The following is a 72,089-nucleotide window of genomic DNA, read 5'->3' on the forward strand; positions in this document are numbered from 1 at the left end:
ACCACAACGTTGTTTGTTTACTTATCAGTTAATAATTAATTAGTACAAGTAGTATTCCCAGTTGAAAAAAATAAAATCTTATTTAAATGAACAAATATCCTCTTTTCAAACATCTGAATTTTCAAATGCTTGGTTTTTATAAACCGATGTATCCTCTTCATCGAGACTGCACTGGAAGTGTTCTCAGTAAATACGGCTTCTGACTGGAAATTTTGTAGCAGATTATTTTAGTTGCCTCCCTGTTTTCACTGCACAAGAGTGAAGTTAAAACTCAAGACAAGGAATGTGAACCGTGACTGCTAGTCTGCAAGCCACGTTTTCAAAGATTCCAGTCAACCTTTCCTGTTACATTTCTGAGCAAGGCCTTTGACACTGTCCTGCACCACATCCTGGTCTCCAAGCTGGTGACACATGGGTTTGATGGGTGGACCACCATATGGATAAAGAACTGGCTTGATGGCTGCACCTAAAGAGTGGCTGTCAATGGGACCATGTCCAAGTGGAGGCCAGAGACAAGCAGAGTCCCTCAGGGAGCAGTCCTGGGACCAGTCTTGTTCAACATCTTTGTTGATGCCATTGACAGAGCATTGAGTGCATCCTCAGCAAGTTTGCTGATGGCACCAAGCTGTGTGGTGCAGCAGACAGGGTGGAGGGCAGGGATGCTATCCAGAGGGACCTGGACAGGCTGGAGAGGTGGGCACAAGCCAAGCTCATGAGGTTCAACAAGACCAAGTGCAAGGTCCTGCATGTGGGCGGAGGCAATGCCAAGCACAAATAGGGGCTGAGCAGTGAGTGGCTGGAGAGCAGCCCTGAGGGGAGGGACTTGGGGATGGCACTGGACAAGAAGCTGAACATGAGCCAGCAGCCCAGAAGGCTAACCAGATCCTGAGTGATAGGTTGGATTGGATGATCTTGGAGGTCTCTTCCAGTCTGGTTGATTCTATGATTCTATGATAGTTACATTTCTAAAAAAAATGTATTTCATACAAAGTGTACAGAACTTCTCATTCTGCTGCTGCCACCTTCTGATTTTGACAAAAAAAAAACAAAACAAAAAAAAAAAAAAACAACAAACCAAGCCAAACAATCAAAACTAACCACCAAACAAAAACAAACAAACAAACAAACCCCACCTCTTTGACTTTCCTGATATTGCAAAGAGCCACGCACAGAGGTGACAGGAGGTGGTGTACTGAGCAAATCACCTGGACAGATTACATTCATTGACCCTTAAATGACTTAAACCAGAAACATTTTAAGTACATAGTGCTCCAGAGTTAAGGAGTCCTCGTGCACTTTCTATTAATCTGTAATGCCAACTTTATCCCTTTATCAGCTTCCTATCTGAGCCTTTCATTTTGCATGCTAAAAAATAGAGTACAAAATGCTCTCTGTCTCCCAGATCAATTGAAGTATTTCATTTCATGCATTCCAATTCTGCACCACACAGCAGGTTTTACTCTTCTGCACTACTATTTGGTATTTGTATCCCCTAAACTATGATGGGGCTGCTTAGGACAATGTTACTTGGACTGTGGTAAAAACACATCATAGGCAAACTTGATAATAAATATGAATATGGCCCCCAGATTACCAACAGCTACTGTTTCCTCTATCTCATTAACAGTCTTAACAGCCTTCTTCTCATGGTTTTCACCTTGTATATAGATTTGCCTCACCACTCAAAGAGGTGAGGGCTAGGCACTCACAATCCTGTTTTTGGGGTTGAACAATCTGAATTAGGTGAGAGCAAAGGGATGAAGAACAAACACAATTATTTCACGTGGCTATTCTGACTTTTCCCAGCCTATACTCATCTGTGCCAAAATGACATCTGCATGCTGACACGTATTTATTTAGATTCCTTCCTGATAAAGGAAAATACATTGCAACCTGTTCCCCTGTCTAGATAACTGTAATGTTCCTTTAAAAATGCAAATATCTGAGCAGCTCATCTATTAATAAACCAGAGGCTTGACATTACAGGGAAAACAAGGGACTTTGGTCTAGTCTAAATGAGCCTGTCATTTCAGTTACTCAATCTACTTTTGTCAGCAGGCAAATAAATGCAAGCTGATTCCTTTTTCCATGTGTGACTATATATGGAGCTGGATTAAGTGTTATTTTGCACTTTGCTCTCTATCTTCCTATTAAAAGCATAAAGTATTCTGAAACATATTGCCTGGTGTGATATGGTTCTTGTAGCCACAGAGCAGCTGGGCTAAATTATCAAAGGAGGATGCACAATTAAGCAGGATCTTACTAATACAGTCATCTGTAATTAAGCCTGTGTCTCCATAGACACATCTGGTCCCTGCCTCTTCACCGTGATCTGGGATTCAAGATTTACTGTTGTTTGGCAATAACAGTTGTGTCGGGGCAGGTGGTGCTTTGTTTGTGTGCACACCAGGCATTCACAAAGATTGGCAGGATCAAGGTCTTAATGTTATTTAACTGAATTTTAGAGAAGGACTTAATTTACCCTCTTAAGAGGTTTCAAAATTTCCATGAGTCACATATTTACCTGCATCTCTTTGCATGTTTTCCAAGAAAAAGAAAAAGCATGGTTATCTGAAAAAAAAATAGAGTCACAGATTATGATAGGTCGGACTGGATGATCTTGGAGGTCTCTTCCAATGTGGTTGATTCTATGATTACATCATCTTTAAAGCATAACTTTCTGTAGAACTGTTTGGGCCTTCTGAAATTGTATGCATTATGTCACTGTTCCTGGAGTGAAAAAAGCCTGGCTGAGGCACTTAGTGCCATGGTCTAGTTGACTGGATAGGGCTGGGTGCTAGGTTGGACTGGATGATATTTGGAGGTCTCTTCCAACCTGGTTGATTCTATGATCCTATGTAAGTAATGAGGTAAAACAGGCTAAAAGGACTTTCCATTTCTGTCCTGTAATTTATTGTTAGAAATAAAATATAAGATGCTATTCAGTATAATACATATATAAAATACATTCCACAGGCTTTATTAAGAAATCTTTCAGAACTGGGGATAAAATATATTAAAGATTGGAGCTTTTTATTTTTCTTTCTCTTTTAGAATAATTTGAGTCAGAGGTAGTTAGGGCTGAAAGATAACTTGAAGGTCTATTTTTTATTAATTTTCCTGAACTATGAGAGTTAGTTAGGATGTATTAACAAGCTACTTCTTTTCAACAAAAAGGAAAGAGACTTCTAAATGATTATGCCTGCCCAATATCAGCAATTTGGAACCAAAGAGACTTCAAAATTATTATGCCTGCCCAACATCAGGAAATGGGAATTAATGAGACTTCAACATGATTATGCCTGTGCACCATCAGGAATTGGGAATTTTGAAAATTGAGTCTTTGAACTGGATCATAGAATCAGTCAGTGTTGGGAGGGACCAGAAGGATTATCCAGTTCCAAACTCCCACCATGGGTAGGGACACCCCTCCCTTGACCAAGTTGGCCAGAGCCTCATCTAGCCTGGACTTAAACACCTCCAGGGATGGGACCTCAACCACTTCCCTGGGCAACCCATTCCAGGCCCTCATCACTCTCATGCTGAACAACTTCCTCCTCACTTCCACTCTGAACCTACCCATCTCCAGATCAATTTTACTGGTGAAAGTCTTAAACAGGGGAAGTCTTGAACTTGACATCTCAATAAATATGAACTGGGTAGTGTGCTGATTACTGAGGAAGCATATTACAAATGCCCTAGCAGTATTGCATTATAAATGATGGCACAGCCCTGTGATGTTCAGAATTAACAGAATGAAAAGGAATGGAAAGTCAGAAATCAAAGCCAAAGAACTAAGACTGGTAGGTAGCCAGCATTACACTGCAGAGAAATGCAGCACCTACTTCAGCAAGTGTTTCTAAGATTTTATTTCCATATCAATACCTGTGGAGTACACAATCTTTACCTGAGTCTGGGAGAAAGGTAACAGAAATCCACAAGATAACTTTAGAGTTTCATGTCATAGGTTTGATTACTCTATTGAATTAAACACTAACTCCTATTAGTTCTAATCAATTGAATATATTTTACATCAATGTTTGGTCTATGAACTTTTAATGGGTGATGATTTAATATTAACTGTGTGAGCCATAAGTTATGGAATTGTAAGGAATATGCATCAATGTTTATATGATCTATTATGTATGCATAAGTTTTCTTCCCAGAACATTTCATGAAGTTTGATGTCTTGATACTAGATGCTTGGTTGCTGTGAAGGAGCTATCAATAGCAAAAAGGCTGCTGGAAAGAATTAATGATTTTTGAGAAAGTGCCTATTACCCTGAAGTAGCATAAAAAATTGAACTATTTTTAGCTCTATGGAATGGTACAATCTAAACCCAGAAATATTTGTCAAATGCAGTGCCATGTTTGCCTTCACAGAAGTTATTAGATAATGAATCATAGAATCCTAGAATCAATCAGGGTTGGATGGGACCACAAGGATCATCTAGTTCCAACCCCCCTGCCATGCCCAGGGACACCCTACCCTGGATCAGGCTGGCCACAGCCTCATCCAGCCTGGCCTTAAACACCTCCAGCAATGGGGCCTCAACCACCTCCCTGGGCAACCCATTCTAGCCTCTCACCACTCTCATGCTCAACAACTTCCTCCTCATGTCCAGCCTGAACCTACCCATCTCCAGCTTTTCTCCATTCCCCCTAGTCCTGTCACTCCCTGAGAACCTAAAAGTCCCTCCACAGCTTTTCTGTAGGAATTCTTCAGATCCTGGAAGGCTACAAGGAGGTCACCTAGGAGCCTCCCCTTCTCCAGGGACTGAACAGCCCCAACTCTTTTAGTCTGTCCTCATAGCAGAGATGCTCCAGTCCTCTGAGCATCCTCGTGGCCCTCCTCTGGACATGCTCCAGCACATCCACATGCCTCTTGTATTGGAGCTCCAGAACTGGATGCAGTAATGCAATGGAATATATGCTTTCAGTTCTGTTTCTTTCCATATGCTTTGAGAGAGAGAGAGACTGGACCTCCAACCATCTATTTTTTTTCTAGTAAAAAGGAGACAATAAGTTCTACTGCATTTTTCTAGACTACAGTGAAACAATAACTGAAGTTATATCATCCATCTGAATATAAATTGTATAGATAGTGAGGATGTGGATGGAAATAAGGTTTTAAACAGCATAATAAAGACATTTTACACAATTCTTCAGAGACAAGTGTTCAAACAAGTGGCATGCACAATATATTGAAATAGCAGATGAGTGAAGTCAGATATACTTTCAAGATGAAAAGTAGAAACTTAACTTTCTCCTTCACAATGTTTGTAACAAGGTAATGATTGAATTCACATCATATTATATCCAGAATGTTATAGACCATTCTAAACATCGAGGGGAGGGGAGGGGAGAGAGGAGGCATTATTGAAACAGTGAGGAACAATCCCATCCCAACTGTGACAAAATAGAGCTGGAATATTGACACAAACTTTTCATTTTTATATGACTCATCAAAGGACAGAAAAGTACACATTGCTATACTGTATCATCAGAAATTATCACAGAATTAACCAGGTTGGGAAAGACCTCTAGGATCATCGAGTCCAACTTATCACCTATCTTTCTAATTAACAAAACCATGGCACTAAGTGCCTCATCCAGCCTCCTTTTAAACATCTCCAGGGATGGTGATTCCACCACCTCCCTGGGCAGCCTGTTCCAATGGGCAATCACTTTTTCCATGAAGAATTTCTTCCTATTGTCCAGCCTAAACCTGCCCTGGCACATTTTGACACTGTGTCCACTTGTTCTGTTGCTGGTTGCCTGGCAGAAGAGACCAACCCCTGCCTGGCTACAACCTTCTTTCAGGTAGTTGTAGAGAGCAATAAGATCTCCCCTGAGTCTTCTCCAGGCTGAACAACCCCAGCTTCCTCAGCTGCTCCTCATAGAGCTTGTGCTTCAGACCGCTCTCCAGCTTTGTTGCCCTTTTCTGGACATGTTCAAGCACCTCAACATCTTTCTTAAATCAAAGGCCCCAGAACTGGACACAGGACTCAAGGTGTCCTGCTGGCCACACTATTCCTGATACAGGCCAGGATGTCACTGGCTTTCTTGGCCACCTGGGCACACTGCTGGCTCATCTTCAGTCAGCTGTCAACCAGCACTCCGAGGTCACTCTCTGCCTGGCTGCTCTCAGCCACTCTGTTCCCAGCCTGTTTGCTATGGCAGATAGTGTCAAAGGCCTTGCTGAGGTCCAGGTAGACTACATCTACAGCCTTCCCTACACCCACCAGGCAGGTCACCTGGTCATAAAAAGAGATCAAGTTGGTCAAGCAGGACCTGGCCCTCTTAAATCTATGCTGGCTGGATCTGATCCCCTGGCCATCCTGTAGGTGCTCTGTGATTGCACTTAGGATGATCTGTTCCATTGTCTTGCACAGCACTGAAGTCAGGCTGACAGGTCTGTAATTTCCTGGGTCCTCCTTCTGACCTTTCTTGGGGATATTATGTTTGTCATAACATAGTTTGGATGGAAACATTGACACATTTCTTTGTCATTGAGATTTTTCAAAACTCCACCAAAAAAAAAAAAAAAAAACCAAAAAAACCCCACAAAACCCAAACAACAACCCAAACAAAAACAAAACCAAATTCATCCAGACTCAACAAACCTCTTTATTTCCATAAGAGAAGGAGAGAAAATAAACGTGTGTGAAAGAAAGACAGGAAGTAGTGAGATACACTACTTAAGGGAGTGGTATATTCACTAGAGCAATGAAGTTTTGCTGCTTGAAGAGAATGTAAGCATTTTCACGGTAACGTGTCATTACTTTTGCTGTTAGTAACATTCAAAAGACTTGGTCACATCTCTTCCAATCTGGTTGATTCTGTGATCACAACAAACCCTTTTGAGATCCCAGGTATTTTGGAAGAGTCTTTGCAGATGTACACCAGTAGGGGATGCCAAAAGAAAATGCAAAAATAATTGTTGTCTTCTTTCATGAATATATAGCTGGGTTGTCAGTAGATTCTTTGTATTTCATCTTTTTGGTCTATTTGTTCTGCAGTCAGAAGGAAGAAAAGAAGAGGATACTAGTACAAGAAAAAACACAGAATAATCATTACAAAGTGGTGACATCAATCAATATGCACCAAATTTTGTAACAGAACAAGCAGACTATTTTCTTGGTATGTAAGTGGTGCCATGGAAAATTTGAAGACTGAGACTATTACACATAATAAATAACAATCAGGGTAATTGTATCAGAAATTAATAATCAGTTATGAATTATGACTATTAATTTCTGTATAAATATTAGTTTTTATTATTCATATTTTTAAAATTCAGGAAGATTCACTGAGGTTCTTTAGATTTTCAGTTGACAAGGAGCAATTGCATGGAATTAAACAGCTTAAACAATCAGAACTTGAAAAACAATAATGCAAGAACAAGAAACATTCTAACTAATGCCTATGGAGTCTTGGCATTCCCTCCAGCATATACTCACAGTGGCTTTGGTCCCTGAGTAGGTCTCCTGTATGAAAAATGCTTTCAAACTCACGATGATCCTGGGGTGAAACACAAATATTCCAGGCAGAGGAAGAAGGAGATGTCGCTAAGCCACTGGTATGAGCTGCATACACGTGGCCGCCTGTTAATGAGCCACAAATGAGGAGATGCTCCGTGCAGACTATGGCATGATGCAGAAAGGCCAATTGCAGAAAGGCAAATGTAGAAAGGCAGTTTCTAAATCATCCCCCTTTATATACTTGATTTTGAAATCAAACTGACCAATTGGCACTAGCACCATTTTTCTGGCCAATGAACTCAAAGCTTTGTGCCTCCTTTGACTAAGCAGTCAAGACACCTGACATGTGTGCTAAGCCCCCTAGTCCTTAAGGCTTTGCTGGAGCCAAACCCTTATTGTTCGCTCATCTCCTTGCTCCCACACCCCTGCACCACTGGATGAGGAGAGCCAGGGTTAAACCTGCCTGGCAGGATTTATGCCCTACCAGGTCAGTAATAAAGGACCAGCACCTACATATTACATGCAAAATTACTACATGCTTTAGGGAACTATCTAATTTTGTGTTTATGAGTTTAAAATATCACAAGTATATACTATATTATAGTATACCATATTATGCTATATATACTCATTGACATTTCTGCCTGGATTTGGCAATTGATTTATAGATTTGCCCATGAGTTATCATTTATGGAGTATCACTTTTGATACATTTATCTAATTTAAGTTAGATTTCTATATTGCATGGTAATTACAATGATAAATTACTTTCTAAAAAAACAATGCATTGGATTGAAATGTCATTTTGCTTTATGAATTCATATTGGTTTGTTTGCTGCTTTTAATATTGTTTTTTTGTAGTAGCATTAGTATTCTGTGATGCAGTTGCATTAAACTGAGCCAGGCAGGCATTCAACCAAAGACCTTCAGTTATGTGATGCTCAACATTGTGAAATGTAGCTGCTTAACTCCAGCAGTAGACTTTACAATGCAAGATTATTAAATTCCCATAAACTATGGGATTTCCGTAAGCCTGCTAGAACACTGGATTAGTCAAGACAGATCATACAAATGGATGGGCTCCAGGGGAACTGCCTAAACAGAACTGTCATTTCACATCCCCTAGGTTTATGAATTTACCTACGAGTGCTCTCTAAGAAGACTGAGAATCTCTGATAGGTCTCATACTCTAACTACCTGTCTGGGTATATGTGTCACTAAAACTGGTTTCTGTACCCACGTTCACTATGCACTAGTTATGTTTTACACAGACTTCTTTCATTTCCTCTCCCCAAATCTCCCCATCAACTACACCCTGCAGAGCTTGAATGCCTAAAGTGTTTCTTCTCCTTTTTTCTTCCCTTTCTGTGCTAGTTTGAAGTTAGCTGGAATATTTCAGTGAGAAGAATTAGATTATAGGCTGTGAAAAGGAACCAATGGTGATATCTACTGCACTCCTAGGCGTGCTGAGATGTATAAAAACAACAACACAAACATAGATAACAGAGTTGCTCTCTGGCTGCATGCGCTTCTCTCCCTAACTTGCTGTCTAATTAATCTGTCTGCTTCATAACCCCCTGGCCGATTCCCCAAGATCACCTTGAATGCAAGACAAAGTCTGGGATAAGACAGGGGTGGAAAGGTGGTGGAAGGGTGGTTGGGAGCCCCTCCTTGGGTGTTACCTGCCCCCCACACTTAAGAACATCACCCAGACCAGACTCAAACAAGCTGTAAATTAAAGAATGAAGCTTAACACAATATACAAGCAGCTATTTACAATCTATACAGCTATAGACAGAAATATACGAGTTAAAAGTAATACAGAAACACAACAGCTCTCTCAGAAACCTGAGTCCACACGAGGGGCTCCCAACCAACATTCCACCTCTTTTCCACCCCTCTACTTTACCGCAGACTTTGCCTTACATTCAAGGTGAGTTTGGAGAATCGGCCAGAGGGGTTAGGAAGTGTGCTAGTTTGAAGCAGGCTAGAATGTTTTGGTGAGACAAAGTAGATAATTGTCTGTGAAAGGAAAACATTGGTGATGTCTCCTTCCCTCAGAGTCCCGCTGAAGAAGAATGTAAACATTAGCTAACACTTTCGCCATTTTGTCTTCACCTTTCTGGCTGGCTTCGAACTCAGCTGCAGCTCCCTAACCTCACTGCCACTTACCTTGCTTAACCACTTGGCTGAACCTCTTTTCTTCTTTAGTACTGGGGTAAGGTTGAGAGGGGCAGGGGGAAGGTGCAGGGGTGGTTGAGAGCTCCTCCTGGGGACTCAGATTTCTGGGAGCGGAATTGTGTTTCTGTATTACCTTGTGATGGTTTGGGCTCTTACCCACCCCCCACACTTTGTATTTGCCCCAGCTAACTCAGAAGGGACTCCAGGAATATAAATGAAACTATTTATTTACAAGCAGTTATTTACAATACATACAGTTATATACAGAAATATACAAAGGATAAACAATACAGAAACACAACTCCCCTCCCAGAAACCTGAGTCCCCAGGAGGGGCTCTCAAACCACCCCAACACCTTCCCCGGCCCCTCTCAACCTTACCCCAGTTCCCAGGAAGAAGAGAGGTGCAGCCAAGAGGTTAAGAAGGAAGGTTAGTGGCAGTGGGGTTAAGGAGATGTGGCTTGGTCTGAAGTCAAAGGCAGAAAGAAAGACAAAATGGAGAATGTTTACTACTTCTTCCCAGAGTTCTCAGCGTGACTGTGAGAGGAGTTGACACAACCATGTTTACTTTTTCACTGTCCATTATCTAGTTCTTTTACCAAAACATTCCAGCTTGCTTCAAACTAGCACATACCTTTTCATTTGTATAGTTCTGTATATAACTGTATATATTGTAAATATCTGCTTGTATATTGTGCCAGCTGTAAATAAATAGCTTCATTTATATTCCCAGAGTCTGACTGAGTTAGCTGGGGTGTTTCTTAAAGTGTAGGGGGGTGGGTAACAGCCAAACCACTACAGGAAGCAGAAAGATTACTCACAGAGACAGCAAGTAAGAGAGAGAAAGGAAGCAACCAAAGCCAGAGAGCAACTCTGTTATCTATGTTTCTGTTCTTGTTTTTATGCATCTCAGCAAGCCAACGAGTGCAGCAGACATCACCATTGTTTCCTTTTCACAGCCTATCATCTAATTCCTCTCACTAAAATATCCCAGGTAGCTTCAAACTAGCACATTCACTGTGACTCAATTTGTCCATCAGACAGCTTGCTTACTGTCAACTGACTATTTTATAGCTCATAAATTAGTTTTCAGTGCTGTGTTAATCAGACCTTGGTGTTATAAATACCTGGCAAAATATGACAAACCTGATCTTGATAGAACAGAGTACTTTTCACCTTGACATTTCACACACACTATATATATACACGCACACACGCTAATACTACCTTAAATTTGGCAGAGGGATCTATGAGAATTACAGAAAAATGTCAGACACACGAAACTAACATAATACAAAGAATATATATGTATTTTCTTAACATAAAAAATACTATCTATTTTTACAAGTTTTTGAAAAACATCCTGAGATTTCAGCAATTATATTCTCCCCTACAGCTCAGCAGTTTACATGAAATGATCCTTTCAATTAATTTCCAATTATTTTTCCTGAAGAAATATGTTGATTACTTTGCATCCACAGAAGATAATCTATTTAAAATTATCCACTGCACAAGTTGTTTTCAGTCATGCTATGCTGCAGTATCACTTTATAAAAGATATCTGTCATTAAGGATGAGAGAAGTCCTCCAATCTCAAGGATTTCTGCTGGCTTTTATTATATTAAGTTTGCTTCCTTATACTCATTCTTTTATTTCTGACAGCTCAGAAACTGATGAAGTAGAATACACAGAGTACTTAATAAGAGTGAAGAACCGTTCTAATATATAAATTAGCCACTGAAAAAGTCAAATAAATTGCAACCTTAGTGTACAATTCCTTTTTTATTAAGGGAGACTAGATCCCAGTTACCAAACATACTTTTAAAGATATTTCTTCATTTCACCTCCAGTTGCTGCTGTAAGTCATAGAATCACAGAATCAACCAGGTTGGGAGAGACCTCCAAGATTATCCAGTCCAACCTAGCACCAAGCCCTGGCCAATCAACTAGACCATGGCACTAACTGCCTCAGACAGGCTTTGCTTGAACACCTCCAGGGGTGGTGACTCCACCACCTCCCTGGGCAGCCCATTCCAATGCCAATCACTCTCTCTGCCAACAACTTCCTCCTAACATCCAGCCTAGACCTCCCCCAACTTGAGACTGTGTCCTCTTGATCTGTTGCTGCTTGCCTGACAGAACAGACCAACCCCACCTGGCTACAGCCTCCCTTCAGGTAGTTGTAGACAGCAATGAGGTCACCTTTGAGCCTCCTCTTCTCTAGGCTAAACAACCTCAGCTATCTCAGCCTTTCCTCACAGGACTGTGCTCCAGGCCTCCCACCAGCTTTGTTGCCCTTCTCTGGGCATGCTCCAGTATCTCAACATCTCTCTTGAATTGAGGAGCCCAGAACTGGACACAGCACTCAAGGTGTGGCCTGACCAGTGTTGAGTACAGGGGAAGAATAACCTCCCTTGTCCTACTGGCCACACTGTTCCTGATGCAGGCCAGGATGCCATTGGCTCTTTTGGCCACCTGGGCACACTGCTGGCTCATCTTCAGCTACTATCTACCAGTACCCCCAGGTCCCTTTCTTCCTGGCTGCTCTCCAGCCACTCTGTCCCCAGACTGTAGCACTGCTTGGGGTTGTTGTGGCCCACATATAGAACCCTGCACGTGGCCTTGTTCTACCTCATCCCATTGGACTCTGCCCTCCCATCCAGGAAGAAGAGCACATGCTTGTGTGTTTTAATTTTTACTGAGGTTTGTTACTCTGAAAATAATGTTTTCTTCCTTTGCAATATGTTAATATTATTTCCACAGGTCAGTCTCCACACATTCCTTGTCAGAGTGGTCACTAAGCAGCTATTTTTCTACCTGTCTTTGAGCAGTTAACTGTTCTGCTCTGAAAACAACACCTCCTATGTTGCCATGCTTTTAGTTTGCAGTGTCATCATGTATTCAAACTCTCTTTCAAAATATTGATAGCTGTGTAGTCCACTAACAGAAAGGTTTGCTTTTAGTTTCCAGTTTCATCATACATTCAAACTCCCTCCTTCAAAATACTGCTAGCTGTGCAGTCCACTAACAGAAAAGAAAATCTCTATCCATACCTACTAATTAAAAAGAATTAAAGTATTCTGGTCATAGAAAGTCCCCTGTAGCTTTACACTGCTTATCTTTGCCATGTTTCTCTAGACAGTTTGAAGGCCATTTATGAGATAATGTATTGTGAGAATAATTTAATCTGGAGATGATTAAAAAGGGTGGATATGTGCATATGGCTCCAGCATGAGAATACTCTTTAAATCCATGGAAGCTTCTTGCAGAAGCAATAACATGCACCTTGTATACATGGTGAACTACATAAGAAATAATAGAGGAAGTAAGGTAGTTATCAATAAAATTTCAAATAACTAGGAGAGCATTGCTAAAATCCATGGCAAGTCTATAGAAGCTCTTAATACTGGAGGCTTTACAGAACAGGTGCTATAATTCGGCTTGTGTTGGAGTAGATAAATAGACATTTAAAGGGAGAATGAACCTAAATATTTCAAAAGGGAATGAGCAAAGGTGAATAGAAACTCCTTTCATCAAAAGATATCCTCAGGATCTGTTCTTTTCCCCATGAATAATCTAATTTCTCTAATACTTTTAATATAGGTTTGTTAATTTTTTCCCCAGGTAGAGGAATTTGCTACCACGCAAATGAGGTAAAATTAGAATTTCCTTTCTTTTTTTACGTTTCCTACTGTATCAGTGATATTTTCAGTATGTTCCTGTCCAGGGAAAAGGTCCTAATTGGGCCAAATGTGTGTCTAGTTCTGGGATCCTCAATTCATGAGAGATGTTGAGATACTGGAATGTGTCCAGAGAAGGGCGATGAAGCTGGTGAGAGGTCTGGAACACAGCCCTGAGAGGAGAGGGTGAGGGAGATGGGGTGGAGAAGAGGAGGCTCAGGGGTGATCTCATTGCTGTCTACAACTACCTGAAGGGAGGCTGTATGCAGGTGGGGGTTGGTCTCTTTTGCCATGCAGCCAGCAACAGGATAAGGGGACACAGTCTCAAGTTGTGCCGGGGACAGTGTAGGCTGGATGTTAGGAGGAAGTTGTTGCCAGAGAGAGTGAGTGGCATTGGAATGGGCTGCCCAGGGAGGTGGTGGAGTCACCGTGCTTCGAGGTGTTCAGAAAAAGACTGGCTGAGGAATTTAATGCCATGATCTAGTTTATTGGCTAGGGCTGGGTGCTAGGTTGGACTGGCTGATCTTGGAGGTCTCTCCCAACCTGGTTGATTCTGTGATTCTACGAAAAGGATAGTTGCAATCTAGAATCTTAAATATAAATCTATTGATGTAAAAATTTTGACTGCCTATAATTTACATTATTAAACTAACAAATAAAATAATTAATATGTGTGCTTAGTAGAAGATGTCTTTTTGCTTGTAATAGCTTCAAAAATAGATCACTTCTATAACTAGACACAATAACACTCAAGGAAACAAAAAGAGCAGGGTTTAGGGAATTGTACAAAATGTACAATGAATAAACAACACAGCAGATAATAAATCTTCATCCTCCAAGGTTTAGGTCAATAACTATGACATATTGAAGTAAAAAAATAAATTTCAACTTCCAAAACTGACATCCAAGTGAAGTTTCAGCTCAGAAGATTGACATTCTATTATTTCTACTTCAAGGCTGCCCAGGGAGGTGGTAGAGTCGCCGTCCCTGGAGGTGCTCAAAAAAAACCTGGATGAGGCACTTAGTGCCATGGTCTAGTTGATTGGACAGGACTGGGTGATAGGTTGGACCAGATGATCTTGTAGTTCTCTTCCAACCTAGTTGATTCTATGATTTGTACTGAGGCAGTGAATAAATGGTAATAAATGGAAGACGAAGAAGAAAATTTACAAAGCATTGAATAAAATTCAATATGAAAAGAGTTATACATTATTTTAAATCATTAATTCTTTACTGTAAAGGTCACAGAGCACTGGAACAGGCTCCCCAGGGAGGTTGTGGAGTCTCCTTCTCTGGAGACTTTCAAGGGCTGTCTGGATGTGTTCCTCTGTGATCCGTGTTAGGGGGGTTGGACTCGATGATCTCCTTGGGTCCCTTCCAACCCCTAACATCCTATGATTAATTTCATTTGATATAACCTTACAAGACGTATATCTTAAAATAAGTATGTTTCTTTTCAGGATAGGGCTTTTCTAAGGGCAGCATTTCGGACAGCAAACAAAACCTGGTATAATTACCATTCTAAAAAGATTGGTTTGTTCCTGTTCTTTTCTTTATCCAAGTTAAAAAATGCAGTGTAATCATCCTGTCTCTGGAAGATAAAATATTTCGACATAAATGCATATTGTTAAGGTGCACATCTAATAGACCCAGCTATGTATTTGTTATTCCATTAACTAGATTAACAGCATACAGGGTGAGCATACTTCATCTACCAGTTATATTTCTTAACACATCTTATGCATAGCTACTGATAAATGGGGCAATAACATGTTAACAATGCTGAAGTTGTCTATATAACATCACTTGAATGGCTTTTTTTTATCATTAATATTTAATAAATTAATTACTGTGATGGAGTAATAAACTCAAAGCTTACTTTATGTATTAGGAGTGTAGCAATACATTTACGCTGCTAACAATGAAGTTGTAGATAAATGTTTTTTAGTGGGTAGCCCTGAAGAAAATTTACACTGTGCTTTCACAGCACTTTTCACAGCACAGAGAAAAAAGCAAATATTCCACATTTAATAAATAAAAAGTAATAGAGAAAAAATGGTGGAAAATTCTTAACTTATCCATGAAATGCACTTTATAGAAACAAATGCAAACATTCCACATTAAATAAATAAAAACTAACAGGAGAAAATGGTGAAAATTTCTTAACTTATTCACAAAATTAATTTTTTAGAAAAAAAATGTACATATTCCACATGTAACAAATACAAAATAATAAGGAAAAAATGGTGAAAATTTTGTAACTTATTCATGAAATTAACTTTTTAGAAAAAAATGCAAATATTCCACATGTAGTCAATAAAAACTAATAGGGAAAATTGGTGGAAAATTCTTCACTTATTCATGAAATTCAACTTTGGTTACAGTTTTTCATTCTTATTTACAATTCATTAACTTACAAAGAGTTGAACTTTGTGTCAGAAGCTAGCACAAAATGATAAAGACTTGTCAGAAGATTACCCTGGTAGCATTTCTTGTAGGCAAACTAATCATAGGCTCATAGAATCAGCCAGGTTGGAAGAGACCTCCAAGATCATCCACTCCAACCTAGCACCCAGCCCTAGCCAGTCAACTAGACCATGGCACTAAGTGCCTCATCCAGTCTTTTCTTGAGCACCTCCAGGGACAGCAACTCCACCACCTCCCTGGGCAGCCCAATTCAATGCCAATCACTCTCTCTAAGAGGAACTCCCTCCTAACATCCAGCCTATGCCTCCCCCAGCACAACTTGACACTGTGTCCCCTTGTTCTATTGCTGGTTACCTGGGAGAGGAGACCAACCCCCATCTCCTACAGGTACACCTCCTTCTGGCTACAAGCTCCTTTCAAGTAGTCATAGACAGCAATGAGATCTACTCCTGAGCCTCCTCTTCTCCAGGCTAAATACCCCCAGCTCCCTCAGCCTTTCCTCACAGGGCTGTGTTCCAGGCCTCTCACCAGCTTTGTCACCCTTTTTGGACACATTCCAGTACCTCAACATCTCTCTTGAATTGAGGACCCCAGAACTGGACACAGTACTCAAGGTGTGCCCTGACCAGTGTTGAGTACAGTATCTGGTTATTACTGATTTGGCATGGATAGAGACTGTGCAAGGGTTTACTATCCATATAACAGTATGTGAGGACTTAGGGAACATAAAGAGATGCAAGAAAACACCAAGTGTCTTCAGAACATGAAAATTACATCAAAACATAAAACATATCTGTACTGGGGCAGAGTAATGATTTGTTTAGCACAAAGACCAGTCTATGAGAATAGCCAGTAACTGATATACAGCAAATAATAGATATATATGTAAAAAAAAAAAGATGAAGAACAAATCTATTTGGGAAATTTATATTGCACTTTTAAAATTAGTATTAATAGTATTTTATTAGTATTAGTTTTTATAGTATTATAATAGTATTTTATTAGTTATTATAATATTATACTACTATTTTATTAGTATGTATTACTATTAGCCCAAAATAGTATTTTATTAGTATTAACGTTCCAGAGTACAAGCAAAACACTTACTTATAGAGAAGAAATTACTTAGACAGAAGTAATAAAGCAGATACTTAAGCTGTTAAGATTGTCGAGTGTTATGAACAGGAATTGCTCATGTGCCTCAGTGGGCATTTGCTTTCTGCACGGTCAGCAGATTACCTGACAATTGCAGAATGACTTGCAGTGTAAAAAAAGCAAAATAAGTATGCAGTTCTTCGTGTTCAACCTTGAAGTGTTCTCTCACTGAGGGAGAAAAGAAAAAAAGTGGTGGACCAGACAGAATCAGAAGAATCAGTCACACACTGACTGTGACTTCTTTTTCCTACACATCTGAATATGAACCTACACAGATCCACTTTCATTTGCATCCTGAATTATGTGTTGAATTTCTCTGAGAAAATTATAACATTTATTTATTAACAGTGGATTGATATTAAAACAAAACAAGATTGTTACTACTGACACTGGGTTAAGGTATCTGTGATTAGGCTTTCTGCAATAACTGCACTTCAGGAATAAACTGGGCCAGTGACACTTTGAAAGAAAATCAACCTCTGCCTGCAGGTGCTGAATTTATTTGCAAATGCCTGAGTAACCACTGTCACACTGAGACAATCTAATTTCTGGCTGTGTGTTTCTCCATGTCCTTTCAAAGTGTTCTAGTATTGTGTGCTATGTTTTACATCACATAGCATAGGAGCTGTGACTCATAGCTTGCTTATTATTCTACTTCTCTTAGTCTATCCATGTACACAGTCTCTATACCAACTTACTCCCCTCCAGGGAGGTGGTTGAGGTCCCGTCACTGGAGATGTTTAAGGCCAGGCTGGATGGGACTCTGGACAGCCTGGTCTAGGGTAGGGTGTCCCTTCCCATGGCAGAGGGGTTGGAACTAGATGATCCTTGTGGTCCCTTCCAACCCTGACTCATTCTATGATTCTAAATAATGACATTTAAACAGCACAAAGCATTAGAAGCATCTGTGAGCCCAAAATATGAATGCAGTGAGAACAAGTGTTTAATAGACACTTGATGCTAGCAATGTTACTTTTTTTAACAGTCATAAGCAATTAATTCTAGTCAAAGACTGGTCAGTACTGCAGCAGGTCAGGGCAGCTTTTTCTCCCCCTCTTCTCCATGCTGGTGAGGCCACATCTGGAGTATTGTGTCCAGTTCTGGGCTCCCCAGTTCAAGAGAGACAGGGAGTGACTGGATACAGCCCAGCAGAGGCTACAAAGATGCTGAGGGGAGTACAGCATCTCTGTGAGAGGGAAAGGCTGAGAACCGTGTGGGTGAGAAGAGCAGCCCAGGAGGGGAACTAATCAATAGCTAAAGGACAGAGTCAAGAAGATGGGGCTGGGTCTTTCAAAAATATTTGCAACTGAGAAAGTACAAATAATGGATGAAGTTCTTGCACTTTGGACGTTTGGAATCCCTCCTGAATTAATAAAAGAAGCATTGTTTGACAGTCAAAATACCCAAAATCAGTCACACTAATTTAGCACAAAAAAATATAGTTAAGTGTCTGTGCTAGTTAGAAGCAAGCTAGAATGTTTTGGTAACAGAACTAGATAATGGGCAGTGAAATGAAAACAATTGATGTCAACTTCTCTCACAGTCTCGCTGAGAGGTCTGGGAAGAAGAAGTAAACTTTCTCCATTTTGTCTCTCACTCTTGCTTTTGCCTTAGACCGAGACACATCTCATTAAACCTTCTCCCACTAACCTTGCTCCCTAACCTCTTGGCTGCACCTCTTTTCTTCCTGAGAACTGGGGTAAGGTTGAGAGGGCCGGGGGAGGTGTTGGGGTGGTTTGAGAGCCCCTCCTGGGGACTCAGGTTTCTGGGAGGGGAGTTGTGCTTTTGTATTGTTTATCCTTTGTATATTTCTGTATATAATTGTATGTAACTGTATATATTGTAAGTAGCTGCTTGTAAATTCTGCTAGCTGTAAATAAATTGCTTCATCTATATTCCCAGAGTCCATCTGAGTTAGCTGGGGCAAATACAAAGTGTGTGTGTGGGGTGGGTAAGAGCCCAAACCATCACAGTGTCTGTTGTTTAAAATGGGATTTTATCAGTTATGTTAAAATGTTCCCTGCCCACCTACACTTAAGAAAATCCCAGACTAGACTCAGCCAAACTGCAAATTAAAGAATGAAGCTTTATATTTACAGCTTAGCAGCATATACAAGCAGATATTTACAATCTATACAGCTATAGACAGAAATAGACAAGTTAAAAAGTAATACAGAAACACAACAGCCCTTCCAGAAACCAGAGTCCCCAGGAGGGGCTCCCAACCACCCTTCCACCTCCTTTCCACTCCTCTACCTTTCCCCAGACTTTGTTCAAGGTGAGTTTGGAGAATCAGCCAGGGAGGTTAGGAAGCAGAAAGATTAGTCACACAGACAGCAGTTTAGGGAGAGAAGTGCAGGCAGCCAGAGCCAGAGAGCAATTCTGTTATCTATGTTTGTGTTCTTGTTCTTATACATCTCAGCAAACCTATGAATGCAGTAGACATCACCATTGTTTCCTTTTCACAGCCTATTGTGGTGGAGGGTTGCACAGGCCTCAGATGACTATGTTTATAAACCTATTCATGCCGGGACATGTTGTCCTCCCGAAGGGTGTTGCCCTGCCTAAACTTGGGGTAAACAAGTTAAAGGGACAAAGGGACACAACAGCCTTGGTGCCTTCCAGTCTGGGTTGCCTCCTCGAAGGTTGAAGTACACATGTTACATAAGCTCACACGCCTAGGGTGGGGAACCCACCTGAGCCCTCTCCATATCTGGGGGTACCAGACCCTCAGACTTCACCTTATTTGCTATGTTTTGGCCTGTTGCCAAGTCCCTATTGGACAGAATTGTGGTCCAAGGACCATCAATCGCAGGGTCAGAACTCATAAAAAGGGACAATTCAGTGTCCCTGCTATCTCACACCTCGCTCCTATCCTGCCACCCTCTACCACCCACCTGCTGCTCCTAGTCGCTTCCAGCCGCTTTTGGGGACCACCGCCGCTGCATGACTCCAGCCCACGGCACCAGCCCAGGGAACTAACCAAGACACTCCTGGCCAGCTGCCACTCCAGCCACCACTCCCAGCTGGACTGTGCCTGTGGAAGCTCCAGACAGCGCACCCCAATAACCCCTGAGCTGAACTATTCAAACCCATGATGTTTGGGACCATCGGAACTGACTCCAGCCAGTGAGTAACTGAACAAACTCGATCTGAGACAGCATAAACTTTCAATAATTTACCAGTGGCACTTTCATGCCACAGACTCTCTTCCTAAATCCTTTCAAATCTCTGCTAAATTCCCAATTCGCTGTACATAGACATTCTGTAATATAATCTCGAAACCGCGTACAAAGAACTTGTGTGGGGTAGCTGTAAATAAGTTTGGGGAGGGGGATTCCTTGTGTATATAATATTAAATTATTTAAACCCTTTTAAAAATTCAGCCTCATATTTCATTCCCCCAAAACCCAGACGAACCTCTCCACAACACCCATCATCTAATTCTTCTCACCAAAATATCCCAGCTAGGCTCAAACTAGCACAGCTATGATGAAAGTCTGAAGAACACATTGAAAAAGATTTAGAAGACAAATTGATCAGAAAGATTAAGCTTTTCCCTAATATCGGGAGTATTGCAAAAAGGTGGCCCTGTCAAACCCCCTGGAATCTGTGAGAAGCCTCCAATGAAAATGTTGATTATAACCACCAATAGTATATACTTATTCTGCAACACTGCCAAAAAAAAACATAAACATATACATACACTTATGCATATACACATATATGGTAGATGAGAAGCTCAACATGAGCCAGTAGTGTGCACTTGCAGCCCAGAAAGACAAGCAGAGTCTGGACTGCATCAGGAAAAGTGCAGCCAGCAGGTGGAGGGAGGTGATTCTCCCCCTCTACTCCACTCTGCTGAGACCCCACCTGGAGTACTGCATCCAGTTCTGGAGCCTCTATTACAAAAGGGATGTGGAGATACTGGAGCATGTCCAGAGAAAGGGCCACGAGGATGTTCAGAGGGCTGGAGCAGCTCTGCTGTGAGGACAGACTGAAAGAGTTGGGGCTGTTCAGACTGCAGAAGAGGAGGATCCAAGGTGACCTTCTTCTGGCTTTCCAGTATCTGAAGGGGGGCTAACAAAAAAGCTGGGGAGGGACTTTTTAGGCTATCAGGGATCAGGGGGAATGGAGTGAAGCTGGAGGTGTGGAGATTCAGACCAGATGTGAGGAAGAAGTTGTTCAGCATGAGAGTGGTGAGAGCCTGGAATGGGTTGCCCATGGAGGTGGTTGAGGCTCCATTGCTGGAGGTGTTTAAGGCCAGGCTGCTCTAGGCTAGGGTATCCCTGGCCATGGCAGGGGGGTTGGAACTAGATGATCCTTGTGGTCCCTTCCAATCCTGACTAAGTCTATGATTCCATATACATACACATATACTTATACATATTTTACACATGTATGTGAGTGGTATGACCAACAAAGGGACAAAGAACTGTGCAGTTGTTTGTAAGATGCATAGAAAAACTTGTAAACAGTGGCTCAAACAACAGATATGCCAGACAGTACAAAAAATGAAATCAACACAAATCAAACAAACACACATACACAAAAAGAAAAATTAGCATAAAAAACTGCAAATAAGAAAGACAACCTGATAAACGTGTGAGAAAGATGAAAGGAAAATTAAAACCAAGACAAGCAGCAGTGGATGCAGATGTGATTCACTCTCTTTGAAAAGGGACAAGCAGCATGAAAACTCTAGGCTTTAGGGAGGGTATAGAAGTGTGGTGGTCTGGCTTCTATCCCACACCCCACACCCCCCACCACCACTACTTTTAGAAATGTCCCAGCTAACTCAGAAGGGACTCCAGGAATATAAATGAAGCTATTTATTTACAGCAGTGCAATATACAAGCAGCTATTTACAATAGAAATATACAAAGGATAAGTAATACAGAAGCACAACTCCCCTCCCAGAAACCTGAGTCCCCAGGAGGGGCTCTCAAACCACCCCAACACCTCCCCCTGCCCCTCTCAACCTTACCCCAAATCCTGAGAAAGAATAGAGGTGCAGCCAAGAGGTTAAGAAGGAAGGTTAGTGGCAGGGAGGTTAATGATATGTTACGCAGTCTGAAGACAAAAGCAGAGTGAAGACAAAATGGAGAATGTTATCTAATGTTTACTTCTTGTTTCCATAGTTCTCAGTGGGACTGTGAGAGAAGAGACACAACCATGTTTTCCTTACATAGCCAATTATCTACTTTCTCTCACCAAAACATTCCAGCCTGCTTCAAACTAGCACAAGAAATGGAAAAAAAAAAAAAAAGTCCTTCTGCTTCGTTTCTTTGTTCTCAAGCCTGATAACCTTGACCTTAGGAATTAAGAACAACCAATGCCCTCAGCACTACTTGACACCAGCTCCATGGTATTGTAAATACAGATAATTTGGGATATAAATTCTAAAGGACCAACTGTTGTGTCTATGGACTCATCAGTAGTGGCAGTAACTTTCAAAGTATGTTCCTAATAACAGTCAGTCTAGAAAAATGCTAATATTTAAAAGAAAACAGATGAACCAGGCTATTATTACAGTGATTTCTACTTCTCCCAGATATATAGTATCCATAGGTGTATATAAATATTTATACACGTGTGTGCTGCTTCTGTAATTCTATTCGATTTTACTCCTATTCTATTCCTACTGTATTCTACTCTATTCTATGTTCTAGACAGCTTGTGTAATACATTCTTATAAATTCCAGTCAGTTGTGATTTTAACTGACAAATAGGATTAAAACTGCTTTTTGAATAGTTGCTCTGCTTCTTTCACAGTGGTACAGCAGAAATAAATGAGGTCCTCCCAATAACTTCTAAGTGAGTCTCAGGTAAGGATGCAACCTCCGGAAGTCTAAAGTACTACAATAATGGCTTCTGAAAAATAACCAGGCTGGGATGAAATGTTCTAGATTTAAAGCAGGATTTTTTACATTGATTCAAACTTTCAGGTCTTGTAATGAATCACAGAGGGAATACATTAGTGGATTGCTGGCCTGTTGAATATGGAGCGTAATACCGTGAACTTTGTCAAAAGAGAATAGTCTACTAATGAACTCATAGCGAGATACGTCACTTCAGAGAATGTTGCTTCAAGTCTGACTACTAAATCTAAACAAACAAAATCCCACTTTGTACTGAATATATTAAACATTTATGTACACATAGAGGCCTTAAAAAAACATATCAAGATACAGTAGAGAAAAAATAGTGGTAATGACTCAATACCTTAGTAAGACATAGTAAGGAGTAAGACTCCTACATCAGGGTCGAGGCAATCCCAAGTGCAAACCCAGGCTGGGCAGTGAGTGGCTGGAAAGCAGCCCTGAGGAGAGGGACTTGGGGGTGCTGGTAGATGAGAAGCACAACATGAGCCAGCAGTGTGCACTTGCAGCCCAGAAAGCCAAGCAGAGCCTGGGCTGCACCAGGAGAAATGTGGCCAGCAGGTGGAGGGAGGTGATTCTCCCCCTCTACTCCACTCTGCTGAGACCCCACCTGGAGTACTGCATCCAGTTCTGGAGCCCCCATTACAAAAGGGATGTGGAGATACTGGAGCATGTCCAGAGAAAGGGCCACGAGGAGTGATAGGACTAGGGGGAATGGAGCAAAGCTGGAGGTGGGTTGGTTCAGACCAGACGCGAGGAGGAAGTTGTTCAGCATGAGAGTGGTGAGAGGCTGGAATGGGTTGCCCAGGGAGGTGGTTGAGGCTCCATTGCTGGAGGTGTTTAAGGCCAGGCTGGATGGGACTCTGGGCAGCCTGATCTACACTAGGGTGCCCCTGGCCATGGCAGGGGGGTTGGAACTAGATGATCCTTGTGGTCTCTTCCAACCCTGCCTGATTCTGCGATTCTGAGTTATCTATATGATTGACATTATTTGTGAGAGCACTTAGTTTACTGCTATTGCAGACTACAGCCAAACACAACCTGAACCTTAAAACATGTTTCACTGAAAATTAAAATGAACTCAGACCATTAGTCAAAGGGAGTTTAACAGAAACTATGAAGTAAAAGGAAAAAAAGGAGAGGGGGGCAGGGGACAATAAAACTTCAAATCAATAATCACTGTGAAATTGGTGCCCTAAACCTGCTGTTGTTAATATTACCACTAGAAATCTTGCTAGTGTCTGGCATAAAATTCACACTGCTTGTAATGCAATGGGTAAAATTTACAGAATTGCAGAATGGAAAGGGCTCCTGAGATCATCTCATTGAAATGCCTTGCTGAAGTGGCATCATCTAGAGGACTGTCTGCAGTACTGTATTGGAAATTAATATCTGCTATTAATTATGGATATTAATTTCTGTATGAATATTAATTAAAATTAATATTCATAAATCAAGAAGATTCCCTGGGGTTCTTTGGATTTTTGGTCGACAGGAAGCAATTGCACAGAATTAAACAGTTTAAACAATCAATGCAAAAGCAGGAAGAATTCTAACTATGCTTATGGAGGCTTGGCATTCACTCCAGCAGATGTACTCACAACACTTTTGGCCCCTGAGTATGTCTGTATCAAAGACACTTTTGAGCTCGAGATAATGATCCCAGGGTTAAATAGAAAATATTCCAGGCAGAGGAAAGGAGAGCTGAGTTGCTGCTAAGCTGGCAGGTGTGGGCTGCATACATGTGGCCACCTTTAATAAGCCACAAACAATGAGAGGCAGGCAGGCTCCATGCAGAAAGGCACAGTTTTCTAAATCATCCTCCTTTAAATATTTCAATTTGAAAATCAAACTTACCTACAGGCACTAGCACCATTGTTCTGGCCAATGAATTCAAAGCTTCATGCCTCCTTTGACCATGCAGGTATGGTGGGTGCAGCACAAGACACCTGACATGTGTTACTAAGCCCCCTAGACCTTAAGGCTTTGCTGGGGCCAAACCCTTATCATTTGCTCATCTCATTCCACTCTCAGACCCACAAAACAGGAGGAGGAGAGCAAGGGTTAAACCAGCCTAGCAGGATCTATGCCCTACCAGGACAAGTACCATCCTGTATAGTTACACAGATACACGCTGCACAGGCTTCTGGACATGTTCCACTGTTTGAGCAATCTGAAAATATACATTTGTTTTCTGGTGAAATTGCTTGTATTTTATTATGTATCTATTGCCTCTTGTGCTTTCACTGGGTACAACTGAGAGAAGTCTGTCTTAATTAATCTTATTCCCTTATCAGTTATAAATACTGATATTTTCTTGTGCCTTTCTTCCCTTCTCCAGCTGAACAGTCCAAGCTCTCTCAGCCTCTCTTTGTACAGCAGAATCATAGAAACATAGAATCAACCAGGTTGGAGGAAATCTCCAAGATCATCCCGTCCAACTTAGCACCCAGCCTTAGCCAATGGCAATAACAGCTTCAGCCAGTCCTCTCTTAAACACCTCCAGGGGTGGCAACTCCACCACCTCCCTGGGCAGCCCATTTCAATGCCAATCACTCTCTCTGTCAACAACTTCCTCCCAACATCCAGTTGAGACCTCCTCTGGCATAACTTGAGACTGTATCCCCTTGTTCTGTTGCTGGTTGCCTGGCAGAAGAGATCAATCCCTACCTGGCTGCAACCTCCCTTCAGGTAGTTGTAGGCAGCAATGAGGTCACCCCTGAGCCTCTTCTTATTCAGGCTAAACACCCCCAGCTCCCTCAGCCTCTCCTCACAGGGCTGTGCTCCAGGCCTCTCACCAGCTTTGTTGCCCTTCTCTGGACACATTTCAGTATCTCAACATCTCTCTTGAATTGAAGAGCCCAGAACTGGACACAGTACTCAAGGTGTGGCCAGGCCAGTGCTGAGTACAAAGTAAGAGCAACCTCTTTTGTCCTACTGGCCACACTGTTCCTGATGCAGGCCAGGATGTCATTGGCTCTCTTGGCCACCTGGGCACACTGCTGGCTCATCTTCAGCTACTATCTACCAGTACCCCCAGGTCCCTTTCTCTCTGGCTGCTCTCCAGCCACTCTGTCCCCATCCTGTAGTGCTGCTTGGGGTTGTTGTGGCCAAAGTGCAGAACCCTGCACTTAGCCTTGTTAAATCTCATCCCATTGGCCTTTGCCCACCCATCCAGCCTGGCACAGTCCCTCTGCAGGGCTCTCCTACCTTCCAACAGATCTACACCTGCTCCTAGCTTGGTGTTATCTGCAAACTTACTGATGCTGGACTCAATCCCCTGGTCCAGATTATCAATAAAGATATTGAACAGGACTGGGCCCAGCACTGACCCCTGGGGCACACCACTGGTGACAGCTGCCAACTGGATGTGGCACCATTCACCACCACTCTCTGGGCCTGACCTTCCAGGCAGTTCTTAACCCATATCAGAGTGAATCTGTCCAAGCCATGAGCTGCCAGCTTTGCCAGGAGCTTGTCATGTCAGACAGTGTCAAAAGCTTTGCTGAAGTCCAGGTAGACTACATCCACAGCCTGCCCCACATTCACCAGGCAGGTAACCTGATCATAAAAGGAGCTCAGGTTGGTTAGGCAGGACCTGCCCTTCCTAAACCTGTGCTGGCTGGGCCTGTTCCCTTGAGCCCTACTGTGTTGTCCTTCCAGGAGATTTCAGGTGGTAAAGGCCTCCATGAACTATGGCCTGTGAATGTGAGGCCTCTTCCAGTTGTTTCCCTTATCAATGTATCCCTTTTCAATCCCAAAAGATTGTAGATCACAGAACTTGAAGTAGGTGAAAAATCTCTCACTGAAATTAATTTAAGCTCTATACACTACAGTGTATTTCATCATAAACTGAAGTTTAAGCTGGTTAAAGGTAGATGTTAACGCAAAACTTTAAATATGCCTCCTGTATGAAGTTTAACCAGTTTAAATCTTATCCCCAAAGTACTTCAAATTCTAGTCAAATTCACCCTTGATTAGAGTATAATTAGCAATTTGGAGCAGCTGTTTGTGCATGTCAACACAGAATTAAAGTTTCTGAGTTAATATTTGAAGGAAGAAACATGCTATATAATAAAAAAAAAGTTATCTAGATTGCCATATTGATGTAATGTTGAATAAAGACTAATAATAAAAATAAAAGATGTTAATTAAATTAGCATATTAAACAGTGAAGTTGTAAAGAGTTTCCCCAAAAGTGATGAATAGTCAAAATTCTTTCTGTTTGAATTACTTTATGGCTTCCAATTCATGCTTCATTAATATAAATAGCAGGTAGATACCTAGGAGAAGCAAAAATGTATCACAGTATCACAGTATTATCAGGGTTGGAAGAGACCTCACAGATCATCAAGTCCAACCCTTTACCACAGAGCTCAAGGCTAGACCATGGCACCAAGTGCCACGCCCAACCTTGCCTTGAAGTGCCCCAGGGACGGCGACTCCACCATCTCCCCGGGCAGCCCATTCCAGTGTCCAATGACTCTCTCAGTGAAGAACTTTCTCCTCACCTCAAGCCTAAATCTCCCCTGGCGCAGCCTGAGGCTGTGTCCTCTCGTTCTGGTGCTGGCCACCTGAGAGAAGAGAGCAACCTCCTCCTGGCCACAACCACCCCTCAGGTAGTTGTAGACAGCAATAAGGTCACCCCTGAGCCTCCTCTTCTCCAGGCTAACCAATCCCAGCTCCCTCAGCTTCTCCTCATAGGGCTGTGCTCAAGGCCTCTCACCAGCCTCGTTGCCCTTCTCTGGACACGCTTAAGCATCTCAGTGTCCCTCCTAAACTGGGGGGCCCAGAACTGAACACAGGACTCAAGGTGTGGTCTAACCAGTGCAGAGTACAGGGGCAGAATGACCTCCCTGCTCCTGCTGACCACACCATTCCTGATGCAGGCCAGGATGCCATTGGCTCTCTTGGCCACCTGGGCACACTGCTGGCTCATGTGCATATACTTCCCGATTTTCAGCTTTATCCAAGAACCATTCTAAGGGTAGATAAAGAAGACTGTTTGCAGGTGATTCTCCTAATTTCATGTCACTCTTTTTTCCACTATTTTCCTACGATCCCATCTCTGACAGGCAGAGATGGTGAGCAGGACAGCAGAAGCCAGTTACATCTTGTACCTCAGGACATAACTGTTAGTTTAAATCCTTGAGGCCCATGAAACACAATCATATAATCATACAATGGTTTAGGATACAGGGTTAACACTCCAGGAGGACTAACCCTGAACCTGACCTTAAGTGGTCTTGACAACTCCCCAGGGGTGGGTCTGAACACCACCAGGTGATGGTTTGCCCACTCCCCCTTCCTGTCCCATAAAAGCAGGGGGACTTCCTGTTTCTCTCTCTGCACTCCCTGCCTTGCTTATACCCCCATTACCATCTGTTCCTGTTCTCTCTTTATTACCACGTGGCCATCACCCACGAGGCAGACCAAGCCATCACAATCGGGTTGCATTTATACCATTTTGTATTTGTATTTTTCCCTTCTCTAACCTTTTGTAACTTCCCTACTTCAGATACTTCTTTTAAGTTATCGTTAAACTTTTCTTTTTAACTTCCAAATTGAGTGAGATTCATTTATTTGCGTGTGCTTACCTTTTCTCTCTACTTCTAATTCCTTTCTTTGGGAAAGGAGGAGGAAGAGGGAAGGGCACTCTACAAGTTGTTATTGGTTCTATAAAATTTATCTGAGTCTCTGGAAATTTAAATTAGAACAGAGACATTTAGGTTGGAAGGGACCTCAAAAATCATGCAGTTGCAGCCCTGGAATTAGATCACTAGGTGACCCTTGAGGTCCCTTTCAACCCTACAGATTCCATGATTGTGTGATTGAAACAGAGTTGGGTATTGTGTGGCTGCCACAGCCCTTACAAAAAGCCCTAAAGCAATGCTAGTCCCCTACAACAAGCATGCAGCTACTGAGCTTCTAGTGAAGGGTAATGCAACTGATCTAGAGACTAAAGTGCTAGCATCAGTAGTGCCTGTAAAGAGAATGAAATGCAAAAGAGAGTGGGTCTTGTAGGAACATCAGAGGCAGGGGAATTGAAGGTGACCAGTCAGTCTCTACCCTTATGTGAGTTGTGTGATATACACAAAGATTGCAGTCACCATGAAGGCAAGCAACTCATTCCTTCACTACTGTGATGCTGGGATATTGGAGCAAAAGATTTGGACTTGTATAGCAGAGAAGCCAAGCAGCTGGGACTAATAACTAGAGAACTGGGTAGCAACAGTAGTCCAGAAAATGAGGTACATTGTCTCTTTCTGGAGGTGACCCCTGCTAAGGGAAAGCTTACTTTGTTTTTTGGAGCCTCATAGAAATCATATGTATGGGACAGAAGGGCACAGGGTCTTAATTCTATGGTTGTCATCACAGTCCTCTGGAGAACTGAACATGAGATGATTATTTCTTCTAAAAATATGACAATGGGTTTTGAGTATGCCCAACTTCCACTTTTAATTAATTCCAAAAGAGAAAGATACATGAAATAAAAGCAGGACATTTCTGATTGAGAACAAGCAAGCAACATGAACTTTATTCAGGTGGGTCAAAAGGCCTTCTTTCAAAAGGGTAATTTTGTCATGAAGTAAATTGGTCTATGTGTTATTGACCATGAGCAAAGAGAAGCTAGAACTGACCCTTCTACAATTATCCACACAGTTACAGAAAGATAGCAACAGACCTTCAGTTCATGTAAATAACCCTCAATAATCCCTGCTATGCTACAACCTTCTGTTGATTTCTTGGCATGTCTTTGGAACAGCACTTTGGAACATATAATTCAGTTTCTTGGTGTTAAACAGAAAGGTGCTATTATTTCTATCATAAAGAACTAGAAGATGTTTATTGCCTACATCAAGGACAGACACTGCCAGAGGGTTTACAAAAAGATGTAAACTCCCTCTGGGGCAGCCTTTGTGCTCTAGAGGACTTTTTGGTTCAAAGTACAGCATGAAAACAATCCCAGCAATTTCCATTTCACCAGTTCATGCCCTAAACTCTTAGCCCACATGTGAGGCCAGGGCTATTCCTAGTAATAGCTAGTCAATATTCAGGATCATCTCGACAGGAAAACATGCATCTTAAGGGCAATGTACTAAAAAGGTTACCAAAAAAACACCCCAAGCAATCAACCACATAAAAAAACACATTGGCAGGAAAAAGTGACTTTTTTCTACTTAACAGTGAAGAATCTTGTAACTCAACACGAAGAAACTCAGCCTAAGGAAGCCTACCCAGCACCTGTGAGCGATGTCAGAGCAATCATCAGGCCTATCCCTGCCTAGCCTGGGGGCCCACCAGGCCCCCTGGCCTTTGAATCCCCTCCACCTTTCACCCAGTGATGCACCACATAGCACTCACCAGTGATGATACAAGGAGGATCCTTCTGCCCAAGTGGGCAAGCTTAGGGCTTGCCTTTCATGGGGCCACTTATAAAGGGGAGTGGGGGGGGGGGGGGGGGGGGGGGCTAAGTGGTGACACCTGGGGTGGGAGGAGACTCCAATAGAATCCAGATTGAAAAGGGGAGTAGGCAGGGAGGGCAAAGTAGCGACACCTGGGGTGGGAGGAGACTCCAACAGAACCCAGGTGTTATGAGTTTGGGGGGGAAAAAAAGGGGAAAATGCATTGTGCAGGAGAGAAAGAGGTGGATATGGTGGAGAAGGGAGGGAAATGGAGAGGAAAAGGATGGAGATGAGAACAGGAAGATGGAATGGTCTATTTGCAGTCATCTTGAATGTTAAATTGCACAGCAAGTGATCTGTGAATCTGGGCAGTCCTGTTTTCCTTGTATTTCTTTGCCTTTCTCACATTTGTCAGCTCAGCTTATTTTTTTTACAGACTGGATAAATATTTTTGCTTGGTGTTTTTGGAGATCAAGTTGAAGTATGTAACATAATTCTATACAAATCATTACTGAATAGAAGACAGCAGTAAGATTTTGTAACATTTCATCATGAACAACAGTTTGCAAGTTGTGCAGAGATGTCTACCAGGAAGCCAGAAACATGCTCTGATTTCAGCTTGGAGATGAGAAGACTCCACAGAGACCTAATAGTAACCTTCCAGTACCTAAAGGTGGCCAACAAGAAGGCTGAAGAGGGACTGTTTACAAAGGCCTGAAGTGGCAGGATGAAGGGCAGGGGTTTTAAACTAGAGAAGAGATTTAGGTTGGATGTTAGGAGAAAGATCTTTACCATGGAGGTAGTGGAGCACTGGAACAGGTTGCCCAAGGAGATAGTTGAGGCCCCATCGTTGGAGATAGTCAAGGTCAGGCTCATCAGGGCTCTGGGCAAACTGAATTAGTGCAGGATGTCCTTGCTGACTGCAGGGGAGTTGGACTAGATGACCTTTGGAGGTCCCTTCCAACTCAAATTGTTCTATGATTCTATGAGTACTCTTGAGGGTATCATACAATCAACCAGGTTGAAAGAGACTCCCAAGGTCATCCAGAGTCATGGAAGTTCTAGTCTGTCAAGGTATTTGTGCATCAGGTGTCAAAACATGAACAGTCCATGGCAGGTTAAGATATATTGGATGACCTAGTAGAAACTAAAAATTCCAAAAGCTGTGGAGAAGCAGAATTCAGACCACCATCAAAACTGCCAACAGACTTCATGTAACAATGAGGGCTCTGCAGGACTAGGAGTACTGACTGCAAGTTGTGGTGGTTTGGGTGTTCCCCGCCCCCCCACACTTTAGAAGATACCCAGACTAGTCTCAGCTGGGCTGTGGGAATATAAATAAAGCTATTTATTTACAGCTAGCACAATATACAAGTAGATATTTACAGTATATACAGTTATAGGCAGAAATATACAAGGTAAAAGTAATACAGAAACACAACTCCCCTCCCAGAAACCTGAGTCCCCAGGAGGGGCTCTCAACCACCCCTGCACCTTCCCCCTGCCCCTCTCAACCTTACCCCAGTCCTAAGGAAGAATAGAGGTTCAGCCAAGAGGTTAAGAAGCAAAGGTGAGTGTCAGGTGAGGTTGGGGAGATGCAGCTCAGCCAGAAAGTGAAGACAAAAATGGCAAGAGTGTTATCTAATGTTTTCATTCTTCTTCAGCGAGACTCTGAGGGAAAGTAGACATCACCGTTGGTTTGTTTTTTTTTTTTCTTTTCACAGCCTATGATCTAGTTTCACAGCCTATGATCTAGTTTTTCTCACCAAAGCATTCTATCCTGCTTCAAACTAGCACACAAGTCTAGTAGAAAAGAATGTAATGAGATGGAAGGAGTTCCTGCAACAGATTGTCTTGAAGTAGAAATTTTTTTTCAGGAGCAGTAAGCAGACTTTTACATAAACCTACATATTCTTTGATCAATGCACTAAGACTAATTAGAGAGTAGTTAAAAGACCTCATTTGGATTTGTTTGACTTGCCAACAGTGGCTACTGGTTTTTAGTGCTTTACTATATGTTCCTTGCATTCTGCATTAGCAAAGCTGAGTGGCTTCTTGTAGGCTTTATTCTCCCAATAACTCCTGAAAGGCAACCCCTGTGGCCATTTTCTTCAAGGGAAGAAGCATTAATAGGGGGTTAAAACCATATTTTTTGGCATATCACAGTTCTCTGCAAGGCTAGAAGAGCCAAGAGGTAGCCAGTGGAACAAGTGTGTAAGGGTGAAGCTGAAGCAATAGAAGAAGAGTCTATGCTGCCTCAGACCTTGTTAAACATAACTTCAGAACGCAGCCCTAAATTTTGCCCCATAGTTCATTTGTTTGTAATTAGCTTTGTCTCTGAATCCAATGTTTATTAATTTTTCATATTCTCTTTTTTTTTGGTCAATGTGTCCATGTCTTATTATTGGCTTAACTCTTAATACATTCCAGTTTGAGAAGTTTATTTACATATTTTTAAATTTCTACCATTTACACTTAAGAATTTGTGCTTCCTGTTATGCCTGGTGACCTGTCAACACCTTCTTTATTGCTCATTTCTTATTACAAAGGCCTTGTAAAAGCTTTTACTGAAGTGCTGTGAAACAGAAAATAACACAGCTTATTAGCACAGTCTTTAGCAGAAAAATACAAGCAAGATATTAACACATCTATTATGATTCATGGTACTTTGAAAATGCTTTGATTCATAGAATCATAGAATCAGTCACGGTCAGAAGGGACCACAAGGATCATCTAGTTCCAACCCACCTGCCATGGCCAGGGATACCCTACCCTAGGTCAGCCTGGCCTTAAGCAGCTCCAGGGATGGGGCCTCAACCACCTCCCTGGGCAACCCTTTCCAGGCTCTCACCACTCTCATGCTGAGCAACTTCCTCCTCACATCCACTCTGAATCTCCCCACCTCCAGGTCTGTTCCATTCCCCTTAGTCCTGTCACTACCTGATAGCTGTGGTGGTTTGGGTGTTCCCTGCCCCCCCCACACTTTGGGAATCACCCAGACTAGACTCAGCCAGCTCTGGAAATTGAATGAAGCTTATCATTTACAGCTTAGCACAATATACAAGCAGATATTTACAGTATATACATTTACATAAAGGAATATACAAGGTAAAAGGTAATAAAAAAAACCCAAAACAATAGCCCTCCCAGAAACCTGAGTCCCCAGGAGGGGCTCCCAATTGCCCTTCCACCTTCTCCCACCCCTCAGCCTTACCACAGATGTTGTCTTGTGCCCCAGGGAAAAATGGAAGGTTGGCCGGGGGATGAGGAAGCAGGTGGATTAATCAGAGAGACAGAGGGTGAAGTTAGAGAGAAATGCAACTCAAAGCCCAGGCAGTGCTTGAACTGCCTTATCTATGTTTATGCTCCTGTTCTTATACATATCAGCAAGCCTATGAGTGAAGGTGGCATTAACACTGGTACCTTTCCACACCCTGTAATCGAGTTCTTCTCACCAAAACATTCTAGCTAGTTTCAAATGAGCACAATAGCCTAAAAAGTCCCTCTCCAGCTTTTTGTAGGCCCCCTTCAGATACTGGAAGGCCACAAGAAGGTCACCTTGCAGCCTCCTCTTCTCCAAATTGAATAGCCCCAACTCTTTCAGTCTGTCCTCATAGTAGAGCTGATCCAGCCCTTTGATCATCCTCGTGGCCCTTCTCTGGACACGCTCCAGCATGTCCACATCCCTCTTGTTAATGGGGGTTCCAGAACTGGATGCAGTTCAATTCAACTGCATTTAACAAATGCATGTTTATCTTCAAACATTTTTTGTTTGCTTGCTCTCCTGTTAATGTGTGACTGAACAGACCACTTCACACCCTAGAGTGCTGAACGTTTTCTTTACTCACTTTCTGCTTCCCACCCATAATAAGAGCTTATTTCAATATTAGCCTCATTCCACCTCTAGCCACAAACTACAGGTTTCTTCCTGAAGTAAATAAATGAGGCAGCTGTAATATAAAGGAATCACAGAATGGGAAGTTTTCTAGTGAGTATGTCTAAGAACAGCAACGATGTTTTGCTACTTCTGTGTCACTTAGGAGCAACTGCAAAATCCTTTAGAAGCCATTCTCAACACTTCTAGTTTTTATAATAGCATTCTAATGTCTATTTTTTTGTGTGATGATTTGGATGTTCCCCAATCCCCCCTCCACACACTTAAGAAAAATCACCCAGACTAGACACAGCCAAACTGCAAATTAAAGAATGAAGCTTTATATTTACAGCTTAGCACAATATACAAGCAGGTATTTACAATAGATACAGCTACAGACAGAAATAGACAAGTTAAAAAGGTAATACAGAAACGCAACAGCTCTCCCAGAAACCTGAGTCCTCAGGAAGGGCTCTCCCCCACCCTTCCACCTCTTTTCTACCCCTCTACCTTATCTCAGACTTTGCCTTACATTCAAGGTGAGTTTGGAGAATTGGCCAGGGAGGTTATGAAACAGATGGATTAGTTACACAGCAAGTTAGAAAGAGAAGTGCAGGCAGCCAGAGCCATAGAGCAACTCTGTTATCTATATTTGTGTTCTTATATTTATGCATCTCAGCAAGCCTATGAGTGCAGCAGACATCACCATTGTTTCCTTTTCACAGCCTATCATCTAATTCCTCTCACTAAAATATCCCAGCTAGGCTCAAACTAGCACATTTGTGTACTGTAAACTACTAGGGGAAAAGTTAACCTGCACTTTTTCACTGTTCTAGTTGTTGAGGAAAACAAAAAGAATGAATCACAAATGTGTAGTATTTAATCTGTTTAATATGGAGCAAAGTTGGAGATGGGTAGGTTCAGACTGGACATGAGGAGGAAGTTGTTCAGCATGAGAGTGGTGAGAGCCTGGAAAGGGTTGCCCAGGGAGGTGGTAGAGGTCCCATTGCTGGAGGTGTTTAAGGCCAGGCTGGATGAGGCTGTGGCCAGGCTAAGGTGTTCCTGACCATGGCAGGGATGTTCGAACTGGATGATCCTTGTGGTTCCTTCCAACCTTGACTGATTCTATGATTCTAATCTGAAGGTTAAAAGGGCAAGAGATTGGATATAATGATAAAATCCCTGGATATAGCAACATAGCAACATAAAAACAGTACGCACCTAATTGTCATCTTCACCTATACAGTTAAAAGAGGTTTGCTTACAAATTACATGTAATCAATATGAATGCAGCTATAAAAGGAACCACGCATGGCACCCTGCAATTTATTTCTGTCCTTATTACTGCTGGGTTCCACTTTTATATTTATAGTATGCATAATGAATGAATACATTTTAGAAGTGATCCAAGGGGGAAAAAAAACCCTCTTTGCTTCTTGACATATCTGAATCAACAACCCCTTTTCCTTAAATCCAAATTAAAGTATATTTAGCGTGTGGGTAAGCTGAGGAAGAATTAAGTTTAGTTTATGCAGTGAAGAAGACCATCTAATTAATGAAATAAAATTTGACATAATCAAAGTTAAATAGATAAAATAATTAATCCACAACAACAACAACAACAAAGTTGTTTTCAGATTTGGAGTTACTTATCTATCAACTACCTTTAATTGCTTTCTGGTTTACCCTGACAATACTTTAAAAGGATTTACTGTTTATAATTTAATGAGTGATGTATGCAGTGTGAGGAAGTATTTTTTTCTGAAATTCTGTGTTTTGTTTTGTTTTGGAAGTCTCTTTCTATGACCAGCTTATGCACCTCAACCTTAATTAATTTTGCTTGAACACTTGGAGACTAAAATAATCTATTTGGGATTTATTTTCTGGTTTGTGTCAGTGTCTTGAGTGCCATGATCCTCTGCACTCAGACTTTCTGCACTCAGACTTTCTGCACTGTATTTTGTTTATAAAGAAAATCAAATAACTAACAATGTGTAGCTCAATAAAGAGTTAAAATACGTGCTCACTGACTAGGTTTTAAGAGTTAACACTTTATGTAAAGACAAGAGAGCTTGCTATTAGTATGTACCTTATCAGTACCTATTACTTTCTGTTTCATAGCAAAGCATAGCACTGTTATTAGCTAGGTCTTCTGTGCACATTACAGAGTCCATTCAGAATCTCAGATCTGATCACAGACACTGACTGCGAAGTAAAATCATCTGTCAGTTTTGCACCCACTTCTGTCCTCTTAGCCCTGCAGACTCTGACATATTTGCAATGCTTGCTACTTCATTATTTTTCTGCTAGCAAAGATGGGGGTAACTGATTTCAATTAATAAATCTCTTCTTATTCTATTTTCAGTAACAGCAGAATCATAGAACCATAGAGTGGCTTGAGTTAGAAAGGACCTTAAATATCATCTAGTTTCAAGCCCCCTGCTGTGGTCATAGAACCATAGAATCAACCACGTTGGAAAAGACCTCCAAGATCATCCAGCCCAACCTATCACCCAGCCCTTAGCCACCTTAGCCCTTAGCCTGCCTCAGGCAGGCTTTTCTTGAACACCTCCAGGGATGGCAACTCTATCACCTCCCTGGGCATCCCATACCAATGCCAATCACTCTCTCTGTGAAGAACTTCCTCCTAACATCCAGCCTAGACCTCCCCTGGCACAACATTAGACTGTGTCCCCTTGTTCTGTTGCTGATTGTCTGGGAGGAGTCCAACCCCCACCTGGCTACAGCCTCCCTTCAGGTAGTTGTAGAGAGCAATGAAGTCACCCCTGAGCCTCCTCTTCTCCAGGCTGCACACCCCCAGCTCCCTCAGCCCCTCCTCACAGGGCTGTGCTCCAGGCCCCTCACCAGCTTTGTTGCCCTTCTCTGGACACGTTCTAGTATCTCAACATCTCTCTTGAATCGAGGAGTTGTTGGGGAGGAGGAAATTAATTAATGCGAGATGATATTTTCTAAAATTAATACTATGTTTATTAATTTTGCTATTCAGAACGCTCACCACCCCCAACCACTAATTTTAATAATATTTTGGTTCTTACATGGTTATGGAAACATTCTACAGATATAATCTGCATCTAATATAACCAGCAAAATATATAAACATTAATTGAACTGGCAGAGAAGGTTCCCCCGCTCAAATGCTGCTTGCGGCCAATATGCCACTTGCCCAGTAGCTGGGCTCAAGCTCTTTCTGCTCTATGGCAGAAGGCAGCAGAGAATTCCAAAGAGGCATTCAAGCATTTACTCACAGATTATTATTATTACCCACTCGTGGGGGCTAGCCACAGTCCAGACAGTGCCCAAGTGCTTTCAGGGGACTCTGTCTTGTTGGATGTTGAGACTTGAATCTTCCTGGCTTCTGGGGAAAGGACACAGACAATCTCTGACCTTGTCTCCTGGCTTCTTCTGGGTGATCTATGTATATGTCTAGGGATTCTAAGCAGGACCTTCAGGTGCAGAAGGAGGATGTTGTGCAGTCTCAGCACGATGTCACACTGGCCACAGAGGCCAATCGTGTGCAGGCATCCAGAGTCTGCTTCTGGTAACTCACAGCACTGGAGTTTACCAGGCAAACAGTAAGGCAGTGTGCAAGAGCAGCACAGCTGGGCACAGCAGAGAGAGCATGGCAAAGAGCAGGAAAGCAAAGCAGGGAAGCCAAAGCAGGTTGTTCACCTGCGTACTTCCTTTTGTCAATGTGGGCTCAGATTAATTGCCCTTTGGACACAGAATAGCCAATCGGGATGGCAGTTAGCCAAACCATACCATATTAGGCTCACTTTTCCCTAATTTGGGAAAAGCATGGGCCTTGTACTAGGCAGGCACAAGCTAAGAGTGTGTACCTTACACCATAAGACCCTGGGCAGGCCAGACTCAGTGACTCCAGGTCCTTCTGTGTCCATTTCCTGTGCTTGCCTCTCTGGTGGAGCAGAAAAAACATGCCTAGGCAAGGCAGGACATGTATAAGCCTATTTTGGGCCTATGAGGCTTACCACAACAGGAGCCCAGAAGTGGACACAGCACTCAAGGTGTGGCCTGACCAGTGTTGAGTACAGGGGAAGAATAACCTCCCTTGTCCTTCTGGCCACACTATTCCTGATCCAGGCCACGATGCTATTGGCTCTCTTGGCCACCTGGGCACACTGCTGGCTCATGTTCAGCTACTATCTCCAAGTACCCCCAGATCTCTTTCTTCCTGGCTGCTCTCCAGACACTCTTTCCCCAGCCTGTAGTGCTGCTTGGGGTTGTTGTGGCCAAAGTGCAGGGACATCTTCCACTAGAGCAAGTTGCTTAAAGAGCCAGTCCTAATTTTCCTGTGCCATGGGCTTGTTCTATAACCTCAGAAAACTTTTTTGTGATTTAATTTTCTCAGTTTTACTTTGAGTTGATATCTATTTCAGTGAAATCATTCTGAATACTTATTAGAGCATTGGTAGTAACATGAAAAATGTTACTTGACTCTAAAGTATTATAATTGTGCTTAGATGCTTTGCACCAGCCTGCAGCTGTTGCCTATAAGCAAGAAAGAATGACATAAACTGTATATGACAAAAGTGTCTTCAGCAATCACCAGAAGTAGTGCTATGAATATACTAAAAGTTAGTGACACTGCCATTGTTTTCAGGCTGACAAGCTTTGCTAAGAGGCAAGGAATGTTAATTTAGGCTCAGATCTGCAAAAATATTGCATTCTGGACATGGTTGTCCTGTGTGTGGATGCTTTGGTGTGCCAGCGGGATGAACGCCTGACAATCTGCAGCAACTGAAGCTTGTGACCTCAAATACATTGAGCTACTAATATTGATTTTTATTTAGCTACTGAAATGAAGCTAACATGCTAGGTTAGCTGAGAGGATTTAGAAAGCACTGTATAACAGTCTGGATCTGTTCAGAACTGTCCATACACAAAGCTTTATTTGATCACAAGGAGTGCTCCACAATCAAGTTTTTAAAGACCTTTTTGGTTCTAAAGTTTACAGTTTTACAGTTCCATTAAAATGCAGTTCATATTAAACAGTTTAATAGTCAGACAAGAAATTTAGGAATATCTTACCTGATCAAAATCCTTTATCTAGCTCAATATTTTGAACCTTTTATGGCAGAAAAAACGTAGTAATAAACTATTAAACAACAACAAAAATAAGTTCTGTTTTGTAAGATTTTGTATTCAAAGGGCTTAAATTTTAATTCATCTTTCAAACATATAGGAAGAGAAAAGGTAGAGGAAAGGCCACAGTTTATTCTCCTCAAACTACATCGAATATATCATATTCTTGTCTGTGATTTAAATACACACTTTGAGAAATATGCATTTATGTTAAATACTGTCTTGGAAGGCCAATACAACTATTAGATGTCCTGGCTTGGCCCACCCTTCTACTAATGAAGGAAGCAAGGGCAGGAGGCTTGGGCCATTTTGTCTCCTCCCAAAGTGATAAACAGGTGTTTAGGTACTTGTGTTTAGGTACACAGATGTTTAGGCACTTGTTGGTGTCTTGCCCAAATAAGGGTGAGCAAGCCCTGGTTTCACCTAATATGGTTGGTTTTGCAAATGCGATTTTGACTGGTGAATCTCTGTGGCCAAAGGAGCCATTGCACTTGGGCAAAGAATATAAATTGAGCTAAATTGCAAGCAGTTGAGCTGCCTCTGCCTCACAGCTCTTGAGCAATGTCTTCTGTTCTGCTTTGTGCTTCAGACTGGCATAGCCCTGATATTTTGGGCTTGAACTACATGAAAACTTAAGTGCTTCAAGTTTCCTAGATGAGGGCAATTAAGTGCCTCACAACACAGCAAGAAGTGCCACCAACATGGTGCTCTCTGCACATCTGCAAGAGATCCTGCCTGCACCTCTGCAAATCTCCCTGCCAGGAGGAACCAGGATCAGGTCAGAGATCATCTTCCTCTTTCCCATCACCTTGGGAAGATCTGGAAGCCTCTCAACAGCTGAGCACTTCCAACCCTGCCACAAAAGATCCAGGGACTATCTTGAAATTTCTACTCCACCACAGTGAGTAGCACAGACCTTCCCTAGGGTAAAATGTTAGGTCTTATTTTTTTATAATTCAAATTATAAGGAATTCAATGGAAATTCTGCTAGGAGGCACAGTTTTTTTCAAAGCCAGACCTATTAGTGAGCAGCATTCAACTTCTCATCTAACTTCAGACACAGACAGCCTGCATGTCTGTTTGTGATTCATTCATAATCAATATACAAAAGGAGGTATTTTTAGGATGTGATTTATCTCATCTTAAGTAGATATCTTACTTCAGATGAATTTTGTATTACAATTGCTTGCTTTCTTTCATTAACTGTGAATACAAGCTAAGTAAATAGTCCAGACACTGATTTCTCCATTTAATTGGAGAAATCCCAATCCAATTTAATTTATCCAATTTAATTGGATAAATCCCATGCCAAATGACTCCAGTGGGCAGTGGATTTCTGGAAAATATGTTAAATTACTCCAAGACAACCTCTGAGGACTAAAAGGATGGCTATTAACCTGAACAGGGTTGATTCCATTCATTTTTGGACTGGTCTGCTGATTTCCCACTGAGACAAATTGATTTGGCAATATTGAGCTGAGTAGATAGTATATTAGTTTTAATTGTAACTACAGACATTGATGTGGAAAAAAAAATGCAGTCTTTCTGTGGGAAAAAATAATTAAAAAGTAAATTATTATCCTCAAGTTTTTGAACAACATAGTATGCTGGTAGAGCACAAATCCTGCCAGGCAGGTTTAACCCTTGCTCTCCTCCTCCTGTTGTGGGGTCTAGGAGTTGAGTTAGATGAGCAAACAATAAGGGTTTGGCCCCAGCAAAGCCTTAAGGGCTAGGGGGCTTATCACCATGTGTCAAGTGTCTTGTGCTGCACCCACCATGCCTGCGTGGTCAAAGGAGACGTGAAGCTTTGAATTCATTGGCCAGAAAAATGGTGCTAGTGCCTACTGGCCAGTGTGATTTTCAAACTGAAGTATTTAAAGGGAGATGATTTAGAAACTATGCTTTTCTCTGCATTCAGCCTTTCTCTGCATTCAGCATGGAGCCTTCCTGCTTCTCATCAAGTGTGGCTTGTTAAAGGTGGCCACGTGTTGCGGCTAACACTAGCAACTTAGCATCAACTCCTTCCTCTCTGCCTGGAATATTCTCTATGTTACCCTGGGATCATTATCATGAGTTTGAAAGTGCCTTTGTAACAGGAGACTTACTCAGGAACCAAAATCATCATGAGTACATTTGCTGGAGTGAATGCCAAGACTCCATTAACATAGTTAGAGTTTTTTTCTGGTTTTGCATTACTATTTTCCAAGTTCTGATTGTTTAAACTGTTTAATTCTGTGCAATTGCTTCCTGTCAACTGAAATTCCAAAGAACCTCTGGGAATTTTCCTGATTCTTAAAAATATTATTAATAAAAATAATATTCATACAGAAATTAATATTAATAATTCATAATGATTTTTAATTTCCTATACACAAAGGAAGTTCTTCCCAGAGAGAGTGATTTGCCATTGGAATGGACATCTCAGGGAGGTGGTGGAGTCACTGTCCCTGAAGGTGTTCAGGAAAAGGCTGGATGAGGTACTTAGTGCCACCGTCTAGTTGACTGGCTAGTGCTGGGTAACAGGTTGGACTGGATGATTTTGGAGGTCTCCTCCAACCTGCTTGATTCTATGATTTGAAGGTAGTCAATCATTATATACACTTACTCCTACACACTCGCATGTGCACACACACAAAGGAGTAGCATAGCAGAACCTTGGCACTTTGAGAGAGACTGAAATGTTAAATAATTATTTTCCTGTGAAAACAGTCAATGGAACCAATGGAAAATTCTGCTTAATGTCTACACCATATTTGAAAAAATATTATTTACACATTATTTTAACTAACATTTCTCAGGTTTATGTTCCATCTCCTGAATGTCTGCTGCATTTCTATGAATTATTTTCTTACTATAAATGAAAAAAGATTATATAATATATTTTCAAGACTAATCATTGTTTGGTTTATATAATGCCAAGAAATGCTTCCATATAAGAACTTATTTGTTTTTCACTAAACTGATCCAAGTATTGTAATCACAGGTCATTTATGAAGGAATACTGCACATTTTTAAGGTGGTTTCAAATTTGGGTCCACGTTGCTTATTCATTGCAAGCAAAAAGTTTTCAGTGAAAGGAAACTGTGTGATATACTTATCTTGGTTAAAATAACCAACTGATAGCTGATAGTTGAAGCTAGGTAGTGCTGTTAGGTTTTGCAGCATTGAAATAGGCACCTGAGACATTTTTCAGTATTTTAGAAGTATGCAAAAGATCTATTTTTCACAGAATATTAGGGGTTGGAAGAGACCCAAGGAGATCATCCAGTCCAACCCCCCTGCTAGGGCAGGACCACACAATCTAGCAAAGATCACAGAGGAACACATCCAGACAGGCTTTAAAAGTCTTCAGAGAAGAAGACCCCACAACCCCTCTGGGAAGCCTGTGCCACTGCTCTGTGACCCTTACAGGACAGAAGTTTCCCTTTTGTTGAGGCAGAACCTCTTGTGCTGCAACTTAACTCATTGCTCCTTGTTCTATCCCAGCAGATCAAGTGCTCTGTACAAGCAGAGCAAGTGAGCAGAGCCTGTCCCCCCACTCCTGACCAGCCCTCAGATGTTTATAAACATTGATCAAATCCCCTCTCAGTCTTCTCTTTTCCAAACTAAAAAGTCCCAGGTCCCTCAGTCTCTCCTCATAAGGCAGTGCTCTCCAGTATCCTCATAATCCTCCTAGCCCACTGCTGGACCCTCTCTAGTAGATCCCTGTCCCTCTTAAACTGGGGAACCCAAAACTGAACGCAATATTCAAGATGAGGTCTCACCAGGGCAAAGTAAAGGGGAAGGAGAACCTCGCTTGATCTACTGGACACATTCTTCCTAATACACGCCAAGATCCCATTTGCCTTCTTGGCCACAAGGGCACATTGCTGTGCCATGGCTAACTTGTTATCCACCAGCACTCCCGGGTCTCACTCCACAGGGCTGCTCTCCAGCAGATCACCTCCTAACCTGTACTGGGGCAGTTTATTATTTCTTCCCAGGTGCAGGAATCTGCACTTGTCCTTCTTGAACTGCATTTGGTTCCACTGTGCCCAGCTCTCCAGTCTGTCCAGGTCTCAATGGAGACTTACTCAAACTATATTTACACATTCACATTGTGTACATTGCCTGTACCTTTTCTGTAGGGAAGGGGGAAAAAAAGAAGTGAATAAATAATGTGGATGATTTAAAATCCCAATCTCACCTATGAATCTCTCAGCAGCACATCAGAACATAATTATCCCCTGTATGCTTTCTGTTTGTTATACATGTTCACTAACAAACTGATGAGGACTTTTCCATGGGTCTAACAGAATCATACATAAAGCACTGAAAAAAGATTTTTTTTTTTTTTTTAGCTGGCCACTCATTTTGGTGCTGATCAGGCTGAATCATATTTTTGTACGAGGATGGTAAAGAAAGTTGACACACTTTTACAGACACAGGGCCAGAGGGAAGAGAGGGGAATCCCCTTTAGCCATAGCCTGATGATTTCTCAAGAAAGTGTAGGAAGTATTTGTTAGAAGGGGAAATTAATTAATGCAAGATGATATTTTTTTTCCAAAATTAATATTATTAATTTTGATAGTCAGAACTCTTGCCACCCCCGACCACTAATTTTAATAATATTCAGGTTCTTGCCCAGTCATGGAAACATTTTTCATTTAATATCTAGATCTAGTAATAACCAGCAAAACACACTAACATTAATTGAACTAGAAGATTCCTGTGGTCAATGCCGCTTGCAGTCAATGTACCACTTGCCCACTAGATGGACTCAAGAAGCTCTTTCTGCTTATGGCAGAGTGGCATATGGTGAATTACCAAGAGACACTTAAGAATTTACTCACAAAATTATTATTATTACCCAACTTGCAGAGACTAGCCACAGACCCAGACAGTACCCAGACGCTTTCAGAGAACACTGTCTTGCCAGCTGCTGAGACTTGATTCTTCCCAGGCTTCTGGGGAAAGGAGGCAGACAATCTCTGACCGTGTCTCCTGGCTCCTCTGGATGATCTGTGTATCTCCAGATCACCTCATCTTAGCAGGAGACTTTCAGGTGCAGGCAGGATGTCTTGTGATGTGCAGTCTCAGCACATTGTCACACTGGCTGTGCAGGCTGATGGGATGGAGGCATTTAGAGTCTGTTCCTGGTAAACTTCTGACAGTGGAGTTTCCAGGCAAACAATAAGGCAGTAGGCAATAGCAGCAGGCAACAGCAGGCACAAATACAATGTCAGAGCATGTTGTTTACCTGTGTAGCTCTTTTATCAATGTGGGCCAAGATTAATCGTCCTTTGGACACAGAATAGCGAATCAGAATGGCAGTTAGCCAAACCTGACCATATTAGGCAAAGTCATAGGCTTGTTTTACCCAAATCTGGGAAAAGCATAGGCCTTACACAAGGCAGGCACAGGCTAAGTGCATGTACCTTGTTTGCTACAGGACCAAGACAAGTGTGGGCAGGCCAGAGTGGTTAGACTTAGCGGCTTTAGGTGCTTTTGTCTTCTTTCTCAGGCTTGCTTCTTCCATGGAGCAGAAAAACATGCCTGAGCAAGCCAGGATATGTATTAAGCCTATTTTGGGCCTATAAGGCCAACCATGACAGTCTTGTACCCCTATCTACAATGATAATGGGTTTCTCATCTGTCAGATTGACCTCAGAAATAGAATGTTTGATTTACAATGAGTGTTTTGTATATCCTATCTTTCCTGTATTTCAGCCAACCAATAGGATATAGCAAAGTGCTAAGGGTTTTTATTCTTTAGATTGTGGCAATTCCTATTTAATTTTCTTAATCTAACCACTATCCAGCCATGATTGCCAGGCCTCTGTGGTAATGACATAATTAGGTTTCTTGTTCACTGGCGCAATTTCTCCTAGACTTATTCTGGTTCTACATATAATTTTCTTTTATTGTATTACTGTCACATTACATCAGTCTAAGATTTGAAGAAACTGAATTTGTTGTTTGTCAAGTATCATCCTTTGTGGTACAAATTCTGCTTGATAAATCACACCCATGCTTTGCCATACAGTACTAATAGTGGCGTCTTTGCAACCTTTTTTTCATCATTGGTTACTTTGAAGTGAATGATTAAAACCTAAGAAAGAATGTTTGCTCAGGATGCACTAGAAAGAGCTGCAGTTTGTTCACATCTTCACTGCCCTCGTTAGTACATCACTCTAAAACAAAGATTACTAGAAAAAAATGTTACTTTAAATTTGTAAACAATATTCTGAATGCCCTATTCAATGACAAGATGCTATTTTTAAGTGCTGCATCTTAAGGGAAAGAGTCAGCTTTAAAGAGCTTTCAAGGCAGTGAGGTTTGGATTGTTTAAAGTCTTCGCTCTGTTACTCCTTACATTTGGCAAACAAAGAAATTGTAATTATCCTACTGGAAATAAATATCTTTTTCTTATTCAGGGCAATAAAAACATATTTCTACATGTGATGGTTTGGGAGTTACACCCCCCCATACACACTCTTAGGAAATTACCCAGACTAGACTCAGCCGAGCTGCAAATTAAAGAATGAAGCTTTATATTTACAGCTTAGCACAATATACAGGCAAGTATTTACAATCTATAAAGCTATAGACAGTAATTGACAAGTTAAAAAGTAATACAGAAACACAACAATCCTCCCAGAAACCAGAGTGCTCAGGACGGGGCTCCCAACCACCCTTCCACCTTCTTCCCACCCTTTTACCTTATCCCAGAGTATACCTAATGCGCAAGGTGAGTTTAGAGGATCAGCAAGAGAAGTTAGAAAGCAGAAGGATTAGTTACACAGAAGCAGCCCAGGGCACCCCCTGCAACAGAGACACACACACACACTGACTCTCCTGCTCTGTCTTATCTATGTTTTGTGGTTTTGTTTTATACATTTCAGCAAGCCTATGAGTGCAGTAGACATCACCACTGTTTCCTTTTCACAGCCCACAATCTATTTTTCCTCATTAAAATATTCCAAACAGTCTCAAACTAGCACACTACATCAAAGTCTCTGAATCTGATGGTATTCAGTGCAATTGATTCTACCTGCCTTCCTGTACATTTTATATGAGGCTTAGAAGTGAGGAAAACTTTATTAAAAACAAAGAGGTGGTTTAGTGCTTTAGAAGCTGATGGGAATTTTGTCATTGATTGCAAGAGTAATCTCTGAATTAGCTCTTTCCTCTGTTGTAATTCAAGCCCTGGTTTTTGGCAGAGAGAAACTGATATTTTTACTCTGTGTACTTGCTTTTTTTTGAGTTTAAGTATATAGGCTTTCTAACTGACTTACACTTAAAAACAAATCATATCTGACATATCAGGACAATCACTATTTATGGCAAATTTTCCATTGCAAATTTTTTCAGGCTGCCTAGGAAAACATCTTCAAAGACTGTGCTAGTTTGAAGCTAGCTAGAATGTTTTGGTGAGAAAAACTTGATTACAGGCTGTGAAAAGGAAACAATGGTGATATCTACTTCACTCATAGGCTTGCTGAGATGTATAAGAACAAGAACATAAACATCGATAACAGAGCCATTCTCTGTCTCTCTGGGGCTGAACTTCTCTCCTTAACCTAACCTGCCATCTGTGTGACTAAGCCATCTGCTTCCTAACCCACCTGGCCAACCCTCCAAACCACCATGATCATAAGGCAAAGTCTTGGGTAAGGTAGAGGGGTGGGAGAAGGTGGAAGGGTGGTTGAGAGCCCCTTCTGGGGACTCTGTTTTCTGGGAGGGCTGTTGTGTTTCTGTATTACTTTTTAACTTGTCTATTTCTTTATATATTGTGCTAAGCTGCAAATATAAAGCTTCATTCAATTTCCAGAGCCGCTGAGTCTAGTCTGGGTGATTTTCCAAAGCGTGTGTGGAGGGGGGCAGGTAACACCCAAACCTTCACAAAGACTTAACATAGTTTTGACCATCCTGCCAAATGAGCCCTCCGAGAAGAAACTCTTCAGTTGACTCCTCTTCATCCATACTTTTCTGTCAAAGCACCTGAGATACATTATTGGCTTGTCAGCCACTTACACTGCCTTGTATCATAGTAGCTGGGAGACCTTATTTTCAGTGCTCCATGAATGTAAATTGGTAAACTGCAAACTTGGGGTACTTCATCAGGTCTCGAGGGGCATGACAGCACAGAGTTTCTGGACAGCTATACAAAACAAGTGCTATAGATCAACACTGACACACTGAATCTCACTGAGAAGTGCAGAAGTAGTAATGTAGTATTTTTATTTTATTCCCCCACTCAGGACCGCTATACAGCAGCTGTTATTTCTCTTGTGGAAGCTCAGAACAGCACCATGCATTCTGAATTGCAGCAGTCCACAAGTCAAAGTTGTAGACGACTGCAGCAAAACCTAGATCTAAAACAGATTAAGGAATCATCTGTTTAAGGTGCCGGTTAGGTAATGTGCATATTTCATATGATGGATTCAATGTTCAACCCATACAGATATTTGAACAATGTTCAGATACTGGCATTCTTTGCTAAATGACACTGGCTACAGTAGCAGTATAGATTTTCTTCCCAGAAAATCTGTTTTGATATCTTCCAACTTGCAGCTCTAGTCTGGACTGTGCCTGTAAGCAAGCAAAAAGACCCCTGGGATGTCCGTATGGTAGGAGACAAGAGTTGTAGAGTCATGAACAGATCACAGACTATACATTTGGGGCACCCTGTAAAACATGTTCAAATTGCCCATTGCTGAAACAAAAAGCAACAGAAGTCAGTGGTTTTCTTTTAAAAATATAATTTCCATTTTTGTATTACCTGAATTGTCTCACCTGAAACATTCCCTTCAAGTTCTTGACAGAGAGAGTGATTGGCATTGGAATGGGCTGCCCAGGGAGGTGGTGGAGTCGCCGTCCCTGGAGGTGTTAAAAAAAAGACTGGATGGGTCACCTAGTGCCACAGTCTAGTTGATTGAGAAGGGCTGGGTAATAAGTTGGACTGGATGATCTTGGAGGTCTCTTCCAATCTCGTTGATTTTATGATTCTATGAGATATACTGTCAGACAGGAAATTGGAACAAGCAAACAAAACAATTAAAAACCACAAACAGAAAAAAGGAAAATAATAATAATAATAAAAATAAAAAAAACAAACACCACCAACCAAAAAACAGGGGGGAAAAAAAATAAATTAATAAATCACAAAACTGAAACCAAGCAAAAAAACCCCAAAACCAAAAAAACAAACAAGCCAACCCCCAAAAAACCCCCCCAAAACCAACCAAAAAAAAAAAAAAAAAAACACCCCCAAACCAACCAACCATAGAATCATAGAATCAGTCAAGGTTGGAAGGGACCACAAGGAACATCTACTTTCAACCTCCCTGCCATGGGCAGGGATATCCTAGCCTAGATAAGGCTGGCCAGAGTCTCATTGAGTCTGGCCTTAAACACCTCCAGGGATGAGGCCTCAGCTGCCTCCCTGGGCAACCCATTCCAGGCTCTCACCACTCTCATGCTGAACTTCCTCCTCACATCCAGTCTGAACCTACCTATCTCCAGCTTCACTACAACCAACAAACAAAAACCCCAAAACCAACCTACAAGCAAACAAACAAAATCCAACCCTTCTTGAACGGAGTAGATTCATTATGGGTTGTATTTTAATTGGAAAAGAATAATTTGCTTTCACAAAAACCCCTTCCAATTTGCTTCAAATAATGATAATGATTCCTTTCACCAATTCCCACCACTTGTTATGGAATCCTTTGGATAATGGGGCTAAGGATCCTTGAGCCATGCATCAAGAAAGTAAGAAAGCATTAGAATGCAAGTAAAGTAAGCCTGTATACCTGTACTAGAGATAAGAGTGCAACAGGGACATTTTTCTTTAAGAGTTTTCAGGATTAATGGCAAAATAAATTAGTTTATGTGAAGTATTTATGAATATAATTAACTTTTTAAAATAACATTGTTTTCAAAATGTCAGCATTTGCAATATCTCTTTATAAAGATAGGCAGTTATTATAGTAGAAAAACAACTTTTTTTTTCCCCAACTGTTGTGCCCTCTAAAGTAAATTACATTAAAGGTAATACTTCTCTCATGATGGACGTTATGTTAATTACAATAATGCCCTGTAGTACACTTGGCACTTTAGTCTCCTGTTTAGCATAGATTTTTATTCATCTAAGAATTTTCATTTTGCACAGTTTTTCAAGTTTGGTGATGTCATTGCACTTCTGTGGCATCCGTGGAGAATTGATTGGGTTTTATTTTGCTCTGTCTCCTGAACTGCAGGTTCTGTATTCTGTCTAGCTTTCCTGCTTGAATACAGCTTCTAAGAGGTGTTTTCAGAGGCAAGAGCTGCCTTTAAGAATGATGTTAAATACAAATATGTACATTATTTATTAGTTAATGGAAAACTTTTTCCTGTATAGCACAATAATTGGCACATCACAATGGTAGGTTCAATTCTCATCATGATATACAAAGGACTATAAATGTGTGGTCAGAAGGGCTCTGCAGCGTGACCTTGACCGCCTGGACAGATGGGCAGAGGCCAATGGGATAGGGTTCAATAGCTCGAAGTGCAGGGTGCTGCACTTTGGCCACAACAACCCCATGCAGAGATACAGGCTGGGGTCAGAGTGGCTGGAGAGCAGCCAGACAGAGAGGGATCTGGGGGTACTGATTGATACCCGCCTGAACATGAGCCAGCAGTGTGCCCAGGTGGCCAAGAGAGCCAGTGGCATCCTGGCCTGCATCAGGAATGGTGTGGTCAGCAGGAGCAGGGAGGTCATTCTGCCCCTGTACTCTGCACTGGTCAGACCACACCTCGAGTACTGCGTTCAGTTCTGGGCCCCCCAGTTTAGGAAGGACACTGAGATGCTTGAGCGTGTCCAGAGAAGGGCGACGAGGCTGGGGAGAGGCCTCGAGCACAAGCCCTACGAGGAGAGGCTTAGGGAGCTGGGGTTGTTTAGCCTGGAGAAGAGGAGGCTCAGGGGTGACCTTATTGCTGTCTACAACTATCTGAAGGGTGGTTGTGGCCAGGAGGAGGTTGCTCTCTTCTCTCAGGTGGCCAGCTCCAGAACAAGAGGACATAGCCTCAGGCTGCGCCAGGGGAAATTTAGGCTCGAGGTGAGGAGAAAGTTCTTCACTGAGAGAGTCATTGGACACTGGAATGGGCTGCCCGGGGAGGTGGTGGAGTCGTCGTCCCTGGGGCAGTTCAAGGCAAGGTTGGATGTGGCACTTGGTGCCATGGTCTAGCCTTGGGCACTGTGGTAAAGGGTTGGACTTGATGATCTGTGAGGTCTCTTCCAACCTTGGTGATACTGTGATACTGTGGTGGTAGGCCTGATAGGGCAAACATGGGGTTATCCATGTTGGCTTGCTCAGACAAGTTCCCCTGCTCCCCCTACTTCTGTGTTGGGGGAAGCAACCATGGGAGGGGACGGTTTTCACCCTGGCTTCACCTAATATGGTGAGGCCTGCCAAAGTGACATACTGATTGGCTAATCTATGTCCAATGCCTCACTAGTCTCAGGCTGGATATTGATAAAAGGGATAAACAGGTAGCATGGGGGCTGCTGCTGACTCATTTTTGCATCCTAAATTTTCCTGGAGAGCTTACCTGGAACAGGCTCTAAATGCCTGCATGCGATTGGCCTGCATAGACACTGTGACATTGTGCTGAGATCGCACATGGTTAGACATCCTGCCTGCACCTGAAAGTCTCCTGCTAAGACCAGAAGTCCTGGAGATACACAGATCATCCAGAGGAGCCAGGAGACAAGGTTAGAGATTGTCTGCCTCCTTTCCCAGAGTCTGGGAAGAATCAGGTCTCAGTGGCCAACAAGACAGAGTTCCACATGCTTTGGGTACTTTTTATACTTTGTGAGTAAATACTTAAAAACCTCTTCCAGTATAATATTTGTGTTTGCCACTTTAAGCAACGTGCTCTAGATTTTCCTGTTCTTTATGTATATACATTGCCAACATGTGCATTTTTGAACCTGTGACTAAGTTTTCTGGCAACTTTTAATGTTAATGAACAGTTTTCATAGTTATTAACAATTATCACCTGGATATCAAAATTAATACAGATTATTAATTTTGCATAATCACTCCCAAAATGTCATAAGAAAACAATCAACTCATACCTATTGCACATGCAGAACCGAGTGAGTTTGCAGATGACACCAAGCTAGGAGCAGGTGTTGATCATAGGAGTGGATTGAATTGCTTAAACCAGAGAGCAAATTATTTTGCCAAGCAATGCCATTTAAATGTTAAGTATTTTAATTACTATAGTCTAATTCTCAAACTCTACTTTCTAAGACTTTAAGCATGCCAGTTTATAAAACTTTGCAACACAGTACACACCAGATCACTCCACACTCAGATCCCATCAGAGGACCAATTCATACAAGCCTGCAGGCCATCAAGAACACTCAAGCTCAAACATCTCCAGAAAACTAGGCTCGTGGCACAAATCTTCTACCTTTGTACTAGCATAAGCAGTTGGCATCTGTTAAAAGATGCAGTCCTGCTTCTACTGCTCCTCAGTGCAATCTTCTGCATCATGGCCTCATACAGCCGTTATTTCCTTGGACTTCGGTTTTGCATATCTACAAACATTAGTCACTGTGAGAGTCTAGATCATCTCTCTCCTTTATAATTCAACAAAAATAAAGATTGCCTTTGTTAACCTCCTGATGAGGTGCTTGGCTGAAAGCTCAGAGACGCAAATCAACAGACAGTGCCTTTGTGTAAATTCCAGGACCTCAGCCTGGCTTGATTGCCCAGGATGTGCACTTCTGATGTCAGTTACCCCAAAGAGAATGTATGTATTCAGGGTACAGACAGGTAAGCAGTGCAGAGAGGGGGTGGAGGCCCTCCCCAGTGCTGCTGCTGGACCCCTGCAAATGCGTGAACACACAGGAAGATTTCCTGGGGAGCTGCACCTGGACATTGGTCTAACAAACTGTATAAAAAGACACGAGCAATGCCTGCCAAAGTGTGCACCTCCACCAGAGCTGCACATCCACCCGAAGAACTCCTGACAAACTCCACAGAAAAACATCCCTGGGCCACACACACATCTCTCTGTCCCCTCACCTGCAGCTGATGGTAATATAATCCCTGCTCTTTTCCTTCCCTGCTTCTGCTCTTTTTCTCCATTGTTCTCTCTCTCTCCCCCCTTCTCTCTCTTCCTCTGTTTTGTTCAACTTTATCCTTTAATAAATAGCTTTGTGCTGACATATGGTCTCACTTGCACCTTAATTTCACAACATGGAAATCTATAAAAACAGATCTTGCTCCTCTGGACAGAGATGTTGTTAACCTCTGTTTGGTGGACCTCGACAGTCACTTATATAAAGATGGACAAAGTTTGGTTAATAATTTTTTGAGACATGGAACCACTTTGTTAAATTTAATCTATTTCAGCTCATCTAAGCATACTGTAACTATGGAGAAGTGAGTACCCAGACATGTTCTTTGAAACAAACCCTAGAAAAAATAGAATTAAAAATAAAACATTTAAATGTTTTTAAACAACTTGAATTCTCATCACTCAAAACCCAACCAAATAAAATTATATATATGAATCAGAAAACAGGAGAAACATTAAGAGCAAAGCCTCAAGTTATCCATCAAACTTTCCTTCTACCCCAGGTTAATGGAAAGTACTCACACATTGTTTATAAAAGCATATGGAAATAAAAAGCACATCAATTTCTATAGGACTCAGATCTTGCAGATTTCAAAAACCTGCTTTTTAAGCCTATTTCAGTTCACTTCAACTCACTTAATTTTAGAGGTACTGTTCCATCAAGCATCTAATGTTCTGAACAACTCAAAATGCTGCTACTCTCATGAGCTTCAGTCAGTAATGGGAATGTTCAGATGCAGGTAATTGCCATAAACTTTAGGTGCACACTGAAGTTCTTTTTGTCAACATCACAAGGCATACTAATGTAGACCTATTAATACAAACTGAGATACCTCAGTTTATATTGGCTGATGCCTGGCAATTATGGGACAAACTTGTGCACTGATTTTACAGTAGAAAGTCTTTCACAGAATCACAGAACTTTAGAGGTTGGAAGGGACCTCCTAGAGATCACCAAGTCCAGCCTCACAATTGAGGCAGGATCATCTAGGATAGTTCACACAGGAATTAATCCAGGAGGGTTTTGAAAGTGTCCATAGAAGGAGACTCCATAATCTCTCTGGGCAGCCTGCTCCAGTGCTTTGTCACCCTCAGTGTAAAGAAGTTTCTCCTCATGCTGGGTTGAAACCTTCTATGTTCTAATTTGTAGGTGTTGCTCCTCATCTTATTGCTGTTGACCACTGAAAAGAGATTGGTCTCAGCCACTTGACACCCACCCCTCAGACATTTATAGATGTTGGTAAGATCTCCTCTCAGTCTTCTCTTCTCCAGACTAAACAGCCCCAGGTTTCTCAGTCTCTCTCTGTAGAGGAAATGCTCAAGCGCCTCAAACATCCTCATGGCTCTTCGTTGGACTCCCTCTAATGGATCCTTGTCTCTTTCCAGCAGGGCCCTGTCTCTCTTGAACCGGGGAGCCCAAAACTGGACACAGTATTCCAGATGTGGCCTCAACAGGGCAGAGTAGAGGGGGAGAAGAACCTCTCTAGACCTGATGGACACACTTTTGCTGATGAACCCCAGAATGCCATTGTCTCTCTTGGCCACAAGAGCACATTGCTGGCCTATGTAGAACTTGCTGTCCACACCAGCACTCCAAGGTCTTTCTCCACAGAGCTGCCTCCAAGCTGTAGTAGTGCCTATTGTTATTCCTCCCCAGATGCAGGACCCTGCACCTGTCCTGCATGTGAACTTCATGTGGTTAGCCTTCATTCAGCTCTCCAGCCTCTCCAGACCTTGTCAGCCACCACCACCCCAGTTTTGTATCATCAACAGACTTGCTGAGGGTACACTTAATGCCCTCATCCAGATCGTTGATAAAGATATTGAACAGAACTGGACCCAGTACTGATCCCTGGGGAACACCACTGACTGCAGGCCTCCAACTTGATTCTGTGCTGCTGATGACAACCCTCTGAACTCCATTGTCAAGCCAGTTTTCAATCCACCTCACAGACCAAATGTCCATGCCACACTGAGCTTTTTCATGAGGATGTTACAGGAGACAATATCAAAAGCCTTACTGAAGTCAAGGTATATGACATTCAGAACTCTTCCTTTGTATATCCATTTGGTCATGGTATCATAAAATGCTATCAGGTTAGTCAAGCAAGAAGTCCCCTTGGCAATTCCATGTTGGGTACTTCTGAAAACCCTCTTTTCTTCCATATGGGTAGAGATGGCCTCCAGAATGAGGCCATCAGCTTTCCAGGGATGGAGGTGACACTGACTGATCTGTAATTGCCTATGTCTTCCTTCTTTCCTTTTTTGAAGACTGGAGTGGCATTGGCTTTCTTCCAGTTGTCAGGCACCTCTCCTGTTCTCCATGACTTTTCAAAAAGGGTGGAGAGAGGCTCAGCAATGTGAAGTAGGAACTTTCCCCCTCCCCACTATTTGAAATTTCCCAGACCAGCTCAGACAGTTTGGAAGAAAGATGAAGCTGCATTTACAGTGTGGCAATATCTACAAGCATATATACACAATATATTTACAAGTATTTACAAATGTTGTGCTAGTTTGAGCCTAACTAGAATGTTTTGGGGAGAAGAACTAGACTACAGGCTTTGAAAGGAAAACAGTGGTGATGTCTACTTCACTCATAGGCTTACTGAGAGATACAAAACCAAAAATCAAAACATAGATAAAAGCACTTCTGCTGCTGGCGAGCTCTGGGCTGCATCTCTCTCTCTAACCGCACCCTCCGTTTCTTTGATTAATCCACTTTGCTTCCTAACCCCCTGGCCAAACCTCCATTCTTCCTTGGGACTGGGGTAAGGTGAAGGGGTGGTTGGGAGGCCTTCCTGGGGACTCAGGTTTCTGGGAGGGCTGTTGTGTTTCTGTATTACCTTTTACCTTGTATATTTCTGTGTATAACTGTATATACTGTAAATATCCACTTGTATATTCTGCTAAGCTGCAAATTTAAAGTTTCATTCAATTTCCAGAGCCAGCTGAGTCTAGTCTGGGTGATTTCCAAAGTGTGTGTGTGGGGGGTAACACCCAAAGCATCACAAACTATACACAAATTAGAAAATTAGAAAAAAAAAACAGAAATCCAAACTCCCTTCCTGACAAAGAAACTGCCCAGAAGGGCTGAAAGCAAACTCCTCTTTCTCCCTCTCTATCTCAGACAGGCAAATAAAAACAAAAGCCAGCAAAGCTTACATGTTAGTTATTAACCATGATTACAAGAGAGATATTAAATCAGATCATCAGAGAAAAGAATTGGGCAAAGTGAGTGAGATTGTTTATATTTTGGCTTTTTATCCCTCTCATGAAACCAATGAATGATACAGAACTCATCACAATTTTCTTTTCACAACCAATGATCTAACTTCTCTCACCAAAATATTCCAGTTAGCCTCAAATCAGCACACTCGGCAACAATATCAGCCAGTTCTGCCAGTACTTGTGGATATTTACTGAAGAGAAGGCCGGAGAATTCAAACATTTCTGCTTCTATTTTAAGCAACACTGGATTTTGGTGCTCATCTGAAAAATTATGTGAATTAACCCTAGCTGTCATTCACAGGCTGATAAAAAAAAAAATCAGTGAGCAAGAAAATAAGAACTGCAAAAATAGCAACAATTGTAATCGTTAACTTAACAGCATTAATTCATTTGAAAAAATCTGGAAGGAGAACTAATCATGCAAATATTTTATTCTAAATACCATTCAATTTTTCTACACAAAAATCTTCTTACATTCCCATCTAATGCAGTTTACTTGTATGTTGGTGATGACAAATACTTGTAAAGCTTACCAGATAAGCTATACACTCTCTTCAAACAGTAAATCACTAATTTACATTTGGACTTGGCAATTATAGCCAGATTCAATGACCTTAAACATCTTTTTCAGCACAAATGATTCTATGAATCTATAAATCACACACTCTACTATACAGAAATATGTCATCAGACTCTGGTAAGAAAATTATTTTGAACTAATTAAAATTCTACGCCCACAATGAAAAAAGGAGGGGAATAAAGATCACTATAGATACCTTATATCATCCCAATACTCTCTTTTAATCATCACAATAATCATACTTCTCATTTTTTTTTTAATCCATGACATCACAGACACTAATTAAATATCCTTTGAGCAGGAAGGAAGAAATCATTATTCTTATTTTATTGAAGGGCAAACTGAAACACAAAGCAATTAATCTGAAATTTTTGGGTAATAGTCAACACTGGAGCTCACCAATGTTTTGCTTACTACCCTAAATCCTTATCACTCCAAACCACCAAATAGCTCACAATACCAAAACAACTATAAAATTCTTATTAATCCCTGTTTTTCACAACTACATGGCAGAGTCAGGGTTACACAATCCCAGACAATAAGTTACACTAAAGCATCTCTGATACCATATTCAGGTTTTCACAGGCAGCTCCTCACCCGAGACAGTTACTCCAGGGCAACAGTTCTGGGAGGATCATAGAAGGCTGGATGTTGTTTGAACTGTGATAGTTTGTGTGTTCCCTGCCCCCCCCACACTTAAGAAAATCACCCAGACTAGGGTCAGTAGATCTGCAAATTGGAAGAATGAAGCTTTATATTTACATTTCAGCACAATACACAAGCAGGTATTTACAACAGATACAGCTATAGACAGAAATATGTAAGTTAAAAATAATGCAGAAACAAAACAGCCCCCTCAGAAACCAGAATCCCCAGAAGGTGCTCTCAACCACCCTTCCACCTTCTTCTCATCCCTATACCTTACCCCAGACTTTGCCTTACACATCAAGGTGAGTTTGGAGAATCAGCCAGGAGGGTTAGAAAGCAGACAGATTAGTCAGGCAGCAAGTTAGGTTAGAGAGAGAAGTTCATGCAGCACCAGAGCCCCGAGAGAGACTCTGTTATCTATGTTTGTGTTCTTGTTCTTATACATCTCAGCAAGCCTGTAAGTGAAGTAGACATCACCTTTGTCTACTCCTATAGTCTAATTCTTCTCACCAAAATATCCAAGCTAGGCTCAAACTAGCACATGAACCAAATTAACTGTTCATCTGTTCAGCAGAAATGAGAAAGTTCAAAATGAGATAGTGCTATGGGTTAACTTCTATATAAAACAGGCATACTTCTGTAATATGGAAAGCTCATCTAACAATTTGCTGCACGTGGGTGCAATGGTATCCTGCTCCTTATAGGTTTTCCTATTCACATTTTTAACTGCTTTCCCACCAGTTCAGTGAACTGAACTAACTCACCAAGGAACCAGACAAGTGCCAGAGTTTTCAAACAACACACAGATGCAAAATGGTGATATTCTGAAGTTCCTTTGGAAAGACATTTTATTTTCATATTTTCTAGACACATGACAATGGCAGTCTCTAGAATGGGACTGCCATTGGAATGGGTTACCCAGGGAGGTGGTGGAGTCACCATCCCTGGAGGTGATCAAGAAAAGACTGGATGAGGCACTTAGTGCCATGGTCTAGTTGACTGGATACGGCTGGGTGCTAGGTTGGACTGGATGAGCTTGGAGGTCTCTTCCAACCTGGTTGGTTCTATGATTCTATGAGATTGTTCAAATACTGATTTTATATATATATATATATTGTCCATTTTAATAAATTTATTGGTTAATATGGCCTTTCTAACTGAAATTGGTTCTGATAGTTTGTTAATATGGCCTTTCTAACTGAAATTGGTTCTGGTAGCTATCAATTCTCTGGTAGGTAGACGCAGACTGTAAATGATAACATTTAGAAAGCATTTCCCTTAACTCCCCATTAAAGGAAGTTAAGGAAGCAGGCAGGAGATCTAATGTGCTGTGTGAACTGAAAAGAATGTGCCCTTATTTGAAGCCCTGAAATACAGTTTAAAGAGATTAAAGGGTCACATATGAGTTCAAACTTTAAAAACATAGATTTGACATAAGTGAGATTTCTCTAAGTTCAATTATATAAAACAAAGCAGAAGCAGTTGAACTAGGCCTGTTATATAAATCTAATGTTTTATAATTAAACTGAAAATTCAGGAAAGCAACCTTGAAATTAAAAGGATTTAGGATCTTACAAAGGGCAAGATTGGCAGTTCATTAGCTTTAACAGTCTCTTTGAGAAAAGATTTATTTTTAACTTCTGCTTTTAGTGGGTCTGATGCCATTGAGAACACTGCAATTTAAAAAATACTCTGAAAAAGCTTTGAGAAAGCACAGGAAAATATTATTTCTAGAAGTTATGTTGTCCTTTAAAAGGCATCTTCTGGAAAAGAGATGAAAAAAAACCAGTATATTACAAAAATGTAAGGAAGCCTGTAAGGAAAATGAGCCAGTAATAAAAAACACAGCATGCTGGGTATCACGTGCTGAAAATAATACAGATTTGTTGAAATTATCAGAGAATCAGAGAATGTTAAAGGCTGGAAGGGATCTCAAAAGATCATCTAGTCCAAATCCTCTGCCAGAGCAGGGTCACCTGTACAAGATCACACAGGTATGTGTCGAGGAGGGTTTTGAATATCTGCAGAGAAGGAGACTCCACAAACCCCCTGGGCAGCCTGTTCCACTGTTCTGTCACCCTCACAGTGAAAAAAGTTTCCTCATGTTTACATGGAACTTCCCATGCCTCAGCTTCCACCCATTGTCCTTTGTTTGATCGTTAGGCATCACCAAGAAGAGCCTTACATTAATATGGTCACCTCTCTGTCCCCTCCTCTTGAAACTGAAGGGCCCCAGCTCCCTCAGTCTGTCCTTGTAAGGAAGATGCTCCACTCCATAATTTTTGTGGCTCTGCACTGGACTCTTTCAAGCAGTTCCCTGTCCCTCTTGAACTGAGGAGCCCAGAACTGGACACAATATATCAGATGTGGCCTCAGCAGGACAGAGTAGAGGGGGAGGAGAATCTCTCTTGACCTACTGTAGTGGCAATATGATGAGATAGGTTTTTATTTTTCAAAATTAATAGTTTATTGATATTCAGGACTCTCACCACTGACCACAATTTTAATAATGGGTTCTTTGCAACAGTCATGAAAAAGTTACACAAAGGAAAACCCAGGATCTAGAACATAGAAATAACTAGCTGCGCTGGTTTGAGACTTAACTGAGATGTTTAACTGAGAGGAATAGAGAATACTGAGAGAATAGAGAGAAAAACACCAGCCTGTGCCCTATATCACCATTCTTCTGCTGAGAAATGCAACTAGTCAAACTATAGCTAAGACACGCACACTGCTTAGCTCTCGCTTTAAGCTATGCCTTCTCTCTGGAGATCTGGTCTTTGTGACTGACTCTGCCTTTAACTCTCTAACTCACCTAACCCCTTTTTCATCTAACCTCCTTGCCAACTTTTTTTGACATCTCATCTCAGATGTCTAGATTTATCACGTGAGATATACATGGCTTGATCTGGTTATTTCTGAAGGGAGGGAAAGAGGGAAGGGGAAGGGGGTTTGGGTCAGGAGTCCTCCTGGGGACTCTGATTGTCTCTGGGAGCAGTGTTGTGTTTCTCTGTTACTTTTAATTTCTATATAACTGTATATATTTGTGTATATATATGTGTTGCAGAGGGCAGAAATACGTGGCCGAGTCGAGAATTTATCAAAAATAGATATTTTTTATTTTTCCAAAACCCGCCCCCACAACTATATATACAAAGATTAATTTTGTTTGATAAACAGGTTGAGTTGCATGAGAATTAATCTACACGGATACCATCAATAATCTGACTATATATTTGAAGTCAGAATTTGGAAAAGGACTCAGCTATTAATTAATAGCTGTTTCTTACTAAATTAAGCTAAGCCAAAGAACTCACTCAGGCTGGCTCGTGCGGTCTGTCTTCCTCCTCCAGCGGCTGCAGGAGTCGTTAAGGGTCGTTAAGCACACAAAGGTGTGCCTAACAGGAAAGCGAATGCTTGGTCTCTCTGCAGTCCAGGCACAGGGGAGTGAGCGAGCTCAGGCAGAGACATACGCCCAGGCACAGGCAAAGTCCTACTGGCCACACTGTTCCTGATCCAGGCCAGGATGCCATTGGCTCTCTTGGTCACCTGGGCACACTGCTGCCTCATGTTCAGCTACTATCTATCAGTACCCCCAGGTCCCTTTCCTCCTGGCTGCTCTCCAGCCACTCTGTCTCCAGCCTGTAGCACTGCTTGGGGTTCTTGTGGCCAAAGTCTATATATAAACGGTTTAATGGTTGTATTTTTTTTTTTTTTTGGTGAGGTTGTTTCACAATTTATGAATCAGTGTTCATGTTTTAACCACACAAAGAAATATTACAGGTTCCCTTTTTTTTTTTTTTTTTTTTTTTTTTTTTTTTTTTTTTTTAACAGCAGCAGGTATGGCTTAACAACCCTTCACATTTCCTCCTCCAGGTTCAACGAGCATATCAAACTTAACCTCTCTGCTGAGTTCAACAGAACCCTTAATTACCTTCAAAATGCTTGGATTTTTTTTGTTATTAGACATATCTCTACTTGGAGCTCCTTATTCTGTCTTTTACAGGAAACCCACACTAATTTTATCTGTGAAGGCTACTGCCTTTAAAAAACAGATACATAATTTCTTTCATCCTACAGGTTCATTCACACTGCAGGGATTTTTTTTTTTTTTGTTATTAAAAAAAAAACAACAACACCAAAAAAACCCAACACCAACAATAACCTCAAAACCAAAACAAATGAAAAAACAGTTCTAGCCTTTTTGTTTCTCAGATGTGCAACATGCCTCTTATTTTAACTTTCCCCTGTGATCCTAACACCATTATCATTCTGCAGGCTTAGGAAGTAAGCAGTGAAGTATTCTATTCTTCTGAAGGCATTATTTTCTTCAGAGAAGTGCTGAAGGTCTGAATTCAGTTGCAAAGGTCACTGATTCAGATTGCAAAACTGCTAAGTCTAGTAACAGCAGGAAAAATACACTGTTACTGTGTGTAAATGTCAAGTCAGCTGCTGTTGGGATAAGAATGCATGAATGTAATGAAAGATCTCTACATAGCGATAAAAGAAACCAATTAAAAGATGCTTCTTAGGGAAGAAATTGCAATAAACAAGATGAAGTATTTATACAAAGTGCTAAATTCAGTGACTAGCCAGCATCCTGACCAGCAAAAGCTCACTGTTCTGGGTCTCCAGATTTTCACAGGATCACAGAATGTTAGGGGTTGGCAGGGACCCAAGGAGATCACCGAGTCCAACCCCCTTGCCAGAGCAGGACAATACTAACACAGATCACAAAGGAACACATCCAGACAGGCCTTGAAAGTCTCCAGAGAAGGAGACCCCACAACCTCTCTGGGAAGCCTGTTCCAGTGCTCTGGGACCCTTACAGTAAACAAGTTCTCCCTTGTGTTGAGGTGGAACCTCTTGTGCTGCAACTTACACCCATTGCTCCTTGTCCTATCCCAGGGAGCAAGTGAGCAGAGCCTGTCCCGCCTCTACTGACCCCCAGCCCTCAGATATTTATAAACATTTATCAAATCCCCTCTCAGTCTTCTCTTTTTCCAGACTAAAAAGCCCCAGGTCTCTCAGCCTCTCCTCAGGAGCCATGCCCTCCAGTCCCCTAATCATCCTTATAGCCCTTTGCTGGATTCTCTCTAGCAGATCCCTGTCCCTCTTAAACTGGGGAGCCCAAAACTGAACACAGCATTTCCATCTACTATTGCTGGTTTCAGAGCTTTTCACTAATGATATTTTGTAGCATCATACACTAGTCAGTCACATTCATCCCAGCAAAGCCAAATAGCATTACTCAGCAGGAAAGCATGTGTGGCCATTACACTATCATCCTAAAAAAAAGCTCTTCTATGAAACAGTACCATTCCTATTATTCCTCTCAGATTTTCATGAGAAAATAGGCAAAATCAAAGTATATATTGTAGTGAACAAGTGGTGGATCTTTCAGCAGCATGTTTTGACTGTCACTACCCTTTATAAAGGGTGTAACATGTAATTTTCTAGCAAAACACCGTTTACAAAAGTTCATGAGACAAGCAGTGGTGCCTCTGTGAAAGCATATTTAAGAATAGGTAAAACAGGCAGTGGTGACTGAGTAATAAAATATGAGAAGAAACTGAGTAATAAATTGTCTCACTCCTAATTTAAATTCCCAGAGACTCAAATATATGTGATAGAACCAATAACATTTTTTTTAGAGTGCTCTTCCCTCTTCCCCCTTCTTTCCCAAAAGAAAGAAAATTAGATGTGGAGAGAGGAGAGGTAAGCACATCCAAATAAATAATTTCACTCCAATTAGGAAGTTAAAAATAAGAGGAAAAAAAAGTTTAACAATAAATTAAAAAGGTATCTGAAGTATGAAAGTTACAAAGGTATAGGGAACAGAAAACAAACACAAAATGTGTAGATACAACCTGATTTTGATGGTAATGGCTTTGTCCTCCTCATGGGTGATGACTACGTGGTAAAACGAGAACAAAAAGAACAAAATGGTGATGCTGGGAGGCAGGGAGCACAGAGGGAGAGCAAAGAAGGAAGTCCTCCCTGCTTTTATAGACCTTTAGGCAGGAAGGGGGAATGGGCTAACCATGAATCACCTGGTGGTGTTCAGACCCACCCCTGGGGAGGGGTCAAGACCACCTAGGGTCAGGTTCAAGGTCACTCCCCCTAAAGGGGTTAACTCTGTACACCTTGTGATGCTAAAATGAGACAAAAAGGAGAAAGATGAGATACCTCAGGTGCTGGAGAAGTGATTTCCCTGCAGGCCAAGAAGGACTGCATGACACAGCAGGTTGATGTGCTCTGAAGGAAGCTGCAGCTTGTGGAGGGAACCAGAAAACTGTTGTTGATCTTCTTTAAATAATGGAAGAGTATGTGCAAATGTTGAAGTGATGCTAAATCTAATTGTCTTTCTTTCTAGTTATTACCATGGATAAGCAAGAAGATAATACAGGACATAGAAGCAAAAAATATTCAGTAAAAGTAAATAAAAGTAAAAGTTAGGTTGAAGCTCCCACACTTCCTACTCCTCAGATGATTTAGTTCTGTACGAAAAGTTCAGCATAAACTGAGGCTTAAACTGAGCAATGCTGAGTTCAGCATTGAGGCTTAAGGTTGAGGCTTTCTAGAAAATAAGGACTTGGAATAATTTTTGTTGCTTTGATTTTTTTTTTCTTCACAGAACTGAGAAATAAAATTCCCATTTTCTAAGGACTTACAGAAATCTCTTGGTAGAAGTGGAGTTAATGAAAAGTAAAACTAACCTGAAATTAGAACTTGTGTTCAATCTCCTCAACAGAAAACACTAAACTTTTCAAAGAGATCTAGGACACAATACTTGTTTCTGACAACATTTTAGTACATACAGTACACTCAGCTCTAAATAGCTCTATCTACCTTACAGTTAGGATGTACATTTTAAGATTGATTTGAAAAGCAATATTTAGGCTTGAGATCATTTGCAATTCTAAAGCCTTGCAGCTGTTGACAGTTTTCACTGTCTCCTGAGGGAAGGGGAATAGCCTTTGTATCAACACTGAAATAAATTACTTGGGAAAAAAAAATTTCTTCATTATTTTCCATCTCTTTTAACAGGCACGGCAGTAAGGACAACACTGCGATCAACCTGATGCTGCGCTACCTCTCGTGGATAACAAACATCTAGCGGTTGGTAGTTTATTCTTGCACATTTCTGATGCTGATTGTTAACTGTTGTGCAGAAGAATCTCTAAACCATTTTCACAGAGGGACGCTCTTGAATTGCTTCACTTGTTACCGAACCAGAAAACTAAGCTAGCACTAAGTTTTTGAGATCTTGCTGTGCTGTCTTCCAAACTCATTTTCTTCAAAATGAATTTTACTTTAAAACAAAGCACTTCATTATATACAAATACAAATCTATTTTACTGCAATCTACAAATGATACAAATCTATTCTTAATGTTTGGGATATTATAACTACAATAACATATTCCAGCAAGCAAGTTGCAATATAACTTCTGTACTAAGAGTTTTAAATCACTTGGCTTTGCTTCATGTAGCATAACATTTACAGGGAATTTAGTTTTCAACAAATGTACACGGTGAGTAGCTGGCCATAACTTTGGGATTCAAACCCTATGAGGAGAGGCTGAGGGAGCTGGGGTTGTTTAGCCTGGAGAAGAGGAGGCTCAGGCGTGACCTCCTTGCCGTCTATAACAGCAATGAGTCTACAAAGAGAGACTGCAGCCTGATGGGGGTTGGTCTCTTCTCCCAGGCAACCAGCAACAAAACAAGAGGACACAGTCTCAAGTTGTACCCGAGAAGGTATAGGCTGGGTGTTAGGAGGAAGTTCTTGCCAGAGAGAGTGATTTGCATTGGAATGGGCTGCCCAGGGAGGTGGTGGAGTCGCTGTCCTTGGAGGTGCTCAAGAAAAGCTTGGCTGAGGCACTTAGTGCCATGGTCTAGTTGATTGGGCAGGGCTGTGTTGGAAAACGTTCGGTGGAGCGCTATGGGAAAATGACTCTTTGTTCACCAATATGGTTAGATGGTCAAATCCCCTTTATTTCCGTGATGCAATGACTTATATGCACTTCTAGCAAAAGGCGTGCTCCACCAAGATTGGTTACAGTCACAGGGTCCAGAGTTACATGTAAGGCATGCATAGGTTAACTTATCACCACCCACTTCAGCCCCTTTGGTTATCTAGTCTCTGCCCACTGCAGCTGTGTGTGGGGCTTTCAGCTGTTTACATCTCGATTTCCTGGGCTACCAGGGCTCCAAGGACGTTCCCAGCACAGGTTGCTCTGCTAAGAAGAATTTCTCCAACAGGGCTGGGTGCTAGGTTGGACTGGATGATCTTGGAAGTCTCTTTCAACCTGGTCGATTCTATGAGAAACCCATTCCAAACCTACAAACTGAATAGCTTAACATGATCCAATTTGCCAAAATTAGAACATTTGTTAGTGATGTTTGAAAAGCCACCATTTGATTAAAGAGAGCTTTTCAACTATAGAAAGAACAGGCTTGTTTATTTGTGGAACTCCTGGAGGTTAATTCTGGAAGCATAATCACTACAAATACAGTGAAATATATTTATATTGATCCCTAGGCCCCATAAAAATGTCCAAGAGAGGCTCTGTTTGTAAGAGCTATGTAATAAATGCATACTTAAATTACAGACATATAGCTTTGAATGGACCAACCACAAATCCACCCCCTTGATAATCAGTACATCAATCACATTAGAAATTACATGAGTAACAGAAGGAATTGCAAGCTGGCTTTAATTAAAAGGTAATAGTCCAAATATAGCATGTATACTTTTTCAAAATCATATTGCAGTGTTTCAGCCAACTAGAATGATCATCACAAAAGCTGAAAATAAGCATCTTTCATTTGCACTTGGTTTAACTTCAACAGTTTACACCGCAAGCACCTAAATCATCAGCAGTATATTAAGATTTCTATCAGGTCTTTTAGATTATTACTTATAAACTACTAAAATGTGTGATCTATAATATAATTTAAAGAAATTTGTCAGGAGAAAGACATTGAGAGTATATGGCATTCAACCAATATTTGCTACTCTGCAAAATAAGCAAAAGGACGTTATTATGACTGTATAAATTGCAACATATGGAACATGTATGCACAACACGCATGGTAAATCCAGGAAGATTCTACAATCTATTAAAAATTAAAAAGATGATAGCTGAAGAGAATACACCAGATGCTAAGCTGCAGGATGTCACTAGAATTCCTTTGTCTTCATCTGACACAACTCTAGTGAAATGGAAGCTCTCTCTTCATTTGACCATGGAGTTCAAGTAGAGGCAAAGAGCACACACATCTGATTAAGAAGAGACATTATGTCAGCCTTCTCGTATCTACAGGAGGTTAATTTCAAAGAGTAATGATTTTCAAATGCAAGAGGGTAGAACTGATGTAAGAAGACATGCTTTACTATGAGGGTGGTAAGACACTGGAACAGGTTGCCCAGACAATTTGTGAATATTCCCTCCCTGAAAGTATTCAAGGACAGGCTGAATGGGGCTTTGAGCAAGCTGAGGTCTCTGCCCATCAGACACGGATTGAAACACAGAGTGGCCAGAGAGCAGCCAGGAAAAAAGGGACCTGGGGGTACTGGTACATAATATCTGAACATGAGCCAGCAGTGTGTCCAGGTGGCCAAGAGAGCAAATGACATCCTGGCCTGGATTAGGACCCGTGTGGCCAGTAGGACAGGGGAGGTTATTCTTCTCCTGTACTTAGCCCTGGTCAGGGCATACTTTTAGTGCTGTGTCCAGTTCCCGGCTCTTCAATTCAAGAGAGATGTTGAGGTACTGGAATGTGTCCAGAAAAGGGCAACAAAGCTGGTGAGGGGCCTGGAATGCAGCCCTGTGAGAGGAGGCTGAGGGAGCTGGAGGTTTGCAGTCTGGAGAGGAGGAGGCTCAGGGGTGATGTCAGTGCTGTCTACAACTACCTGAAGGGAAGCTGTAGCCAGGTGGGTGTTGGCCTCTTCTGCAAGGCAATGAACAACAGAACAAGAGGACACAGTCTCAAGTTGTGCTGGGGCAGGTATAGGCTGGATGTTAGGAGGAAGTTGCTTCCAGAGAAAGTGATTTGCATTGGAATGGGCTGCCCAGGGAGGTGGTGGAGTCACTGTCCCTGGAGGTGCTCAAGAAAAAAACTGGCTGAGGCATTAGTGCCATGGTCTAGTTGATTGGGCAGGGCTGGATGATAGGTTGGACTGGCTGATCTTGGAGGTCTCTTCCAACCTGGTTGATTCTATGAATTCAAGGTCTCTTCCAATATAAGCTATTCTATGATTCTGTTATTCTATTCCCACAATTGAACCATGAAATACACACCACAGAAATATTAGTATGACTTTCAATTCCTACTCATAGAAGGAAGCACTACCACTTATCTGGCACAGAAAAGCATATTAGTAACCATGTTGTAGCTGTTTGATCTAGATTTCTAGCTCAGACATAAAATATTTGGAACAGAGCAATTGAAAAGTAGAAGCTCTGGGTGGAGAGGTGAACATTCTAGGGATATGCCACATAATGGCAACAATGGACAAGTTAATATAATTTCATTAGAGCATCAAGAGCTTTATGTCTGGAAGCACATCTTTTCCTTCCCCGTGCTGCTTCTGCTGTGCCCGCTGCTATTTCCCCCCACCACTGTTTCAGCTTCTGCTGCTGCTTTTTGCTGCTTTGCCACTGCTTGACCCCTTCCCCATCTTCCTATTTCTGTGGTACTTTATTCTCCTTATACTGTTATATTTAAACTGTAAGAAATACAAATTCATTTTTCCTTGACTCCAAAATTCCATGTTGTAGTGAGTTTATTCTACCAGGGGAGTGATCCACCCTAACCTGGGACACATGTTCACACAAAAATACTTCTGGAAGCAGTATCGTTTCAGACTTCAACACTGTCTCTTCCTTAACCTCCTAAGAGTGATGCCTAGGTTGTGGAAGATGAGTGAGAAAGTTGCATATACAGAAGCTGTTTCTTTTTTTCATTTGTGGGTTTGGATTTTTTTTATTGTTTTGTTGGCAGTTGTAATTAGCATAAATTGCATATTTGTAAAATTAAATAACCCTATCAGAAGAAACTTAGAATTTGGTGGGTAAAATATGTAGAAGTTACATCGGTTGTCATAGGAATTACTGGTTACCATGCAACATGGAACAACTATCTGGAAACTCATTTTTAATATTAGATTTTCAAAACCAAGCTATTTCCCAGGAAGACATTTGTCAACCTAGGAATACAACACTAATCAAGCATTTTTGTCTCCATAGCTCTGTGGATTGTTGTTTTGGAGAAGTTATTAAGAGAAACAAATGTTTTAAAATCCTTCCTTTGAATAGAACACAATCATCTTGCGAAACATGGGTCTGGTGGGTGGACCACTAGATGGATAAAGAACTGGCTGTCAAGGGCTCCATGCCCAAGTAGAGGCCAGTGACAAGCAAAGTCCTTCAGGTATCAGTGCTGGAGCCAGTCTTGTTCAACATCTTTGTCAGTGCCATGAGGAGAGTTGTTGAGTGCACTCTCAGCAAGTTTGCTGATGACAACAAGCTGTGTGGTGCAACAGACATGCTGGAGGGCAGGGATGCCATCCAGAGGGACCTGGACAGACTGGAGAGGTGGGCATAAGACAATTTCATGGGGTACAACAAGACCAAGTGCAAGGTCCTGCATCTGGGTGGAGGCAATGCCAAGCACAACTACAGGCTGGGCAGTGACTGGCTGGAGAGGGACTTGAGGCTGCCGGTGAATGAGAAGCTCAACATGAGCCAGCAGTGTGCACTTGCAGCCCAGAGGACCAACCAGATCCTGGGTTGCATCAGCAGAAGTGTGGCCAGCAGGGCAAGGGAGGTGATTTTCCCCCTCTACTCCACTCTGCTGAGACCCAACCTGTAGTACTGCATCCAGTTCTGGAGCTCTCATTTACAATAGGGGTGTAGAGATGCTGGAGCGTGTCCAGAGAAGGACCACGAGGATGATCAAAGGACTGGAGCAAGTCTCCTATGAGGACAGACTGAAAGAGTGGGGGCTCTTCAGTAGGCTGAGAGGTGATCTTCTTGTGGCCTTTCAGTATCTGCAAGGGGCCACATAAAAGGTGGAATGGGACTTTTTAGGCTATCAGGGAGGGACAGGACTAGAGGGAATGGAGCAAAGCTGGAGGTGGGGCGATTCAGAGTGGAGGTGGGGAGGGAGTTGTTCAGCATGAGAGTGGTGAAGAGCTGGAATGGGTTGCCCAGGGAGGTGGCTGAGGCCCCATTCCTGGAGGTGTTTATGGCCAGGCTGGATGGGGATCTGGGCAGCCTGATCTAGGGTAGGGTCTCCCTGTCCATGGCATAGGGATTGGAACTAGATGATCCCTGTGGTCCTTTCCAACCCTGACTGATTCTATACATGGCATGTTTAGCTAATACTAACAACACACATTTTCTAGTCACTTGGGTTTTTTGAGAATTTTTTGCATATTTAATATTTCCTGTTACAGAACCCTTGGATTAATTTTAATAAGTGGAAACATTTTCATTAAAACCAAGGTTTTATGACTAATTTTATGATCTATAACACTAGTTAAAAAAAATCACTGAAATGAATATTCTGACATTTTACAGATGTCATTAATGACTGAATTCCTTGGTTTCAGACATGTGTCACTAAATGTTTATTTACAGTACAATTATTTAAATTACCTTAGAAATGTGGCATTTTTTTCCCAAATGGTATTTTTTCAAGTATTTTGACTTCTCTTAATTAATGGATTCATTCAACCCAAAATCTGTATTTACAGAATTATGAATGAATGCATCAGGGGAAAAAAAAAAAAAAAAAAAGGAAAAAAGAAGATAATAGATGAATAGGTACATTTTTCCAAATTCTAATGCATGTGGGAATTGCCCTTCCAACAAGATGGTGGAAATAAATGTATTAGTATGTTTGTCTCAAAATCTGCATGAGCATCATAGAATCAACCAGGTTGGAAGAGACCTCCAAGATCATCCAGTCCAACCTAGCACCCAGACCTGGCCAATCAATTAGACCATGGCACTAAGTACCTCAGCCAGGCTTTTCTTCAACACCTCCAGGGACGGTGACTCCACCACCTCCCTGGGCAGCCCATTCCAACAGCAAATTACCCTCTCTGTAAAGAACTTCCTCCTAACATCCAGCCTAGACCTCCCCAAGCACAACTTGAGACTGTGTCCCCTTGTTCTGTTGCTGGTTGATAAAGTGTGATGGGTGGATGCTGACGTAATTCAATATAGTCTTTGATCAATGTCTGGATTAAGCATGTGAGCCTAAGGAGAATACTGAGTATATTATTTTATGGTTTCCGCCTCTATACAGAACCACACAAATGATTTCTAATGTTCTACAAATGATTAGAGCATGCAACTAGATTATTTCTGGAAATTCATGCCAGTTTTAGGAAAAACTTATGCAAATATTAACACACACACAAAAATTAAATAAATCCAAAACCAGCATTAAATTATAGACTGCACAGGAAAATGAAAATGCAGAAGTTGCCAGTGGGAAGATAACAGGTGGCTAGTTACATATCCACAGGACATCTGCCTCTACAGAAATCCTCTAACACTAAATACCATTAATATTTTATGTCATATTTATCATCCTCTTATGTATTTTAAATGTGAAAAAAACAGGAGTCTGTACATATATCTATGTCACAGATTTATTTTGCACAAAAAGCAGATAATCTTTCCATTGTTCTCTAAGTTCTGTGCTCAATATTGTGCACTTCATGCCATCTACAAATAGTATGATTCCTTCCACCTAATTTGATGTACCCTAGAATCATAGAATCAACCAGGTTGGAAGAGACCTCCAAGATCATCCAGTCCAACCTAGCACCCAGCCCTGGCCAATCATCTCCAGGGATGGTGACTCCACCACCTCCCTGGGCAGCCCATTCCAATGCCAATCACTCTCTCTGGCAACAACTTCCTCCTAACATCCAGCCTAGACCTCCCCAGGCACAACTTGAGACTGTGTCCCTTTGTTCTGTTGCTGGTTGCGTGGGAGAAGAGACCAACTCCCACCTGGCTACAGCCTCCCTTCAGGTAGTATTAAATATCTAGGTCTTTTTCACATTAAAAAGTAGTTGATTTGATCCATCTGGAGTTTGTTTTGGTAGAATTATTTTTTTTTTCACTAGGATTCAATTCAAGAACTGAAAGAATTATGTCACAATGACAAGTAGGCACTGGAGTGTGGAGAGCCCTTTGGTCTCTGTGGATGTACACTACAGAATAAAATTATCAACTCTTTAAAATTCATTGACTGTAGTGAACAGAACTCTGACTATAATCTGCCACACATGCACAAAGTGTTAGGGCTGGACCAGCCAGTAAATGGGTAGAGATGCCCTCTATTAACCCATCTTTCCACACATAAGGATAGAGAAAGGGAATGCAGGAGATTTACAAGATAGAAAACTAAGTGAAATCTGTAACAATAAAATAGAGGATATACAAGTATATACAAAACTAATTCCGAATTAAACACAACTGATGGAATTAGTCATCATCACCACTGACACGGTGGCAGAAGTCCCAGACTGGACTCAGTGGCAGACAGGAACTAGACTCAGCTGCTGGATTCAGGAACTCTGGGATCAAGATCAAAGGTAGAACAAAGGCCTTCTTGGATGCTGGCCATTAAAGAAGAGAATGATGAAGAGCTTGACCCTTGCAATCCCTGAGCTTTATTATAAAAGTGATGTATATGGAATGGAATATCTTGTTGGTCATTTTAGGGTCACCTGAAGAGTCCACTCATCCCTGATGGTACAACCTTTTATTCTGCACTCCCCACCTACTACACAAGATCTAGCAGTGATCTTGGTCTGCATACCAATCCTTGCTAGCAGCTAGAAACATCAAGTGTTATCACTACTGGAAGCACAGACTGACTGTGAAAACATGTTTTTTTTCTGTTCTATCTCAAAGTACAACAACATGTAGATACCTACATTAAAGACACATGGCAAGGCTAGTCTCACCTTTCCAGAATTTAGTATTTCTATTGACTAGGAAACCTAGATGACTTTCAGATCTCTCAGGTTAGGTGAGATGAAGCCCATTCTCAACATACAAAAAAAAATCCTCTTTATAAGCTGCAAAACTCAAAAGGCAGCATCTCTAAAATTTGCCAAAGCAATGACTATCGGTTTACTGAGGTTGCAAGACACTTGCATATAGATGGTATTCAAGATACAAGATGTTCTTCAGAAGTTATTCTTCACCCGGGAAGATTTGAAGACACATCTTTTCTGGTTTTGATGAGTAGCAAGACAAAATAAACCAT

At 41.5% G+C, this 72,089-nt stretch overlaps 1 long non-coding RNA gene across 2 annotated transcripts; it reads right to left on the bottom strand.

Annotated features, from left to right (window-relative positions):
- Positions 1-7,469: 7,469 nt before the first annotated feature.
- Positions 7,470-30,209, bottom strand: LOC135191685 (uncharacterized). 2 transcript variants are annotated; one of them, XR_010308865.1, is made up of 4 exons: positions 30,174-30,209; positions 17,011-17,094; positions 15,762-15,786; positions 14,884-14,935 (listed from the first exon to the last, which is right to left on the bottom strand). It is a non-coding gene; the product is annotated as an uncharacterized LOC135191685 (long non-coding RNA). The 2 variants fall into 2 exon arrangements; XR_010308864.1 differs by lacking the exons at positions 14,884-14,935; positions 15,762-15,786 and adding an exon at positions 7,470-7,607.
- Between the last annotated feature and the right edge of the window lie 41,880 nt (positions 30,210-72,089).

Source organism: Pogoniulus pusillus, chromosome 3 (assembly GCF_015220805.1).
Source record: "Pogoniulus pusillus isolate bPogPus1 chromosome 3, bPogPus1.pri, whole genome shotgun sequence".
NCBI classification, from domain to species: domain Eukaryota; kingdom Metazoa; phylum Chordata; class Aves; order Piciformes; family Lybiidae; genus Pogoniulus; species Pogoniulus pusillus.